This window comes from Gastrolobium bilobum, unplaced genomic scaffold, assembly GCF_033153095.1.
Source record: "Gastrolobium bilobum isolate Gb01-03AN ecotype WA unplaced genomic scaffold, APGP_CSIRO_Gbil_v1 utg6974, whole genome shotgun sequence".
NCBI classification, from domain to species: domain Eukaryota; kingdom Viridiplantae; phylum Streptophyta; class Magnoliopsida; order Fabales; family Fabaceae; genus Gastrolobium; species Gastrolobium bilobum.
The window spans coordinates 274,343-325,745 of record NW_026897472.1 but is presented as its reverse complement, the minus strand read 5'-3'; the positions used below and the strand labels follow the sequence as shown (position 1 = coordinate 325,745).

At 34.2% G+C, this 51,403-nt stretch overlaps 4 protein-coding genes across 11 annotated transcripts; 2 read left to right on the top strand and 2 right to left on the bottom strand.

Annotated features, from left to right (window-relative positions):
* The first annotated feature begins 17,663 nt into the window (after positions 1 to 17,663).
* On the top strand, positions 17,664 to 19,149 carry LOC133307203 (uncharacterized protein At4g28440-like). Its single transcript, XM_061507666.1, has 2 exons — positions 17,664 to 17,975; positions 18,727 to 19,149. Exons 1-2 carry the CDS (start codon positions 17,744 to 17,746, stop codon positions 18,912 to 18,914), a joined length of 420 nt encoding a protein of 139 aa, XP_061363650.1. The 5' UTR covers positions 17,664 to 17,743; the 3' UTR covers positions 18,915 to 19,149.
* A 7,868-nt stretch (positions 19,150 to 27,017) lies between these two features.
* Positions 27,018 to 29,611, bottom strand: LOC133307201 (protein NUCLEAR FUSION DEFECTIVE 6, mitochondrial-like). Of its 7 annotated transcripts, none has more exons than XM_061507661.1 (4): positions 29,390 to 29,611; positions 29,115 to 29,236; positions 28,422 to 28,456; positions 27,018 to 27,263 (listed from the first exon to the last, which is right to left on the bottom strand). In XM_061507661.1, the coding sequence occupies exons 1-3, from the start codon at positions 29,536 to 29,538 to the stop codon at positions 28,437 to 28,439; spliced, it is 291 nt and encodes a 96-aa protein (XP_061363645.1). In that variant the 5' UTR covers positions 29,539 to 29,611; the 3' UTR covers positions 27,018 to 27,263; positions 28,422 to 28,436. The 7 variants fall into 7 exon arrangements, with proteins under 7 accessions (XP_061363645.1, XP_061363647.1, XP_061363649.1 ...); XM_061507665.1 differs by lacking the exons at positions 27,018 to 27,263; positions 28,422 to 28,456 and adding exons at positions 27,425 to 27,846; positions 28,734 to 28,771; XM_061507662.1 differs by lacking the exon at positions 27,018 to 27,263 and adding an exon at positions 27,425 to 27,846.
* Positions 29,612 to 29,770: 159 nt separating this feature from the next.
* Positions 29,771 to 33,325, top strand: LOC133307204 (nuclear cap-binding protein subunit 2). Of its 2 annotated transcripts, none has more exons than XM_061507668.1 (8): positions 29,771 to 29,879; positions 29,978 to 30,201; positions 30,522 to 30,660; positions 30,755 to 30,788; positions 31,267 to 31,377; positions 32,462 to 32,518; positions 32,625 to 32,731; positions 33,001 to 33,325. In XM_061507668.1, the coding sequence occupies exons 1-8, from the start codon at positions 29,862 to 29,864 to the stop codon at positions 33,073 to 33,075; spliced, it is 765 nt and encodes a 254-aa protein (XP_061363652.1). In that variant the 5' UTR covers positions 29,771 to 29,861; the 3' UTR covers positions 33,076 to 33,325. The 2 variants fall into 2 exon arrangements, with proteins under 2 accessions (XP_061363652.1, XP_061363651.1); XM_061507667.1 differs by having other exon boundaries at positions 32,462 to 32,515; positions 33,001 to 33,322.
* A 738-nt stretch (positions 33,326 to 34,063) lies between these two features.
* LOC133307200 (uncharacterized) lies at positions 34,064 to 39,946 on the bottom strand. The gene is made up of 17 exons (XM_061507658.1): positions 39,779 to 39,946; positions 39,594 to 39,683; positions 39,363 to 39,474; positions 38,352 to 38,379; positions 37,727 to 37,825; positions 37,554 to 37,623; positions 37,409 to 37,443; positions 37,236 to 37,310; positions 37,036 to 37,131; positions 36,386 to 36,449; positions 36,075 to 36,128; positions 35,827 to 35,912; positions 35,682 to 35,742; positions 35,530 to 35,594; positions 35,267 to 35,372; positions 34,674 to 34,762; positions 34,064 to 34,543 (listed from the first exon to the last, which is right to left on the bottom strand). Exons 1-17 carry the CDS (start codon positions 39,842 to 39,844, stop codon positions 34,381 to 34,383), a joined length of 1,359 nt encoding a protein of 452 aa, XP_061363642.1. The 5' UTR covers positions 39,845 to 39,946; the 3' UTR covers positions 34,064 to 34,380.
* Positions 39,947 to 51,403: the final 11,457 nt, after the last annotated feature.

The window sequence follows — 51,403 nt, the reverse complement described above, 5'->3', positions numbered from 1 at the left end:
GAAATGGGGTAGGATAACAATTTGTATGCGTGCTAGGAATAGACGTATATATTATTGCAGATGTTTTAATTTATCGCGTTCATTGCTTAATTCTATGAGGAACATTGAAAGGAATTGGGGTTAAAGGATTAACTTTGCAAGGAATTGAGGGTTAGCTACTTAATATTTGTAGATGATAATTTATCTGAGTATTTATTGAAATGAATATTTTAAATCAATCCAGAGTAAAAGGTGGGATCATATGGTGAGTGCATTCTTGCTACAATGCTTTCTTATATTTTATAAAATCAATCTCTGTTTTATTTTTCATAACAAAAATCCAAAAATACGTCTTTATCTTAGTTCTTATTGTTACTCAAATCCACAATATTTTTCACATCTATTTGAATTCTTTCCGTCTTAAAAGGAACAATTATTTGATATTTGATCACAATCCCTGTGGAGACGGTACCTTTTCTTATCATTATATTACTTGTGTGATCGGTACACTTGCCAGGTAGCATCAAGTTTTTGGTGCCGTTGCTGGGGATTGGCGTTTCGTATATCATATAATCTTGATCTTTAAGATTGAATTTTGTGAATATTTTTTTTTTTATTATTATTTTGGTGTTATTTGAAAAGTGCTACTAATCTCTTTCCTGAGTTGTATGCGAGGTAAAACTGAAGAATTTCTGTTTGATTCTGAGATTGCAAAAACTGAAAGAAGAAATAGAAAACTTGCTCGGAAAAAGATTCAGTTCAAAGAAATTGATACTCTGTCTGAAGAGACTCAGGAGACATCAGTTGAATCATCAATCATGGCAGCAAATAATGATGAAGAAAATCCACCCATGGATACTATTCTTACTCCAGCTTTTAATAGGCCTAACTCAAGCATTGTCCAGCCGGTAATTGGTAACAATATTTGGGAGCTTAAGTCTTCCACTATTCAATTGGTGGAGAGAGCCCAGTTTGGAGGAGAGAAGAATGAAGATCCTCACAGATTCATGGACAGACTTCTTATGGTCTGTGACTCAACCAAACACCCTCAGGTATCCAATGATGCAATCCGGTTGCGGTTGTTCCCTTTTGCTGTTAAGGGAAAGGCTCTTAGTTGGTTGGAAAGGCAGCCTGTACGTAGCATTCCTACATGGGATGATTTGTCTCAGAAGTTCTTTGATGAGTTCTTCTCTATGGAGAGATATAATCAGATGGTGAATGATATCACCAATTTCACTCAGTTATAGGTGAAAATATGTGTGGAGTTTGGAACAGATTCAAGGATTTACTAAGGAGGTGTCCTCATTATAACTTGATTGCTGGCAATCAAGTGAGAATCTTCTTCAACGGTTGTAAACCTGACATTCAGATGGTGTTGAATGGGGCCGCAGGTGGTACTATTAAATCCTTGAGAGCAAATGAGACTTTTGAGCTGATTGAGAGAATGGCAGCTAATGAAAATGAAGGGTTATCATCTAAGCCTAAGAGAAGTATTCTTCAGCTGGAAGGCAATGATGTGGTGCTGGCTGAAAATAAGTTATTATCTCAGCAAATGGCAAATTTGACTTCAGGGCTTGATAAGATGCAGCTTTCTGGTGTTCAGGCTCAAGTTGTTGCTGTTGCTGTTGTGTGTTAATATTGCCAGGACAATCATGAGTTTAATGAATGTCCTTCTTTGCTGTCTTCTGATCCTCCTCAACAAATGCAGGTGAATGGCATTTGGTATGATCAAAGACCTCTGCAGCAAAATATTCTAAGAAATCAGAATTTTTCTGCTAGAAGTAGTAATTTTCAAAGAAGGGTTCAGGGAACTGGTCTTGACTTCAAATCTAACAATTATTTGCAGCCTCCACCAATCCAACCCAGGGAACCTTCTGATTTGGAGAAGCTAGTAGGACAAATGGCTCAGCACTCTAATGTTTTCATGGAGGAGACTAGAGCTAATACAAAGAATACAAATGCATCTATCATAAATTTGGAGAATCAAATTAGCCAACTAGCTAAACAAATTGTTGATAGAACTCCAGGTACCTTCCCTAGTAATACAATTACTAATCCAAAGGAAGATTGTATGGCCATCACAACTAGAAGTGGTAAAGTGGTGGTAGCCCTAGAAAAACCAAACATAAATGTGGGAGCTGATGACGAGCTTAATGAGGTTGAGGAGCCGGAAAAAGAAGTTGTAATTCCTTCTAATGTTGTGAAGCCTCTTCAGAAAGGTGAAGAAAAAGAGCAACCGATTGTTGCTGAAAAGAAGAAATTTGAGATGAGTCCTGGATATGTGAGAGCTATGGCACCTTATCCTGAAAGATTCAAGCAAGATGCTCAGAAGCATCAGTATGGAAGGTTTCTTGATATTTTCAAAAAGTTGCATACAAATATCCCTTTTGCTGAAGCCTTGGCTAGCATGTCAAATTATGCCAAGTTCATGAAGGATCTATTGTTTAGGAAACATAAGCTGCAAGAATGACAGACTGTGACACTCATTGAAGAGTGTAGTGCAATAATACAGAAGAAGTTTCCTCCTAAGCGTCATGATCCAGGGAGCTTCAATATTTCAATTGTTATTGGTAATACTAAAGTTGGCAAAGCTTTGTGTGATCTTGGGGCAAGTATAAATTTGATGCCCTTGTCTGTGTGTAAATCTTTGGGGATCTCTAAGCTTAAGCCTACTAAGATTTCCTTGCAACTTGCTGATAGATCTTTGAGGAGGCCTAGTGGTATTATTGAAGATGTCCTTGTGAAAGTGGACAAATTCATATTTCCAGCAGATTTTGTGGTGTTGGACATGGAAGAGGAAACTGAAATGCCTCTTTTATTGGGTAGACCTTTCTTGGCTACTGCTCGGGCTATGATTGATGTTGAACAAGGGAAGCTCGAGTTAAGGATGAATGATGAGACTATCACCATCAATGTCTTTGATTCTATGAGACAAGCTTCTGATAAAGGTGATTGTTTCAGACTTGATGTTTTAGAATAAGTGGTGAAAGAAGAGAAATCTCCTAGTCATGAGCTTGAGAAAAACTTGAGGTGCGTGATATTGTTCCCTTTGAGGAAGAAAAAGGTGTTGTGTTTGAGGTTCTTGAGAAGAAAGATTCTGACAAAGAAGTCGGTGCCCTAAAAGTAGAGTTAAAGGAGCTGCCTGAAACTCTTAAATACATCTTCTTGGGTGATGAGGAGACTTACCATGTTATCATTAATAAGGGGTTGTCTTCTGAGCAGGAAAGGAGGTTGATAGAAGTTCTGAAGGAACACAAGACCGCCATAGCGTGGTCCATTTCTGATTTGAAGGGTATAGATCCTTCTTTTTGTACCCACAAAATTCTCATGGAGGATGATGTCAAACCTGTGAGGCAACCTCAAAGGAGGCTTAATCCTACAATGAAGGAGGTGGTGAGAAAGGAAGTGGTGAAACTTCTTAATGCTGGTATGATTTACCCGATTTCAGATACTGGTTGGGTAAGTCCAGTGAAGACTGTTCCGAAGAAGGGAGGCATCACTGCGGTCCACAACGAAAAAAATGAACAAATTTCGACCAGAATTATTACTGGTTGGAGGATATGTGTGGATTACCGGAGTTTGAATGCCGCAAAAAGAAGGACCTGTGAGAGAGACACCGAGACTCTGTCTCTCAAAGAAAACAATACTTGAAAGAGGTAACCGTCAGGCTCGTGACGTTAAACAAGCGCTCATTGGGAGGCAACCCAATGTAGAGTTTATTTTTTATTTTTTTTATTTTCTAGTTAGTTATTTGTTTCCTTTGAACCTCTTTCTATGTTGACTATATGGATTAAAATGCTGAGTTGTATGCTAAGATGCATTGACATATTATTTTCTGAATTTGATTCCAAGTGTTGCTTTGTTCTGTTTTATTTTTGAGATAAAGTTGGAATCAAATCTGGGAATGGTGGTTTGCTATATACTTCCGGCTTGATTACTTGTGATCTAATTGCCCTATTATCATATTCTGTGCATTGGGAAACTTTCTGGTTTTCAGGGTTCACAAGCTGGAAAGTCTAAGAACAAAAAAAACTGGCGGTACCAAAAGGGCTAAGACTTCTGCTTCTGCATCTTTTGATGATTTCCGGTTTGTTTCTGCGGAGGCCCAGGAAACCACCAGTTCCTCGTCATCCCATGCTGCTGAGGGAGATGACATGGAGGATTGATTATATCTCCTTGTTGCTGGAGATTGTTTTATTTTCAGTATTTTAGTTTATCTTTTTAGAACTTTTGCTGTTTTATTATGACCATAGGTTGATGTTATGGTCAGTTAGACTATCTTTTGGGTTGTATATGTCCTCATACTCTGATATTGTGCTGCTCTTACTATTATCCATCCTATGCTGGTTGATCCATTGTGCAGTTGTGATAAGTCTTGGGTTTAGTTATTGCTGGGGACAACAATTTTCTAAATCTGGGAATGGGGAAGCATTGTCATGCAGGATAGTCGCAGGAGTGGAAATGCACTTTATATCAGGGGAGATATTCTAACCCGTTTTTTATTTTTATTTTTCTTAGTATTTTGATTGTTTTTGCTCATTAAAAAAATTGGATTACATTCTGAAGCAATTCTCAGGTTTAAATGTGCTTACCCAGTTACTTGCTTGATTGAATTTTAGGAAGTATGTTGTATGACATTCTGGCATGACATTGCATAGGTATAATTGGATTACATGATTGCTTGTTTGTCTGAACTGATGTTGTGAAATTCTGATAATGTCTGATGTAAGAACCTGCACCGTTAATTAAGGAAGTTAATTAATTAATATTATGTGAAATCAGGAAATAATTCCATGATTAACCCTAATAATTATTATAAGGCTTAAATAATATTGGTAAGTTATTAATGATGCTGAAAGTCGCTTTTCTGACGAAAGGTGCAAATACCAGTTCTGCTACTCGGTATAAATGTGTACCGATGGAGTATCCCAGAAAATTATAGTAAGTGTGGGAATATTCCTAAAATAATATATAGGACTTGTAAAACAAGTTTCAAGTTAAAATAATGAGAACTGGTGTCAGAACCGATACTGGCTACGGAAAAGCGTGTACCAAAAAGGTGCTGCGAAAAATAAAATAAAAATATGATAAATCTTAGAAAAATAAGTAGGTTCAGAATCCCAAGTTTGAGATTAAAATGCTAAGTGTAGCTATTGTGGTTAATACTGTGTGATTACACTTAAGTGGGCCTATAAATAGGCTTGGCACTAAGCCCTAGGCTGATCCTCAGCATTCTCCAGCCTCTTCTACGTGAGTTCTTGTGTGTGAGTTGCTGCCACCTTCTTCCTTTGGGCCTCTTTGCATGATAAATCCCCAAGTCACCTCTTTTACCCTAGATTCTTCCTTTTAACCTTGCAAACACTTAGAGGTATGTATTTGGAGGGTGAAAGCCAGCCTCTTTCTGTGTGTAGGCTACTATGTTGAGGGGTTTTGTGGGCTGAGTTGGTGTTCCACTTTGATGGAGCCTTGCTCTTGTCATTTTGAGCTCCAAGGAGTGATCTTTGGTGAGAAAGAACTAACCTTGGTCCTAAAAATGGAGTCTTGAACGTATGTAATTGGTAAAAGTTGAACCTTTGATGGATATCTTCGCGAAATGCAGAATCTGCATTCTGTCGTGAAATATCCGGATATGATATTCGGATATTGATATCCGGATATGGGGTCTCTGATATCCGGATATGGGATATCCGGATATGTCCCCGACATATATCCGGATATTCTGGGTTTGCGTGAACAGTAACAGTACTGTTCATACAGAACCGTGTTTGGGGTTTGTGGACCCTAGATTGATTAAGTTGAGCTTCTGTAATAATTAATCTAAGTCAGAATCTAAGCGATTAAGGGCTTGTGGCTTTGTGAAAAGCCTAAAGACATCAAACGTAAAGGAAAGGCGTTGTCTTTATGTCTTATGCTTGTGGAGTATGATTATTGATATGATGCTGGTCCAAAACAGATTGTGATTCTGCTGTGTTTGGGCTTTGAGCTTGGTTGGACTCTTGGCTTGGATTGCTAGCTTGCAAGGTAAGCTTTCGTGTCCTCGGTTTAGCCATTGTGTGGTTCCACCATACCCCATGGGGGGATGGTTTATATGCATGATGTGTTTACATGCTTTGATAATTGAAAATGATGTTGAGCTTTATATGCAATTACTTATAATATGTATGTGTTGTTCCACTTAGACGGTAAGCCTGAGTATGTGGCGTCATACAAGACGGTGACACTATGGGTGGGTGCAAGTGGCGTCTTGCACTAGTGTAAGTAATAGACGTATTCCTGCATTTCTCTGGCCAGTAGATTAGTTATAACACACATGACATGATTATCTGCTGCATTGCACTATTTTGGAACTTATATTGTTTAACTGTTTTTGGAACTTATATTGCACATGTAAGTGAGCTTGGGGTGGAAGATCCTTGAGGACCCCTTGTCTTACTGAGATTTCTGTTTAGAGATCTCACCCCACGTTTGGGGCGCTTATTTCAGGTTCAGGTAACCCAGGGGTTGAGACCTCTAGCGGCAGGAGGCCGGAGCTTAGCTGATATTTCTGCTTACGCTGTTTATGTTTGGATGCTGGATGATATTTGTTGATGTTATGTTATTAGTTTCATGTTATGGATCTTTGAGCTGGGACTCTGTTGATTATGTTGTTATTTGGTGAGCATGGGGATTGTCCATGCCACATTGACTTGACTTTATGTTTTTAGTTCGGAGTTGTATTAATGTATCAGGATATTGTCCGGACTACGTGTTGTAGATCCGTGACTTAGATACTCACTTATTTATCTATTGAGGTATTTCAGTTAGCATTCTTTTGCAATTTACATACAGGCGCTGTTTTTATGAAATGATTAAGTAATCAACTTGGCTAAGTTCAATGACGTCATAATTGAAAAGAAAAAGATATTCCGCATTTTAATTAAGCGTGGCTTAATACAATGACATGTTAACAAATCGGGTATACACGGGGTGTTATATCTGAGGTTAATTTTCATGAGTCTATATTGATACCATAGTTGTGAGGTTTGAGCTTAAACACTGAATTTTCTTGTTGAAAGACCTCACTGTTGTAACACTTTAGAATTTGATTTGTTTCTCTGTAATGCATGCATTAGTTGAGATGATAAAGACATTTTGTTCTTATTAGCCTATGGCCAAAATAGCCTACCTGTATGAAATTTTCCATTGTTAGCCCCTTGAGCCTGAGCTTATTTTGTTGATAAATGACCTGTTGGCCTGATTGATGGCTTAGCTTATATTCATGTGACTTACCCTGATTGAGATTGAATTACTGATGTGTTGAAAATAAACAAAGAAATTGAGGTAAACTCCACAAAAGGTTAAGTGATTAAGGGATGTATATTTATTTGTACCCTTATAAAAAAAAAGAAAAAAAAAAGAAGGGACAAATATGCATAAAAGGTGGCTGAAAGGAATTAATTCCCGAAATTCTGTGGGAATGTTAGTGGAGAAAAACCATTGAGTTGAATATGCTAAATTGAAAGAGTATCAGTTTTTCAATCTCATTGTTGTTTGAGCTACTATCCATATATTCCTACCCTTTTAACCCGGCCAAGATAGAACCTGTGAAGTCCTTTTGATCAACTGGTGCATGTGTTTGATTCTTCATTTTTAAGAATTTTGAGAATATGATCAAGATTATGGTAGTGTTATAGCTGTGTTGGATTGAGTGCTCATGATACCCTAAAACACTGAGAGTTGTGTGAATATTATTTATCTTTGTGAGGGGTAATTGACACAAGCTGTCGAACTCGCGCAAATTAAAAATTAATTCTTTAGGGTTCAGAAAATTTGTAGTAAAGTGGAAACCCTAAGTCGTCTCTCAAGGAAATTGTTTTGGTAAAAATCGCTTAGGATGACAGAAAATTAAAAAGGGGGGTTTTGGATTTTGGTTGAATAATTAAAAAGATAGAATATAAATTTGGAATAAAATTCGTAATTAAAAATAACCAACCTAAGGTTTGGGTTCCATGGACGTCTTTCCTCGGATAAGAGGATATCAGAATCGTGATTGATTTGTCAATCGAATCAGAATCCTTATTTCCAATTGACAACCCTCTCTAAGCGATCGCTTAGCATTTGATCAAAGACGATGCTTCTACTCATACAATCGCAGAGTATGAGCCCGCTTGATTTAAGGTCATAGGGTCAATCAACCTAATCATCAAATCTGATGATTAATCCCTTTCCATAATCGCAATCGCGAACCTCAGATTGAATATCCACGATCGCACGATATCAATCTGAGTTGGGAGGGGAAACAAAACTGATTTGAAATAAACGCAGATCCTCAAGACTAATCCATGGAATCCATTACCCTTCGGTTGATTAAAAGGTTCTTAGCCTCGCATGGCTAAGGTAAACATGATTAAAATAAAAAGAAGAAGAAGAAGAAGAAGAAAAAGATGAAGAACGTAATTGAATAAAAACTCAGAGAGAACTTCTTTGTTGTAAAAACTGACTACCAAGGGTTTCCTAGAGTCCCCTTTAAATAGCCGTCACGCAGGACGGCTAGGGTTTCATCGCTTCAGCCCAAACATAAAATAAAAATCGAATAAAATAAAATGAAACAATAAAACTTGGCTTTGGGCCACTTAAGTAATTGGGTTTTAATTTAAATTACAAGCCCAATAGTCAAACAAAACTTCAGCAAAACGCGTCCAACTTGGCGTCCGAAATCGACCAGCTTCTAGTCCGAATTGGGCTTAGAGATATGCATAAGAATTGTAGCTCTCTGTGTTATCTGAAAAACCCAACAAGAACGGAGTCAATCCGACAACTATGGACCGAGATATGGCCAAAATACAGAAGTAACGTAAAGCTGAAAAATTCTGACGAAGATAAATTAAACCCAATTAAAAACTAAAAACCTAAATTAACTCTAACAATCATTATTTTATTCAAATAAATCCTAAAAATACTAATCAAGAGTAACAAATAAGTGTAACAAAATATGTGTTATCAGTAATCAATGTAGACTTGTATCTTTAAGAAGCTGATGACATTGTTGGAATTTTGTGACATTGGATCAGTCATGCTTAGTATATTGTGTCTGAGAATGTGTATGTATTGTTATGCTGGATTAATTGTTTGTCTTCTGGGTTGAGTCATGTACATTTCTGGGGACAGCAACGTTTAAATCTGGGAATGATTTGATGTGCCTCTGGCATTTGTAGTTTTCCAAGCTAAAAATGATAAGGATTAAGTCATAAAAGAGCAGTTTATATACATATTTGCTTATTATGTTGACTTTTCCATTTCAATGATATTTCTCACCTATTTGTTATGTTTATATAGGGAGAAAGAAGGAGAAAACAAAAATTTAAAAGATTGTTGGCGCGAATCCGCACGGGTGTTGGTTCTGAGCTGCACCAGTTTCCCCTGGCCATTTTCCAGAGAAGTGGCGCAATCCCACGCCATAGTGGCGCGATCCAGCGCCAGTTTTGCTAGGCCAAAATCCAGAGTTTTGGCGCGATCCCGCGCCAGTTTGCGGGAAATAACATCACCGTGCTTTTGAAAGGCAATTTTGGAAGAAGAAAGGAAGGGACTATAAAAAGGATGCTTCATGACAGAATTAGGATTCCAGCAGAGGAGAACCGTCGTGCTTCAGAGAGAGAGTTCTTGCGAGGAAATCTTGTTCATTCTTTCTTCTTCCATCTTCTATTTACAGTTTATGTTGAATTTTAGTATGCGAGCCATGACAATGGTTGGCTAGAACTCTTTATTGTAGTTAGGGTCACAAACCCTATGTGAACCCTTGTTACAACAGATTGGTTTATAATTACTCTTTTATATATTTATATTTATCTTTACTCTGTGCGTAATTTCTATCTTCTTTGTTAGAATTGATCAATCTAATAGTTGATGATAATTTGAGGGTAAAAACCCTAAATAGGAATATTGAGGTTTTTGATCTTGAAAGGGAATAGGATAACAATTTGTATGCGTGCTAGGAATAGACGTATATATTATTGCAGATGTTTTAATTTATCGCGTTCATTGCTTAATTCTATGAGGAACATTGCAAGGAATTGGGGTTTCAATTGGGGTTAAAGGGTTAACTTTGCAAGGAATTGAGGGTTAGCTACTTAATATTTGTAGATGATAATTTATCTGAGTATTTATTTAAATGAATATTTTAAAACAATCCAGAGTAAAAGGTGGGATCATATGGTGAGTGCACTCTAGCTACAATGCTTTCTTATATTTTATAAAATCAATCTCTGTTTTATTTTTCATAACAAAAATCCAAAAATACGTCTTTATCTTAGTTCTTATTGTTACTCAAATCCACAATATTTTTCACATCTATTTGAATTATTTTCGTCTTAAAAGGAACGATTATTTGATATTTGATCACAATCCCTGTGGAGACGATACTTTTTTATCATTATATTACTTGTGCGATCGGTACACTTGCTAAATAGCACCAGTTCTGCCTACACCTGTGGTAGGAGAAAGTTTAAGAAAGATATGTTCTCTTTCTTCAAAAGACAAAGGTTTTCTCCTGTTATCAGCATAATTTTTTTGTCTGCTTTGTGCCTTTTCAAGGTTTTCCTTTATCATCTGAATTTGTCTCGAGGTTTCTTGGCCTAATTTCGGTCCCAATAACTGTTTTTCTCCTTTTTCATACCAACATACTGGAGATATACACTTTCTTCCATATAGTGCTTCGTATGGAGCCATTCCAATACTAGAGTGGTGACTATTATTATAAGCAATTCTATTAATGGCAGATATATATCCCAACTACCTCTTGTTTCAAGGATGCAAGCTCTCAGCATATCCTCTAAAGTTTGAATGGTTCTCTCAGTTTGACCATCAGTTTGAGGATGATATGTTGTACTAAGTCTCAATTAGTTCCAAAGGCTTGCTGTAAATATCTCAAAAATATAGAAGTAAATCTAGGGTCTCTATCTGACATAATACTTAGAGGTACCCCATGAAGTTTGACAATTTCTTTTATATATAGTTGGGCTAATCTCTCAATAGAATATTGAGCCTTAATTGGTAGAAAATGAGCAGATTTGGTTAATCGATCAATGATTACCCAAATTGCATCATACCCCTCTTGGGTTCTTGGTAAGCCCATCACAAAATCAGTAGCTATACTCTCCCACTTCCACTCTAGTATGTCTAGTGATTGAAGTAATCCTGAAGGCTTTTGATGTTCAATTTTTACTTTTTGACAAATTAAACATTTTGAAACATACTCAGCAATATTCTTTTTTCATTCCTGGCCACCAAAATGTCTTTTTCAAATCTTGATACATTTTGGTGGAACCAGGGTGAATTGTGAATTTACTGCTATGTGCCTCATTCAAAATTTCTTTCATCAATTCTTCCTTATTAGGTACAACAATTCTTCTTTGAAATTTCACCAAACCATCTTTCCCCTTGGAAAATCCTTCCTGTTTCACAGATTTTTCTAACCCAGAATCTTCCTGTTGAGCTTTTCTAATTTTATCTATTAACTCATTATCTATTTTTATTTCACTAATACCTAAACTTCGAGGCAAAATAGTCACAGATAATTTCATATCTCTAAATTTTTCCAACAATTCCATTTCTTTGACCATTAAATGTGACATGTGAAGAGATTTTCTGCTTAAAGCATCAGCTACCACATTAGCTTTTCCTGGATGGTATTTAAGTTCGAAATCGTAGTCTTTCAAAAATTCCATCCATCTCTTTTGCCTCATATTCAATTCTTTTGGTCAAATAAATATTTAAGACTCTTATGGTCACTAAAAACCTCAAACTTGACTCCATACAAATAATGTCTCCAAATCTTAAGGGCAAAAACTACTGCAGGCAATTCTAAATCATGAGTTGGATAATTTTCCTCATAAGGTCTCAATTGTCTTGATGCATAAGCTACAACTTTCCTTTCTTGCATTAAGACACATCCTAAACCCTTTCTAGATGCATCACTGTAAACCTCAAATTTTCCTAAAGGATCAGGGATTATTAAAATTTGTGCAGATGTCAACTTAATCTTCAAATCTTGAAAACAATCTTCACATTCTTGTGTCCAAACAAAAGGAACACCTTTTCTAGTTAACCTAGTTAAAGGTAATACTAGTTGTGAAAATCCCTTAATAAATCTTCTATAATATCCTCCCAATCTTAAGAAACTCCTAATCTCAGTGATAGTCTTAGGTCTCTCCCAGTGTATTACAACCTCAATTTTACTAGGATCAACTGTCACTCCTTCTTTTGAAATAACATGCCCTGAGAACTTAACTTCTTCCATCCAGAATTCATATTTTGAAAGTTTGGCATACAATTGCTTATCTTTCAAAATTTGTAATACTATCCTTAAATGCTCTTTATGCTCCTCCTTATTCTTGGAATATATTAAAATATCATCTATAAATGCCATTACAAATTGATCTAGGTAAGATCTAAAAATTCTATTCATATAATCCATGAATACCGCTAGAGCATTTGTTAATCCAAAAGGCATCACTAGATATTCATAATGTCCATACCTAGTCCTAAAGGTTGTCTTTGGAATATCTTCAGTCTCAATTTTGATCTGGTGATATCCTGACCTTAAATCTATTTTAGAAAATATTGTGACTCCTCTCAACTGATCTAAAAGGTCATTATGCGAGGCAAAGGATATTTATTTTTAATGGTGACTTTGTTTAGTTGCCTATAATCCACGCACAACCTCATACTTCCATCTTTTTTCTTGACAAAGAGTACTGGTGCTCCCCAAGGTGACACACTTGGTCTGATGAACTATTTTGATAGAAGTTCCTCTAATTGTTTCTTTAGTTCAACAACCTCTACAGGTGACATCCTATAGGGTGCAATAGAAATTGGCCCTACTCCAGGTATTAGGTCAATGGAAAATTCAATTTCTCTGTTTGGGGGTAAACTTGGAATTTCATCCGAAAAAACCTCTGAGTATTCAGAGACAATAGGGATACTGGTTGCATCAGGTTTAGCCTTTGCTTCTGAAAGATTAAAGAGAACATATCATTGTGCTCCATCTAACAAATTTTTCCTAAATTGAGAAGTTGACAAGAATAAAGATTCATTTGGGAGTTCTGACTCTTTTGTGAAAATTATCCTTTTATTATGACAATCAATGACCACACAGTTTGCAGACAACCAATTCATACCAAGGACTACATCAATGTAAATCATAGGTAAACAAACTAAATCTATTCTAAACTCTTTCCCTTCAACTTGAAGAGGACAATTTTTACAGACTTGAAATGTGATAATTTTCTCTCCAGTAGGAAGAAAAATTTCAAGATAAGAAGATAGAATAGATATTGGTAATTTTAACTTTTGAGTAGGAGATAAGGATATGAAAGAATGAGTAGCCCCAGAATCAAACAGTACAGTTATAAGAGAATCTTGTATTAGACCAGTACCTTGAACCAAATTTGAAGTTTGAGCTGCTTCCTGACCACTAAGAGTGAAAACTCTTCCTCTTGTTGTAGTTTGAGTTGATGAATTCTGACCTTGATTCTGAGGACACTGCCTCAACATATGTCCAAGCTTTCCACATTTAAAGCATACGCCTCTTCATGCTAGGCATTCTCCAGCATGATTTTTTTTTGCACTTTGGACATACCTGAATATGAGAATTCATTTGTCCTATATTCTTCCTTCCTCTGTTGTTAGCAAAGTTATTTCCTGAGTTTTGTGCCTGTGAAAACCTTCCTTTGTTGTTGTCATCATTCTTTCTTCGACTTGAAACTCTGTCTTTCTCTCTTCCCTCCTCAGCTTCCTTCATGCTTGCTTCAATGTCTCTGCACCTGTTTATTAATGATGAGAAATTCCTGATTTGGTGTCCTATTATCATACTTTTTAGTTCAGGTTTTAGTCCAGATTCAAAGTTAGTTGTCATCCATTCTTCATTAGGTTGATTTTGTATATAATTAGAATATCTGGATAATTCCTCAAATTTTGCCCCATATTCTCCAACAGTCATGTTTCCTTGTTTCAGTTGAAGGAATTCTATTTCTTTTCTTTTCTTACACTCTGAGGAAAGTATTTTTCTAAAAAGGCATCTTTAAAGATTGTCTAAGTAATCTCTGTTCCTTGGCTTTGGAAATATCTTTTGGTATTTGTCCACCAATGCTCTGCTTCTCCAATCAACAAGTAGGTGGCAAAGTTTACACGATGAGTATTAGGACAGTCCATTACTAGAAATATTTTCTCAAGTTCTTTCACCCATTCCATGGTTTCCTCAGGGTTATAATCTCCACGAAAAGTGGAAGGTTTATGCTTACGAAATTCAGTGAGTCCTTTATAATCAAAATTAAGTCCTCCCTGAGTATCTGCAGTTCTAGGTCCATTCTCACTCTCAGAATTATGGGTGTGATTTCTGGTTGCACGATCCTCCCTTAACTCTTGAATAATTTGTTGATTAGTAACAGTTTGTGTTGCTCAACAGAATCCGATGGTCCTTCTTGAAACTTGTAGATCGGCTCCTTCTGTTTCGAATGGTGCGGATCTTGGCCGGAAATGTCGCTGGAAAAATTTTCCGACGGCTGCTGACGGTGGCTGACGGCGGTGGAAAGCTGGGATTTTTCCTTCTACAGTGATTGGTAGCCTTACTTTGCTCTTGGGACTTTGTAGGAAGGGAAAATAACCTTAATAATGGTTGGAGGTTGAGTTTTTCGGCGTTGTGCCGCCGCTTTGACGGTGGTTGTGGTGGCTGAGTTTTCTCAGGACCAACCTGCTCTGATACCATGTAAAGAACCAATTCAACCCAAAAGCTTAAGCTGTTGGGTGAGGTTACATTAATGATTTTATATATCTCAACAGTTTGTTCTCTAAGAGCTTCTGCCACTCGGGTAAATGCATCCGTTACTGGGTTAATTTCTGGTTAAGAAGTTGAAGAAGATATTTGCCTTGTATCTGCCATAGATCTACATATATTGTTTTATGATAGTGAGTTGATCAGGCTCATTAAAATAACTCAAAATATACATGATCTATGACAAAATAAAAGCACTATAATAGTTTAGGTCTTTTATTTACCTGACAGCTGCTCTGATACCATAAAATGTAATAACCTCTGATTATTCCAGTATAGAGAATATCACCTCTCTTTTTTTTAACTAATATATTTAATAATGATAATAAATAAATAAGAATATTAAGAAAATAAATAAGAAAGATTAACTGGGAATACTAACATCCTTCATTGTTTATACATGCATGGAAGTCGGTACAAATATTTTACACTCTAAATATTTTACATCAGTTCCACACCTATATTACATTCCTAACTACATCAGGTTACAATATTTATTCTCCATACTTCTCATTCTAGTCTAGCCTATAGGTGTAGGACTCCACACTGCCTGCATGGAATATGGCTGCTCCTCCTTGGTTTTCAACTATTATGTAAAATTCCCAACGATCGTCATAAAAATAAACATTCACAGTCCATCCTTCTCCAGAAAAAAATAAGTTAGGCATGATGATTTTCTGGAAAGGTTAGCATAAAATAAATCAATTTGAGATAATTCTCAGTAATATTGAGGTGTTTAAACTATAACTATTTCTAGCCATAATAATGGAAAATATCAATCTCCCAAGTTTATTTTATAACTGAAATAATAACATAAATAATAAATAATAATAACAAATTGTGTAATATTTAACTGAAGCCAATTTAATTCCCAATTTTGTGGGTCTCCTACTTGTGAAAAGTTATTATATGGCGGAGCTCAGGCCATGATAAGGCGTCCCTTACCCTAACTATCTGATCCTAAACTTTTAAGGATCAGTTCACAGTAGTAACATACAGTTAAAATTTACCCATCCTCTTAATATTTATTTGGTACCAAATAATTTATTGCATCTTACTCCTACGGAAAAATTTAAAATTTGATGAAATCATAATAACATGAGAGGTAGAATAAAATTAAAAGAAAGATTAAGGTAGGACTATAAATGCAAATAATATTAAATAAAAGAAGAAATTAAAAAAATATTTTGACAGAATAACAGCTTTACAAAAAAAATGAAAAGAATATAACTAGAAGGAAGAAAATAGAGAGAAAGTTTTGCTCTTTCAATATTACTTTTCAATTATTCTATCACCGTCTTCTTCCTATTTATTACTCTCTGTCAAAAATTTCTTCAACTTTTCTCTGTTTTTCTAGCATCCCCACCCCTTCCTAATCTTTCTTTACTATCAACATGAAAGTGACAACACTTATCTCTATATATAGTCACGTTTTTGGAAGCTGATTCATTCTTTTTTTTTTATACATCATTTAACTTACCTCACTTGCTTGACATCATCCAAATTCCAGTAACTTGTATTTGTGGCTTGGAAGGGGGTGTTCCACGTGGCCCCCTCCTTGCCATATATATATATATATATATGATAGTATCTATGTATTAATTTAAAATAGATAATACTTATTTAATTCTTAATAAATAGTAACTATAGTATCATTATTATTTATTAATAATGATTTAGGAGGTGTAGTAATATATTTAACTAAAAATAATTTATTGTGATTATTATAAAAAATTTAAATAAATAAATTATACATAATTTAATATTTATTTATTTATTACTAATACTAATTTATTTATTTGTAGCCAACATATTAATATTAATAATAATAATTTATTTATTCATTATTATTACTATTATTATCAATATTATTATTATTATTATTTTTACTTTATAAATTGTTACTTTGATTATTATTATTATTATTTTATTTTATTTTTATTTGGTTATTACAGTGATCATGGAAACTTGAATCTCATTACCTTTTAATATATCAAACTTGAATTCTTGTTTGAATTCCACTATCTTAATTATTAAATTTACGGGTAAACTAAATTTTAAACGAGCTATCCGTATCTTACACGTTGCATTATATATAATCTAATTAGTGTAAATAATATACTTTTGTTTTCTATTTTTAAATTAGACAGTTAATTCATTAAAATAACTTAACTGTAGTTATTTCTATTAATATAAACAACGGATTAATTTTACATGACTCCTGCGTGGTACTAAACTAATAATGATGTTTTGTCACTTAAGACAATAATAACACTAACGGAATTGATCTTTCAAAAATGAATTAATCTTATAATTTAAAAGGATAGTTTAAAATAAAAGTTAATAAAAAAGTAAATGACCAAAATTAAAGGATGAAATACATTTTTTTTCTATACTAGAATTATGTTAAAATTCTCTCAAATTCTCAAAATTCTAACTACGCAGTTAAGATGAAATTAAACAAATAATATAGCAAAAAATTATAATATCATAAAATTAGAGGATTAATTTCTCAATTAATTAATACTCACTTTGATTGATTGAATACAAAATTATGAAACAAAATTTTTAAATGAGACCTAACCAGTCAAAGAAAATATAAATATAATAAAATGAATGCATAAATCATAATATATTACTGAATAATTTACTAATTACATAAGAAAAAGTTACTGTGTTTTCTGATTATATGATGTATTACAAGCGTCATATAAAATATTGTATCCAAAAACTTTCATCATTACTTATTTTGCTTTTCAGTTTGATTGCAACAGTTTATTGGGCCACCAAACACGGGCTTCAAGCAACAAGAATCAGGCCCAATAATTTTATTAAATCCCCAAATCCGAAATCAAACGCAGATAGAAACTAGGGTTAGGGTTTAACTTCGATTTTTGTGATCTATTTCGATTCGATTGATTTTCTAGCATACGAAGTAGAAACCCGAACTCCGAATCCATGGCGACACCGACAACCAAGCGGAAGCCGGTGTTTGTGAAGGTTGACCAGCTGAAACCGGGAACCAGCGGTCACACGCTGACGGTGAAGGTGGTGAGTTCTAAACCGGTGAAGATGGTGAGCAACAGGGGCGGTCGATCGTCGGTGATAGCGGCTCGTCCTTCCCGCATCGCCGAGTGCAACGTCGGCGACGAAACCGGAACCATAGTCTTCACAGCTCGCAACGAACAGGGTACGATGATGTTCTCCATGTTTGTTTTTCGTATTGTATCATCTAACCGTTGTGTTCAGTTGCTTGTTAAGGTCGTTGACTTTGAGATAGTATTACTTTCAGTCCCTGCAATTCCAAACACTTTGGATTTGAAGATTTAAAGTTCCATTAACCCTTTTCTCTCTTCTGCATGTGAATAATCATACCCCTGTTGTAAAGCTTAAGGCTTTTTACTGCATGTGAAAAAACCTATATTACTGCAATGACAGTGTTATAGTTTAATATTTACACTGATAGTATAAATATTTTGGCATTGGAAATGGGTCAAATTAAAATTCATTGTTTTCAATTGGTTTTAGTGTCATTCAGAGATTTAAACTTGGAAACCTGGTTCATTCTCTCTGAGTTGATTGTGCATTATCTAATATCAATGTTATTAATGCATTCAAGTCTATTAACAGGAAGAAAGTTAACTTAATCTTGTTTTATGGCCTTTGCCAATGGTGGAATTAGTTTGTGCCTTAACTGATGCTTTCCGAGGTAAGCTGGACGTAATGTGTGGAGTATGCATTAGCCTCTGTTTGTAGAAACATTATAATTTTTGGAGTCTATGTGGTACTCTTATCGTGCTTTTTCTCCTAAACTAATGTATTCGTTAGCGTATCTTTTCCTTTCTTCGTTAAATGCTTCCATTTCTTGCTTGTTTGGGAAAACGATATCGGTTTCGGTCAATTGTTTTGTAGAGGTGATTAATTCATTTAGTTTTCTACAGTGGACCTCATGAAGCCTGGCTCAACTTTAATTCTGCGTAATGCAAAGATTGACATGTTCAAGGGATCTATGAGGCTAGCAGTTGATAGATGGGGGCGAATTGAGGTCACGGAACCAGCAAATTTTGAAGTTAAAGAGGATAACAATCTCTCATTAGTTGAATATGAATTAGTCAATGTTGAAGAATGATTTAAGCTTCTGGGAGTGAATCTTTTGAGTTACCAGAGGTTCGATTGTTTTTCTTTTTTTTACCATTGAACAATTGACTGCGGTGCAGTTTTCATATGGTACAGCGTACAGTCCTTCTGATTTAGACTTAAGACTGCTATGGTTAATGCAAAGAATTATATATGAGGTCAGTTTAGAATAGTGATAATGCCTGTGCTTAACATGCAAAAGTAATTACTGTTGTATATTTCCTCAATTTGGTAGTGTATATAGTCCTCCTTGTTCAACTCTTAGGGGCTTTTCATGCTAATGTATTTGGAGATTAAAAAAATGGTAGTCCTGGTGCCTGGATGGCAGTAAGAGCCATTGTTTTGGGATTAGGTCAATAGGTTCAAGGCCGTCCACCAACCCTACCAAGGTGTACTGAGGATCTAGTATTGTGCCTGCGCACAAAGTATCTTTGTTAGAACTGAATGGTCTAACTATGAATTGAATACTTATTTGGTTATGTTTAGATCCTAAAATCATTGATTAAAAAAAAAATTCTTACTAGATGGGTTATTTCGACTGTAGAATTGGTGAATCGGTTGTGCCTTGTGCACTTAAATCATAAGTTTTTGAGTATTTATTTTCTTTAAAAAAATGTTAGACAATGTCATTAAAAATAATGTCATGATTTGATTTTTTTTAAAATATAGTTCTTAATACTATAAATTTATAAATGTTATGTTTGATATTGAATTTGAATATGTAATTTATGATTTGATACAACATTAACTACAACTACACCTTTATTCCAAATTAATTGGAGTCGGTGGTAGATGAATTCAAATAAAATATACGAAAAGATTGAGAAAAAGATAAAAAATAAACAATAAACAATAAAAAAATTGAAATAAAAAAAAAATAGTAATATATATATATATATATATATATATATATATATATATATATATATATATATATACACATACATACATACGAGTAATAAAAGAAAGGAAAATGAAGAGGAAAAGAACTAAAAAGAGACTATCTGGGACATAAGAATAACAACGGGTCTAACTTTTCACATGTTTATAGCTCTTTTCCATTTTGTTTTAAGACACACCGTCTGTTAATTTATATCCTACTCCATTAAGTCTTGTTTTATTACCTTTCTCCAAGTAAGTTTCGGTCTATTTCTAACTTTTTTTGTGTTGAGCTCTTGGTAACAAATTTTTGTTCTTACGGGAGCATTCATGAAATAAAATGTATATTACTCTATTATTACGTATGTTAATTATTAAATATGTTATAATAATTAAAAATTATTTAATTACTGCTAGTTTGATCAGAGTTGAACTAATTAAAATATTTTTGCCAGTTCAATGAACAGTTCGAACTTAAAATTTAAGCCCTCTCCAATTCATTTTGTAGTCTGGTTTTAACAACATCGCCGTAAAATGCGTAAGCCAAGACTCGAATCCATAATCCCCAGGCTGACTAACGCAAGCAATAGGTGCATGACACTTTATTTAATCTAATGGCTGATGCAAGAATTCATTTAACTCAAAAGTTTAAATTTTTAGATGAAATTATATTAATGATTTTATATATTTTTAATATGTCTTTTCACATGATAGTTCATTGGGCTTTATTAGAGTGTATAGTAAAGCTTCAGCTTTACTTAGTTATTAGGTGTATCTTTATCTACTGTAGTATCAGTTCCATGTGATTACTTCCACATTGTGTTAAGTTTGTTATTCCAGCTGTCATGGTTGTTAGATCAGTTTGTTATTCCAGCTGTCATGGTTGTTAGATTAGTTAGTGAATTGTGACTCTATATATAGAGCACTCTCATGTACTCTGTAGTTAGTTTTTCACATAATCAACAAATGGCTTTTCTCTTTCCCTATTCTCTCTCTCTCTCGTTACAAATTCTGTTATGGTATCAGACCCTTCTTTCTGAAGGCCTGATCCATTTTTGCTTCCATCAATGTCTTCCGCAATACTTTCTTCACCAGTAAATCAAGATAACAATAGCGAGAATCGAAGCTCACGAAGCACAACAATGGAGAACAAAACTCCATCTCTTTTTCACTATCAAATCACTGTAAAGCTCAACGAAGACAACTATCTATTTTGGAATCAGATAGTTGAACCTATCCTAACGTCACACCAGCTTCACAAATTTCTGGTAAATCCAAAAATTCCTCTCAAATTCTTAACTGATGAAGATCGTGTGAGTGATGCTGTGAATCCAGAGTTTGAACAATGGCTCATGCAAGATCAGATGCTGCTAACGTGGTTGCTCTCCACTATTACTGAATATGTGGTAAATGAGATTCTTGGAGTTAAGCACTCATATGAGGCTTGGGATCAAATACATAAGATGTTCCATGGAAAGATGAAATCTAAGACTCGACAACTTAGATCAGAGCTTCGATTGATCAAGAAAGGTACAAAATCTATTTCTGAGTTCCTCTCACGAATCAAATTAATTTGTAATTCCTTGAAGGCGATTCGAACTCCAGTTTCTGAAGATGATCATATAGACTACATTCTCGAAGGTTTACCTTCAGAATATAACTCGTTTGTTCTCAATTTTCAAAGTCGTGAGAAAGCTTCTTTGCTTGCTGATCTAGCAGTGGATCTTATGGCTTTTGAACAACTTTTGCTAAAACAAAGTGAGAGTTTACTCACTGATCCTGTCTCTGTCAACTTAGCACAGATGCACAAAAGCACTGAACCAGATGAACTGTTCAATTCTGTTTCCTCAAATGATAAACAGAACTTGAATCAGTTACCTCCAGCGTCTGATTCTCATGTTCCTCCTCGCTCCAATGGTTCATATAGAGGACGTGGGAGATATGGAGGACGCTTCAACAGAGGCAGAGGACGTGGTGCTCGTACAAATGTCTACTGTCAACTTTGCTACAAGTTTGGTCATGATATTCACTCTTGTTGGTTTCGATTTGATGAAAGTTTCATTCCAACTTTGGCTCCTCCTGCTGGAAATTCTTCTCCTCACTTCTTTGAAGCTCAACAACAATTCTCCTATCAAAATCAACACCAACAACCACATGCTCATCACTATCAACCTCAACAAAATCAGTTTCCAAGGTCATATCAGTATGTTCGTCCAACAGGAGTATCATCTGCTCCTCAAGCAATGATCACAAGTCATCAACACTCTGGTTTACTTCCTACACCTAGCACTACACCAGCATTGGAATGGTATCCAGATTCAGGAGCTAGTCATCATGTTACAGCCAATCCTATGAATCTGTTACAGAGTCAACAATTGTCTGGTGCTGATCAAGTCTTTATTGGCAATGGTCAAGGTTTGCCCATTAGTTCTGTTGGTTTCTCAAATTTTAAATCACCAACTGATCCTAAAATCGAATTGTCTCTTAAGAATCTTCTTCATGTTCCCTTAATTATGAAGAACCTTATGAGTGTTAGTGCTTTTGCTCGTGACAACAATGTCTTTTTTTAATTTCACCCTACTAAATGCTTTGTCAAATCGCAGGAGTCACATAAAGTCCTATTAGAAGGCACACTTGGTCAGGATGGGCTCTACTGCTTCACAAACATTGTCTTTCCTTCCACCTTACCTCAGTCTTCTCCTCCAATTTCTGGTTGTAATGTTGTTCAAGCCTCAAATACAGTGACTGTTTCCGATTGTAATACTGTAAATTCCAATTCATGTACTCAAGCTTATGTCGTTTCTGATTCTGCCTATTCATTGTGGCATTGTCGTTTAGGACATCCACATGATGTAGCTCTTAAAAGTGTACTCAAAACTTGTAAGATACATTTCAATAATAAATCTGAACTTGATTTTTGTTTAGCATGTTGTAAAGGCAAGGCTCACAGACTTCCCTCATTCCCATCCACCACTGTGTATCACTCCCCTTTTGCATTAATTTACAGTGATCTATGGGGTCCTGCACCTTTTAAGTCTACCTCAGGAAACTCTTATTACATTTCCTTTGTTGATGCTCACACTAGATTCACATGGTTGTATCCCATTAAACAAAAATCTGATGCACTTGCTGTCTTCAAGCAATTTCATAGCATGATTGGCACTCAGTTTCAAACAACCATAAAATCTATTCAAACTGATTGGGGTGAGGAATTTCGATCATTTACCCAATTTTTAAGTCTTCATGGCATTCTTCATAGGATTGCTTGCCCTCACACTCACCATCAAAATGGTGTTGTTGAGAGAAAACATAGGCACATAGTTGAGACTGGACTCACTCTTCTGTCACATGCTTCTATACCAATGAAGTTTTGGGATCTAGCCTTTAATGCAGCTGTCTTCCTCATCAACCGAATGCCAACAACTTCCTTAAATTTTGAGGTCCCTTATACCAAACTATATAAACTCAGTCCTGATTACACTATTCTCAAGGTTTTTGGTTGCTCTTGTTTTCCTTTCCTTCGTCCTTATAACAAACACAAATTAGAATACAGATCTCAAGAGTGTGTCTTTCTTGGATACTCCTCTAGTCACAAAGGTTATTTTTGCCTCAATAAAGATGGCAGAATTTTTATATCCAAGGATTTCATATTCAATGAATTTATGTTTCCTTTTGCAACTTCCTGGACCTCCACTCTGAATCCTCCTTCAATTTCTCCTCCTCAATCTCCTTCTGTTCCTCTTGTTGTTCATCATCAGCAGACTTCTAGTAGTCTTGTTCCTCATCTCCCTTCTGACAACTCCTTGGCTAGCAGTAGTGCCTATCATTCCCCTCTTGTGCAATCTAGTCCTGTCTCTCATGCCACAAATACACCACCAACCAACCTTGTCCAGTTATCTGATACTCAGTCCCTTTCCTCTACATTTCACAGTAGTTCTTCTTCTTCATCTCCTCCTACTTCTGTTTCTGAGTATATGCCTTCTTCTTCTGTGAACCTGTCATCTCCTCATTCAATTCAAACCCGGTCTAAAACCTTGGCTAGATCATTGGCTCTTCTTACTCATGTTGAACCATTTTCTGTTAAACAGGCTATGGCTAGTCCACCTTGGCTTAAGGCTATGCAATGTGAATATGATGCTTTGTTATCTAACCATACTTGGACTCTTGTTGATTGTCCTCCTAATAGGAAGGCTATTGGTTGCAAATGGGTTTTTCGAGTTAAAGAAAATCTGGATGGTTCCATAAATAAATACAAAGCAAGGTTGGTTGCCAAGGGTTTTCAGCAACAAGCTGGTTTTGATTTTAATGAGACATTCAGTTCAGTGGTAAGACCCATTACAGTTCGGATTATGCTCACTTTGGCCTTGACAAATAACTGGATCATTAGGCAATTGGATATCAATAATGCCTTTCTTAATGGTGACTTGAAAGAAGAGGTCTTCATGGTCCAACCTCCTGGATTTGAGCATGCTAACAGAAGCTTGGTTTGTAAGTTGCACAAGGCACTATATGGACTCAAGCAAGCCCCTAGAGCCTGGTTTGACAAGCTCAAGACTGCTTTGCTTCTATTTGGATTTAAATCCAGTTGCTGTGATCCTTCCTTGTTCATTCTCAAGCTTGCTGCTGCTTCTGTTTACATTCTTGTCTATGTTGATGATATCATAATTACTGGTTCAGATTCTCTTCTCATCCAACGCATCATCTCTAATCTCAACTCTCAGTTTGCCTTGAAGGATTTGGGTCCCTTGGATTATTTTCTGGGTGTTGAAGTGAAACGACATGCCTCTGGTGGTTTGAGCTTATGTCAAGCTAAGTACATTCGCGACTTGTTAACTAGAGCAGCTATGCATGAAGCCAAACTCATCTCCTCTCCTATGACAACTAGCTGCAAGCTAACTAAACATGGCACATCCTATTTTCCTGATCCTTTTCATTATCGATCCATTGTTGGTGCTTTGCAATATGCAACCATCACTAGACCTGAAATCAGTTATGCAGTTAACAAGGTGTGCCAATTCATGGCTCAACCTCTTCATGAACATTGGTTGGCAGTTAAACGAATTCTTCGATATCTCAAGGGTTCCATTTCTTTTGGTCTCTTTCTCAGACTAGCAGCTCCTTCCAGCCCTCTCACCATCACTGCCATTTGTGATGCAGATTGGGCAGGGGATCCTGATGACAGAAAATCTACTTCTGGTGCTTGTGTTTACTTTGGTCCTAATCTGGTTTCATGGTGGTCTAAGAAGCAGACCTTGGTTGCTCGATCAAGCACTGATGATGAGTATAGAAGTCTGGCTGCTACATGTTCTGAAATCTTATGGATTCAATCTCTACTTCATGAACTTCGGGTTCCCATTTCCACTCCTCGAATTTATTGTGACAATTTGAGTACAGTTGCTCTCTCTCACAATCCAGTGCTGCATGCTCGCACCAAACACATGGAATTAGACATTTTCTTTGTTCGAGAACGTGTGATTCGCAAGGAGCTTATTGTATCACACATCCCAGCCTCTGATCAACTTGCTGACACTCTTACCAAACCTTTGTCTCCTGATCGATTTGCTGCCTTGCGCACCAAACTCAGAGTTTTGGATCTCCAACACTGCTGAGTTTTGCGGGAGGGTATTAGAGTGTATAGTAAAGCTTCAGCTTTACTTAGTTATTAGGTGTATCTTTATCTACTGTAGTATCAGTTCCATGTGATTACTCCCACATTGTGTTAAGTTTGTTATTCCAGCTGTCATGGTTGTTAGATCAGTTTGTTATTCCAGCTGTCATGGTTGTTAGATTAGTTAGTGAATTATGACTCTATATATAGAGCACTCTCATGTACTGTGTAGTTAGTTTTTCACATAATCAACAAATGGCTTTTCTCTTTCCCTATTCTCTCTCTCTCGTTACAAATTCTGTTAGGCTTGAACGGTAAATGATACATAAGATCTAGTTTACCTGCGTTAAGAAAGTGAACAATAATTAATGATTTTTATTAAGAGAATGGGCTGGTAAGACACTTAATCATAGAGGTTCTGACATCATGTAAAGAATCAATTTAACCCGAAAGACATTTAACCCAAATGCTTAAGTTGTTGGAAGAAGTTATATTAATGATTTTATATTTTTTTTACACGTCCCTTCACATGAGAGTCCAGTGGACTTAAAAGATAGATGATACATCAAGGTCAACTTACCAGTGCTAAGAAATTTCATAATATTTATTTATTTATTAACTAGATGAGGGCGGTGAAAATCAAATTCGTGACCATTTGGTCATGAAAGCTCTGATACCATGTAAAGAATCAATTAATCCAAAAGCTTAAGACATTGAATAAAGCTATATTAATTGTTTTATATATTTTTAACACGTCTCCTCACACGAGGACCCATTGGACTTGAAGAATAGATAATGCATAAGGCTCAATTTATTTGTGCTAAGAAAATCCATAATAATTAATTATTTTTATTAAGAAAATGAGAAAGATAAGGATTAAACTCGTAACCACTTAGTTAAAAAAAATCAATTCAATCAAAAAAAACTTAAGCTATTATGTAAAGCTACGTTAATGGTTTTACCTTTTTTCTAACACAACTGAAATGAGGTTAATGACACTAGTTAGTTGTAACATTCTTGATTTTATTCTACATGGTGCTTTATAAAAGCGCGGTTGTTTCAATAGTGAATCTCACTTTCATAGGTACTCTTATTTAGCTAGTCTAACAATCATACGTCATATTCAAACGAGAAGCAAAACTCTACAAAGGTTATGACCTATATACTATGCTACTCGCCTAAATAGACAAGAAAAAGAAATCATTATTTGTTCATTCCACTGAATCGTGTAGATAAGATCCAAAGCTGAATTCTTTCTTCGTAAGGAAAGAGAGGATTAAGAAAGATATGAGTCTTGAACATTTTTCTGTGACAAGATATTGGAATCCTCTGGCTGATTTCCAAAGCTACTTGTAGTGAAAAAGATAGAATCCAAGCTTGGTTGGAAAGGTAATGACTAGAAGAAGCATGTGACTTTCTTTGGGATGGATTAAATATTAATATGATTAGCTGGAAAAGAAAAATGTACAGGATAGACACTTGAAGTTTGAGGAACCAAAGGGGTTTCAAAAGGATGGGTGACAACTTAATATAACAAATTAATAGATCGCTCGTAAAAATAAATTAAGAAGACAGTCGCACAGATTTTTCACAGTAAATTGAAACGAAATGGATACTGTTCTCATTTTGGAATTTTAGGAAAACATAATTCTCCGAGCCATATAGGAGGTCACAGACCAAAATATGCATAATGGAACCAATACTTGTAAAGACGGGGAATGAAGAGTTCAAATATCCAAAGCTCATATTCTAAGAAGTGAACTACAAAAAACAATCCAACTTTTATACCCACGAAGTAAATTGAGCATAATCTGTACCGCATTCTGTAGTTATGACATCATGACCCCTCTTCTTCTGAAAGTTAAAAAAATAAAGTAAATGAGAAAACGAAAACATCACTGACCGCCTTACGTACAGAAAGATAACAATCGAAAGACAAATAAGTTATCATGTTAATAAAAAGAGCCCTTTTAAGACAAAAATTTTAGTTTAAAAATATCAGAGAAACTATCTGCACAAAGGGGGGAAGCGTAAATTTAGACCAGCTATAAAGGGATGGATGCTTAATACGCACTACTCGATCGGAATAAAAAACTTTCGCTACATACTCCAATTCTGAATTCATTAAACTTCCCTAGCTGATTCAAAATGAAATTTCTAAATAACACGGACAAACAAGATAAAACTTCATCGAACGGCCCAATACAATTTCGGCGTAATTTGCCTTTAGACACTAAAATCCAAGCGTATAAAATAGCAGCCTTTATGCATCTGAAATAGGAAGAACAGAAGTACAGGTGGTCTAAGTTTTTAAAGTTCCTTTCGGCCTTTGGGACTCAATTTGTCCCTCCAATCAAGACACTGTCTCAGGAAGCAGATTGGTACATAAAAGATTGCTTCAATCTTCAGAACACATATCACACATCATCATTGCAATCTGATTAAACAAAAGAGATCAGTATACACCTAAATTATCAATTGACCCTACAATATATGGTGCAAAAAAAAAAAAATACCCGCATCAATTATGATTTTACTGATAGAATTTTACATAACACAGATGTGTATAAAATATAATGTTTCAGATAATTAAACATAGAAGATAAAGGCAATAAACTGAATTCTAGACAAACTCTTACAAGAATGGTTGAGATATTTCTCAATCTTTTTATCCCATAGAGATTCAACATAATTTTATATAAACTCAGAACCCACAAGAAAAGTGTCGTTTTTTTATTCCTGAAAATTGTTCTCAAGATGCATAAACAATGAAAAATGAGATTCATAAATAAGAGACAGATAATTATTTTATAAAACACAAAGTAAACTAAGAAAAATCCAGCTTAATGAGATTTACCACGCCAACTACATAATAGAATCCAAGAGCAGACAAATTTGCTCTAAATCATGCTAAATAATTGGCCATAGATATATAGCAATTCTTCCTAATAAAAATAATTTTTTTTGTTTAAAGCCCAACATCATAAGAGGTCCATGTCATCCCAATCCAACCTTGCTTCTCGATCTTCAAATAGTCTTCTCTTGGCCTACAAACAAAAGGAGTATGTATGGCTTCACTAAAAGATTTAGTTGCACGAGTGGCGAAAGCAGAAGATTCAGGGAATAACTTAATCCATCAATCTTAGGTACATGATTAATAGTTATACTTATATATAGATACGGTCAAGCATCAGGTAGATGAACCACCTTTTTCCTATGAATACGGAGATTTATATCACATATATATTTCGAATGCATCACGTATTAAATCTCACAGGCCTATATTAAGTTTAACCCAAGCATTGAAAAGAAACACTAACTTACCCGAAAGAACACAAGGAATCCTACAGATGTTTAGCTACCTAATTCAAAAGTGAAATCCAATTGTCAGGCAATTAAAATGATCCAGAGTGGGGGTCACATAACATAATACTCTTTCGTAGTCCTAATCTTTTTTCTCAACACAAGCTGTAAGATATATTCTAAATCCCCTTCTCTTCTTACCACTCTCAGTAAAACCAAGTCCCAACCAGCAAACAGGGGAAAACAATATTACTTTTTGAAAAATAAGATTAGGTTTCAATTTATATAACCAAACCAAACTAAAGCTAAAAATGCAGAGAAATCTTTCAAAAATAATGCCACCTAACCCAAACCATTCAAAATGCAAATATACAAATTTAATCTTTTAATAACTAATGATACCTTCAGGAAGCCAACCGTAGCTGCGACGAGAAACGGAGAGCATTGAAGTCATCAACGCAGAAGCAGTTGCCGTATGATACGGCATCATTGATTCCACACAGAAGCTCAATTCAACAGGACACCTTCTCACACAAACAATTCAATCGAAGAAACACTGAATTCAGCATTGACAAACAAACAAACAAACAAAAAAAACCTACAAGTGATTCAAGAAAACAAAATGCTTAAAACGAAGTAGCATTTTCTTTTTATTTCAGAAAAGTTTCGTGATTTACCTGAGCGTGGATTGGGAGAGTGGCTTGTTGGATCCGAGGCGGAACGTAGAACGAGTCGGTTTAGCTTCCGAGCAGAGACGGAACGCGGCGCGGCCAACGGAGGATGATCGGAATATCGACCTCGCGGCGGCGCCGGCGGCGGATGCCATTTCGTTATCGGAAATTTTTAGGGTTTGCGTAGGTTCTACACTCGCCACTGGTTTAGGGTTCTACATCACTAAAACCCTTCGTCAGTTTTCGGCTTATGGGCCAGAAAGTAATATAATGGGCTTTGAAGAATTTGGGCTTTGTCATGTCTTTTTGTTTGGGCCGGACCTAAAACCTCGGGTCGAACCGATCCGCGTGAGTGTTCGTCTTGTTGGGTTTCTTACAGTGCCCTAACAATAACAGAGTCTCTGAAATCGGAGCCAGTTCTTCGTTTTCATGAATTTCTCACTCACAACAGTGTCGAAGCTGAGTTGCAGATTCACACATGGCGTCGTTATTCAAGGTACTCTACACTGAGCATTACGTAATCTAATTCAAGAAGTATGTTTTTTATTTCATTTGCTGATTTTTATTTTTATTTTTATTTTTTTGGTGTTGTAGGATCCATCGAAGCTTTCAGCGTATAGAGATAGAAGATTCCCTGGAACGCAAGAGGATTTTGAGCAGGCGCTTCTGAATTCAACAACTGTTTACATAGGGAACATGTCGTTTTACACAACGGAGGAGCAAGTTTACGAACTGTTTTCCCGAGCTGGAGAAATCAAGAAGATCATCATGGGCTTGGATAAGAACACTAAAACGCCATGCGGCTTTTGTTTCGTTTTGTAAGATGAAATTGCAATTAAATCATTGAAATGTATTCTATAGGATAAAATGCTTTTCTTCGCAAACCTAATTATATTGTTATTATTATCATTATTATTATTATTATTTCTATTTATCAGTATGCATGTATAATCTAGTGGTTGATTTCTAGGAACCGTTTATTGTATCGAGTAGTATAATTGTAGGTACCTGAATTAAATTTTGCATCCAGTTGCTTGAATAGTGATGAGTATGCACTGTTAACTGCAGTGATTCATATTAGTGATTGTGAGAATTATTGAGTATTGAATGGTGATTCTATGTATGTATTTCTTGCTAGATATTACTCACGGGAAGATACTGAGGATGCTTGCAAATACATAAGTGGGACGATACTTGATGATCGCCCTATTCGTGTTGATTTTGATTGGGGATTCCAGGATGGCAGACAATGGGGTCGCGGTCGTAGTGGTGGTCAGGTGAACAAACAACTCTTGTGCCTATGTTTTTACTATGGCTATGGCTATTTTTGTTCTTGGATATAATACTGACTTCTTCTGTTAATTCATTCAGGTGCGTGACGAATATCGCACGGATTATGATCCTGATATCCTTTTAACTGTTTAACATTAATTTTTTTGCGATTTGTGTCCTTGTCCTTGTATGAATTATAGGCTTGATTTTCTACTCTACATAACAATGAAAATAATATTATTGCGGTAGAGTAAGCTGCATAAATGTGGCAATTCTTAAAAGTTAAGAATAATATAACTAATATGGTTCATTAATGATTAATCCGTGCAATATACATATATAATCTAGTTTTGCATCGGCGAGCAATTATAATTTTCTTTAATTATGCTCCCGGGACTATGCTTTTGATTAGGCATATCCCCACATATTCGAAATAAGTAAACTATTACTTCTGCTGCAATTTTAATATATTTTAATTAATATTGAGTTATAAATACTCATACCTTCAGTGATGCACTTGTTTTTATATGCCTTCTTTTATCTTGTTTATTGACTTGATCTGCGACAAGTTATTATACTAGTCTCCTTTTAGTTTCCTTAATTCCACACACGTAGAGGTGGTTATGGGAAGCTGGTTCAGAAAGAGTTAGAAGTACAAAGGCAGCTTGTAGATTATGGTGCTGGGTCTTTGGGCTCTTTTCCGCCAGTTATTCCAACTTCCTGTAAGAGACTCCAAACTGTATTCTGCGCAGATCTTTAACTGCTAGGAGTAACTCTGGCTCAACATTTCCCTTGTTTTGAATTCACTGAAAATTCCATTCATGTATTCTTTTTATTATTATTTTTTGGTTTTCAGATGTCAAATTTATGCGGTGACTTATCCTCCTGCTTGATTTTTAAGATATGATAAGAAATACTGACAGGAAAGGGCATCTAATTATGGACTTAGGTCACTAACTCATTAAGAAGTAACACTGACTGCTTGACACCTATGTTGACATTGCCAGTTGGGCCTAAAATTGTAGCTATCTGTGTAAATATGCAACACTTGAGGTAGCCCCCTACTAGGTGTATTTATTTGATTAGCCTGTCAACTCCTGCATCCTATATATTGTGCAGTCTGAAAAAATGGCACAAAGGGATGCCTTAAATAGCTAATTTCGCCTACATTGTATTTGTCTTCCTAATGATTGAAGTTCACAATTATCTAAGTTAAATTGTTGGTCTGATAAATTTAGTTTTGTAAATAAGTTTTAGTATAATGCAAACGTCAATGTGGATAACTAAGTTGGATCTGGAAATAACTGTCCCTCTTAAGGAAGCAACATATTCCAATGATTTTGAAAGTTTCAGTGCTTATTTATCTTAATATTCTGAATCTTATGGTAGTGGTCTTTTGCATTTTGCTGTTCAAAATGCGATTGAATATTTGTTTTAGTTTATTAGACACTTTATATGCTTTAAATCTTAGAATTGTATTCCAGGCCAGAGTACGTACATGTGTTAGTCTCATAGTGAACTAGTGATACGAACCTTGGGAGAGCCTCATCCCAAAAGCTAGCCCATGAGGTAGGAGAACCCAAAGTCCATATGAATCCCACATTAGTCACCCATATAATCAATGTGGGACTCAAGTCCCATACCTTGCAATTAGGTCGTAACAACCAGCCTCCCATTGTTTTGTTGGTTGCCTTTTTTTGGTTATTTAACTTTTTTTTACATTCTCAAATTCGTGATAATACTTTATCATTTGCCGTGAGTTTGTATTCCTTGCTAATTAAACTGATAGCAATTTTACTCTTCCAGATGGTAGACATGGTGGAAGCCATGGTCATGGTGGTTCCCATCGGCATGGTAGAGGTAGTTTCATCTCTAGACAATGCCTTTTGTCCCGCAATTTTAATTTTTCAGAAACACTTAGAGGAATTTACCATTGATATAAATTTAATTTGTCTATTTGACATGATAGATTACTATAGGAAAAGACACAGAGATGATGACCGCCACACACACGAGTCCTCAAAAAGAACATCAGATCATGAAACTCGAAGAAACTCTGACCATGAATCTAGACCGGTAAACTCTACAAATCTTAATGATGTTTCAGGCTAATTGATCAATTATTTTATAGCAATTCCAATTGCCGTACCTATTGTGCCACATAGGCAATGGGACTTATTTCTTCAATTGAAGGCATGATGCTTGTATTTGTTTTCCTCATACTTATGTCTGCAGTTACCATTATTGCTAGTATCAGTCGGTATGCTAGTTTCAAAAGTATCGTGTTTCCTCGTAGTTTTTGCCATTTGATTTGACTGGATTAATTACTTGATCCGATGTGCCAGGAAAAAAATCCACGGTTTCGTGAGAGCGGGGATTCTGATGATGAGGAGGAAGATGATAGAAAAAGACGGGCTTAAGCAGAATTTCATAATTGATCAAGTTGTTTTTTGCATTGAAAATTCTGTGCTCACATGATTAAAAGTGTAAGATAGTGTTGTATATCATTGCAAATTGCAAATATCTTACTGTTAGGTTAACCTTGTTTGAAATTCTAGGCTGGATCAGCTGCATATGGCTGTGCTATGTTTGAAATTCTGTCTTGTGCTTCTGTTTTTGGCCATGATCAGATTCTAGTTATCTTACTCGCATCTTATGCGCAATGGTTCGGCTTATTGGGTAAAATATGTGGTCTTGAGCCTTTTTGCTTCAATCTGTCAGCATGTACGTGTGCATGAACAATTATTTTCTTGCATAATTTGCAAGCCATCACAACGTTGAAATCATTTTACATGCACACTTATTCAAAGTTCAGATTGTCGAGATAAATTATTGGCTTTAACATAACCACCACCAGCCCCCTATCCCCACCAAAAAGAAAAGAAATTAGGAGGAGGAAAAAAAAATCTGTTAGAAGAAACATCCGAAAATTTCGTGTAAGCCAGACAAGACATACAACCAGAAGTGAAATGTACCTTCCTTTTGTCTTCAACGAGTGCGGCAAAGGTAACCCACGTCGTTCTAATGTAGTCAAATATCTGATTCTCATTAGAGGAGACTTAACATGTAAGAAGGGAAGTTGTTGCTGGCTAAGCGAGACAATGAAAAAGCAATTATTTGTGTGCATGGTAGGAAATAGGAGTGAACACAGCGTTCATGAGTAGACTACATACATGGTAAGTGACACTTCTTCAATGGTTAGTAAGAGCCCCAAACTAAAGAATATGTATCAATTGTGTAACTCCTAAATTTATTGTGGAAGGAGATAGAAATTATTAATTAAAACGATTTCAGGTCACTTTTAATTAATGGTATTCTCAAGAGTTCAGATGTGTTTTATTTTGTGATAGTCACAAAATTGAATTAAAAAATATCAATTTGTTCTGCAAAGGCTTTAAAGGAAAAGGAAAAACAATACTCAATTAAAAAATAAACCAAAATTTCTTACATTGGGACTGAACTGAACCAAGAAGTAACATCACAAAACTATAACCTATTGATTACACGAATCTGGCAGGAGGCCACACTTCACATGCATGCAATTCAGCTAACGAAGCATAGAAGTGTTGCCATGGTACATCCATTTGCCTAAGAAATGAGCAAAAGACGAAGGCAAATCCAGAAGTAAAACGTCCCACCACAGGCATGTTGACATCACTACAAAAACTCTTGCCAGCTCATAAATATTTGTTGGATTTTTTAGCACCTGCCGGTTCATAAAAACCTTACTCAACTTCTTTGATAATTCTTCTTGTCCTTAATGGCTGTGTTTTAATACTCCCTGGGGCACTGTGAGCTTTCCTCTTCTCATCCTTTCTTCTCCTAGCATCCGCCATAACGCGCATCAAAGCAGTAGCTTTGAATATTGGTCTTGGCAAATGCCTATGCCTGTTGAGCAAAACCCAAAAAACAAATAATAAGCACAACATCGCAAGTTTTGTTTTGCTAAACATATAATTTATGACATAAATGTTTTCCACGTGTGGTTCCCAAGAATAATGGCTTCACCAAATCTTACCTTGCAATACGATTAACTTCAGGGAGGTGCTTGTAGCGTTTCTTTACGGCCTCGTGATACTCGTGCTTCTTCCGCTCCCTTGGGAGAATCTATAGCATGATCACAATGAAGTAATCCTCAGGGAATAAAGGGTCTTACTGACTAAAAATAATTAGGATAACCAAAGGCAACAAATTGGAAAATTACCAATTATGACAATTTAACATTCTTAATCCAGTATGATCAACAAATAAAAAAAGACAATTTAAATTAAAAATTGGTTTAAAAAAAGGATGCATCAACAATGGCAATCAATTAAACTTAAATAATAAGTATTTGGATCCTCTCATTTCAGCTTGTCATTTTGATCCTTGAGCAGGAATGTGGTACCTTGAGCAGAAAATGTAGAGCCCTCTTAACTAGATGGTTTCCATCTCTCTACTAAAGTGACAACCATTTACGAGCTAAAATGAGTAGATCCAAATAAAAATGAAAAAATACAGACATAATTGAGATTCATCTGTCAATGAGATAAAATATTGCCCACATTAAGCTGTGGGTGAGGCTTGACTCAAATCTAAGCAATGCAAGAGGAGATGAGGAAGATATCTTACTACTCCAAGTTGCTCTGATGCTTTGGCCTTCCAAAGTCTGAGGTTAGTGTCATCACTTCCTGAAATCACATAACTTCCATCCCCGCTAAACTTGACACAGAATACCCTGCATAACAGAGATAAAGATCAGCATACCATAAAGCATCATAGAAATCTTTCAGTGGACTCTCTGCATTACACATCCGGGATTTAAATTGTTTAAAAAGTCATGCAAGTAATCAAACAACAGAATGCTCAGTGCACGAAATATAAATTGAGTGAACCTTTGCATTCTCTTGGTATGATAAATCTCCTTGCTGTGACCACCATTATACTGAAAAATTCTCACCTAAAAACGAGGTATCATTAATAGATATGATTCTAATTCAGTAATAATTAGAGTTAAAAGATTAAAGCCAAATTCAAGTGAACTAACTGATCTATCATAAGATCCAGTGACAAATTCTCGACCAGTTGGTGAGTAGTCAATATCCATCCTGTAGAATGAAATATGAAAATGTAAGTATAAAAAATTCTAGAATTACCAAAAACAGTAAATATTTAAGGAAAATTCATCTTACACTGCAGAAACATGATCTTTGTGAACGCATTTGGCTTCATCCAACTTCCTAGCATCATAACTATAGCAGTTACCATCTTCATTTGCCTGCATGGCAATGAAATATGTAAATAAGAATACAAATATAAAAATATTGATTCCAAGATACAACTACAAAAAGACATCTCAACAATATCTCACATGTTAGCCATAGCCAAAACCCTAAACAATAATACTTTCAGAACAACTAGTTACATCTGAAAAACTTACAGTTGTGAAGTTTATGGGTTCCATTGGATTCCAACATATAGAATTGGTTTTGGTCTGTCACAATGGAGTAAAAGTCAGTGTCATGAATATATTTGGAATGAGACCAAAAGATAGGGAAAAATATTCTTGACTGAATTGTAGTAATGTAGTTGACAAATGTGCCATTGACATAACAGTGTGTGCAATTAAAAGTAAAGAAAATAGTAGGGACCTCAGCTAATAGTCTGAAAATAAAATTGATAACTAGAAATATCAAAATCAAAATCTGCAGCCATATATTGAAATTTATATTAATGATAAGAAATAATTACCATCATTATCATTTTCCTCACAGGGGAAGTCATACGTAAATCATACAGAATTATGCTCCGGTCACTAAAATAAGAAGACAGGTTAAACAAACAGTTAACTTGCAAATGAGAGAGAAATGTACAACAAGCCAACCAATATTCTTCCTAATTTGCTAAGTGCGCATGATTTAAACATATAAATGAGCACAACTTCAAGAAAACGCATACCAAAAGAAACATAAACTAGTTCCCTTATTATATATTCATTTCAATAAATGAGATGACTTGCATTTCTCTCCAGATTCAGCTGAACAAAAACCAAGAACCACTAGATTGAGAGCAATATCTATCTACCACCCAATAACAAAAAAATAAGTAATAAAGCATTTTCTCACACCCAGGCACCTATTTAAATTACAATTTCAATCTAGTTGATTTGGAAACGAAACATTCAAATGTGGTACTATAATAATCAGGAATATCAACTCAATGAAACACTAAGACTAATCAAAAATGAAAAAAAACCACATGCAATGAGATCAGCAAGCACTAAACAAGCAACAAAGAAAAAGAAAAAAAGAAAAAAAAGATCAGGATATTTAAGGGGAAAACTGAATTTGTATCATTGATATCAACAACGCAGTGTTTGACTTACAAGCAATATAACATACCTTGCTGAGGTTGCCAAGAGATTTGGCTCACCAGGATTAAACCGAACAGAAATTACTGTGTCAGTTCCCCATTCAAAACTGTTTATTGGCTGAGACCTGCAGAAGGGAAGTAACACCAACATGAAATAAACACCCAATTTGAAAAAGCAGTCTAGGATTCTAGTAAAATAAGCAAACTAATCAGAGATTGATATCAAAACCTGTTTTGATTCCATATATCCACTTGAGCACCAGCAGTGGCAAAAAGTTCACCATCCCACTGGTGATCAACAGCCCTGTAAATTAAAGAAAGTAAGCCAATGTTATGTAACATAAAAATATAGTAACATAACAATTTTCAAAATCTTCCTGGATAATTCACTCCAAAACTTACCAAAATGCATTCCTCGAAACATAAACACTTGCTGGCTGAAAAAAAATAAAAATAAAAATAAAAAAAGGTTTATAAAATTGTGAGTTAGAATACCAGCAGAAAAATTAAAAAGAAAAAAAGAAAAATCATTAGCACAATCATCCACCTCGACAGTTTTTGTAGTTGAGCCACCTGACTCCATAAGAGAACTATCAGGAACATTCCAAAGTCTGATACTGAACACAAAAATACCAGTTTACATCAGAAGAATTAGTTATTGAAGGATAAACATGAGAACTTGATATAATAGAACAAAAATTGGAAAATATTGATCCTTACGTGCAATCAGTTCCACATGACACAAGAATGCGTCCATCTGTAGATACTGTCAGGCCTCGCACAGCACCTTGGTGACCAGGAAACTGACAAACTGTCCGTCTTTTAAAAAAAATAGAATGAGCAACAATGCTAGGTACATATAGTACAGTCCAAAAATTGTAATCATGAACAACCTCCCATCCTTGCCAATTGTTTAATTAAATAAGTTGATGCATACCATTCACCTATATTTTTCTTTTCCAAATACACAATTTCCATGGATTATTATTATATAGTAACTAAAAGATACTTTTATGACCACTCTTCAGAAAGCTAATATATCCTTAACCCACAAAATAATAAGAAAATATCAGGTCATATTTGACACAGCAAACTAAGATTCAATCATAACTAAGAAGAGAAAAATATTTGACTTATAATCTATGATAGTCCACAAATGCAAACAAAAAAGGAAAGAAATTAGAGGCTGCTCCAGTAACCCATTGTTCAATAATGCAAACACATGTATGTTTACAAAACATATAAATGTTCTTCATTTCAAAGAGAATATTAAACATCATGTGCTTCTGCTTGATTCCAAGTTCCTGATAGAAAAAGAAAAATTAAAAAAAACAAAATTTATTACCTGGAAGCTAAGTCCCAGAGACGAATATCTGTAAACACAACAAAGAAATGTTAAATTTTTCAATATAAAAGAAATTCAGGTCATCCGGCATAGTATGAAGATAATTGTGTATAAAGGATTGAGCATATTGTGAGGAAAATGAACGATAGAAGTGGTGTACAGGTGAGAAAACAACAAAGAGTGAAAGAAAATAAGAAAAAAGTGAAAAGGAGAAACAGAGAATCTGTATTCAGAACTATATTATTATGAAAATCTATTTAAACTGATCTAGGTCTATTAAATTTACAGTAACTGCACATAACTGAATCTGAATCGGCATTATAACAGAATCTGACTAAGCTAACAAACCGTGCTTAACTGTAATGATTCTTACAGCTATAACAACTAACAGAAACAATAAAAGATACAAAGCACGTGCATCTAAGAGTGAATACTCTAACATTCCCCCATGAAACTTAGGGTGTGGTTTTCAAAGAAAATTGATCAAACACCCGAAGTTTGTCTCTTAATTCACAGAATCAAGGATAATGCCTTGGCGAGGAAATCTGCCCACTGATCCTGAGGGGGAATGTAAAGATTCTTGGCTAGGACGTTTCCCTAACAAAAAAAAAGGTTCAGCTCCATGTGTTTGGTCAGTAAGTGAAGCAATGGATTCTAAGAGAGTGCAACAGTGCTAAGGTTGCCAAATAGATGACAGTTGTGAGTGTAGGAACTTGCAACTCCTTGAGCAAGGACTGATCAGCACTAGTTCAGCAGTGGTGTTTGCCAAACTTCGGTATGGTACCTTTATTCCATTACACTCGCCATTAGATATCCAAACATAGCATAAAGCTCATTATCCAATTCACCCATATTTTGGAAACCCAAAACATGGCAAAACAAATTTCCACCTCTTCTCTTCCAACCCTTCCCATCCCCAAGCCAAGAGCACAATACTATAATTAAGTCGGTACTTCCTACATTTATACATAAAATTTCAAGAGCATGACAAAATAAGGAAAATTGAAATACCCCCATCCATTGAACCGGAGAATATCCCTTTCAACTGACTAGGGTTCTTCGCCATACACGATACAGCATCTATATGCCCATCCATTGCTCCTATAAACGGTCTTGCAAAAATCTAAATTCTCAAAAAAAAAAAAAAAAAAAAAAAATCAGTAACAAATAAAGTACACATCGAATAAAAGCATATTCAGAATTCACCATCGAAAAAAAAACGGGGGAAGAGAAAAATCCGACCTTGTCCAACTTCACAGCATTAAGAGCGCGTACATACTCCACCGCTTTCTCTTGAGGACGAAGGCCAGGGTCGTAATTACGGAATACCCTCTTTTCCAAATTGAAAGTACAACGTTAGAAAATTTTCATTTGAGTTCACAAGAATGAAGAAAGTCAATGATAAAGAGTCGTGTGCATTGAATCACCTGAAGGTCTTGGCTTCGTTCTCGAGTGAACTCATCCACAGAGCGTGATATCACTTTGACCTTCATTGTCAGTAGAAGAAGTGTTTGCAAACACTTTCTGTTTCGAATCTTCAGACTCGAAATTCAGAAGCTGTAAATAGCATAGAGAGCACAAAAACCCTAACGTGATTGATGAAGCCCGAAGGATTTAATAACTTTAGCAATTACTAAATAAATAAATAAATAACTTTAGCAATTATTTAGGGTTAAGTATTAGTAATTTTTATAAGAAAAATGTTTTTCTCAAAGCTTGTCTCATTTTTTTTTTCTTATGTTACACATCCGTTGAAATTTAAATCAATATTTCTTTTTTTTTTCTTCTTCTTTTTTTAGTTGTGAGATCCACCTAATTATGTCTTTATATAAGAAAATACTATCTCATTTAACGTGGGAAAAAATAGCATTTTATGTAAATGTATTGCGTTATTTTTATAACAGATGACAAATATGATTAAAAAACGAAAAATATCATGACAACTTCCATGTCATAATTTCAGCAACATATTATATCAAAGTTTCCACCTACAACGGTAGTAAGTGGCGGTGGCGGCGACGGCGGAAGGTAGTGGTGTCGCTGCTGTGTGCTTATGTTTGGGGTATGGAAGGAAGTGGGTGGACAAGTTAAAAAAATCCAACCTCAAACCCAATATGTAACTTTCGACTCATCCGGCCCAAACCCAACTTGACATGTTACACCTTAAAAATATTATTAGCATCAGTTATGAGCTGATGATTTAATATTTGCAATCCAACCAATGGTGGAATCAAGAAATTTTTGGTGGGGCCAAGTTATACGTTCACTTTAAAAACTAGTAATTGAAAGTAAAAAATTATATAGTTAAAACTTAATATAAAATCATATTATAAATATAAATACTCAGTATAATATAATATATAAATACTCACTAATAAGAATATATATTATCTCATTTAATATAGGGTTTGTTTTTTCTGCAGTTACTGCAGATAACTTATCTGCAGTAAGCACAATACGACGTCGTTTTGAGGTGAAAATCATGGTATTTTTGTAAGTTCAATTTGTTTCAGGGTTATAATAGTCTTTATATTTATAATTTTCTAAGATTTCAATACCAAAATGACGTCGTTTTGGAAATAAATGCAGATAACTTATCTGCATTAACTGCAGAAACATTTTTCCCTTTAATATATTATATTTTGATAAGCCAATTGTAACGTCCTATCTGCGGCCGGTTAATTAGCATTTAAACATAATAAGTGCCGAAGCTAACTGGTTAACATTTTCCTTTTCCTTATATCTTTAATTTTTATCGCTTCTTTGGTCAAAAATAAAGCGTACAACATTTTGTTTGTATTTCGGACCACTGGGAATAATTTTCACCATAATAATTTCAACTTGATTGACAGTTTAATATAATCCAAACATAAATTATATTACCCCATCATCCATGGCATATGCTATCCCATACATAATAGGTCTGAAAATAATGTTCATGAAGCTACTTACATGATTGCATCAACCAATCAAAAGAGATGTAATTAAATAAGTAACTAGACATATGTAGACATAACTAACAAAATATATAAACTATCAACATAGCATAGACATCTCCTATGCTCATCAAAAGAATACAAGGCACGTACATCTCAAAAAATAACATCATGGCATGTACAAAATGAAATGTCAATCAAATTATAACTATCAAGTCAGATAGTATCTCTCCCCCGGTCTCCTATCGCGCGATGTCTCAGCACCTCAGCTACTGTACCTGAAATGGTAATCCTCATAATGCGGGGTTAGATAATATATATAATTACATCAGTAAGCTAGGGATGCAGTGTGCAGATAATAAATCCTATTGGCCAGAAAATATAACAAGTATGCATTACACAAGAAAACACTGTCTTGCAACACATCGTATGAGGAAACACCGTCTTGTGTGGCACACAAACATACATACATATACATACAACATATAACAGTTCATATCCACATACCATATGAAAGAACCACCCTCCCTTGGAGTTTGGTGGAACAAACGGGAGATTAACCTCAAAAACCGAAAGTTTACCTGTGAAGCAACGTCCTCCAATATATTCCTCGTGTCCAAGAGATCACAATCTTAGAGCCTATTTCAAAGATGTGAAGATAATCAGTGTATGAACTAATCTACCACATTCAAATCGATATTCTCTTTTGTCTATTCATTTGATCCGTGTTTTAACTCATTGAACAAGGACCTATATTATTTTCTTAAGGTTTCTCAATCTTAAGTAATGTCCCACTTTTTATTTTCTTTGCTTTCTTGATAACACAACCTCTAAATCACACCAAGTCAACTTATGGTCAAGGCAAGATATGTGTTCATGATTTAATACACACATAATAATTAAGTCCAAGGCTAGACAACTACTCAAACACATTATATCATTCATTATCTCAACATTAATCACTTACCGTCTTTGTAAATTTAGAGAAAAATTAGGTTTCTCAATCCAATGGCACCTTCAATGGATCCTCCTGAACTATTTGGTCTCCTTTCTCAATCCTATACCACAAACATCTAAGAAATAACAAGATAACACATCAACATCTCTTCCGAAATTCCTATTTTCGGATCACTATTCATCAAAAAACCTAGTTTTTGCATTCCTTCATGAAAACAAGAAAAGAGAGGTGATTCCTTAATGGAGGAAAAAGCTTACTTCAATCTCTCATGGTCTCAAGCTTCATCAAAATCCATCTTTTTCCATGAAATCCGAATTAGGGGAAGAATAACTCTTTCTACAGTGAACCTCACTCAAAAATATTGATACCAATGGATTCCTCTCAAATTTTCCTTCAAATTATGCTTTGGTAGCACTCAATTTCATTGACTCTAATTCCAACTTTGCATGTTGATTTATAATATTTGTGTGGTAATATGTATAATTTTACTTTCACTTTTTGAGTAACTTTATTTACCTGCATTTTTACTCCTTAACTGTCATTTTAACTAATTTTCTCTATGTGGCTGTAATCTTTTCATCAAACTACTTCTGTAATTAATTCTTCATCAATTATTATTATTCTATAATAATTTCATAAACTTTGTAATTACCGGTTAGGGTCATTATTCCAATTTTCATCTTAAAGAAAAATATAAAATCATATAAAATAAAATTATCATTCACATAATTTATAATGATTAGACAAATAGTATGCTGAAATATAAGTATAAAAATATTGATTTATATTTTATTTTATTTTTAAAAAAAATCAGTGATGTAGTAAAATATCAAGTACAATAACATAAATTCATAACATAATTTATATAAACCCAAGGTATTATTTTTTTAATCAAACGACGTTGAATGAGTAAATAAACTATGACTTGTTTATTCTTCGTTTTTTCATGGTCTCCTTTCACAATTTGCAATTTCGAACAGAACATCACAGATTCACAGCATAAAAGAAAGAGGAAATCAAGAAGAATATTAATTATATAAGGGTGAATTACGGGTAATGATTTTATAACTAATTATTACAACAATTTTTCTTTCTCTTCTCTTATCCATTAAATAACATACAAGAAGATTCACTCCCCATAAATTAGGAGTATAAGTAGACTAAACAGCTAACGAGGAGCTTACTGCCTTGTCTACATCAGCCCGACTTAATATAGTATATTTAGTAAAAAATAGAAGAAATTTAATTTTTATTTTTTTTTTAGAAAATAGGTCATAAGCTTATTTTTACAAAACTTGGCTAATAAACTTACAAGTTGATCTATATTGTATTATTTATTTTAATTAAAATAAAATAAATTGATTATTTATATAATTTTAATTAATAAAAACACATTATGTATAGGATATGGTGTTTGTCATTTTAAATGACATAAGTTATGTCATTTTATGAGATAGATAGACACAAAAAAATGAAAATCATGGGAGAGAGAAAGTGGGTGATTTTTTTAATTTAAATTTTAAATAAAAATAATAATTTTGTATCTATCTCTCTCTTGAAATGACATAACTTTATGTCATTTAAAATGAAAAATACTTTTCTCTTGTATATATATATATATATATATATATATATATATATATATATATATATATATATGGGATATGATATTGTGACACACAAATAATGTTACGCACAATGTTACGACCACATCTTAACCGTTGATTTCTGTCAATCAACGGTTATCATTTTTCAAATCAAACTCATTAATTAATTATTAATTCGCAATAAATGATAATCGTTGATTGGCGAAAATCAACGGTTAAGATGTGGTCGTAACATTGTGCGTAACATTATTTGTGTATCGCAGTATCCTATCCCTATATATATATATATATATATATATATATATATATATATATATATATATATATATATATATATATGCTAATTTTGATATATAGTTACTCAAGGCTTGATATATATGTTCAAGCAGGTTAATATGGCTAAGTTAGATCTTTTGATTTTTAAATATAAATCAAGTCAAGTTTATAACCTATATTATTTAAAATCAGTCCGGTCATTGACCCGGTCGAGGTATTGGGTCACTGGTTCAATCAGTGAGTCATTTGTTCAACCACATGGCCCGGTAATTATATATAATTCTATAATTTATATTAATAATTATAAACATACTCAAATATCTAAAAAATATTAAAATTTTCAAATATTTTAATATAAAAAATAATAAATCACATATTATTATCAGGAAAGGATCAAACAAAAATATAATGATCGTGATACGAGACTTCAGGTTTAGTAAATGGCATTTCTTACTATAAATCAAATCAAAATTTTATGCATAGTGCATAATTGAGAGAATATTAGTTTTATAAGTACATAACTCATGTAAGTCAATAAATAAAAAAATATTCAAATATGTCCATTGTTATTTTTATTTTTATGAAAAGACAAACTTTGGAATTTTTTTTTTTTTTTGGACCGGCCAGGTCGTACCAGTTGTAATGCATGACTGGTTCGTTGCTTTAACTGAACCGGTTATATGACCAGTTTATCATTTACTGTTTACCGAGTCAACCCAGCCGGATCGAGATTTTATTAACATTGGGCAAATAACTCGACTCATAATATTTTATATAAACCTAATTTATTTAGAACAAAGTCGAGTGCGACGTAATTCATTTACATATGTAACACCGACACAAGAAGAAAAAAAAAAGTTTGATCAGTTGAAATTGCTCATCGATGAGAAATCACTCCGCTTTATTCCTTCTTCTTTTTTTCCTACCTATTTTGCTCATACTAGGCGTGTTCATCAACCGATCCAAACCGATTCAAACCGCGAAAATCGAACCGAAAAACCGAAAACTGAATAAACCGAAAACCGAAAAATCAGAAACCGAAAGAAAACCACAAATTCTAATTGGATTGGATCGGTTTTCGGATGGGTTGATAAAAACCGATCCAATCCAAACCGATCCAATATATTAATTATCCTCTACCTACTTGTCTTTTCTCCAATCATAGCCCAAAAATTTCTAAACTCAAGACCCATTAACTCACCAACTAAACCCAAAAAAAACTTAGTCACGTCTCCTCAACTATGGTATTGTTTACTGATATTTTTGTATTTCAATTTTTTTTTACAAAGCCAATATATACAAAAGATGTCATTTGCACAATAATCATGAAACTAATTTTAGGATATTCAAAAAACCGAAAACCGATCCAATCCAAACCGAAAAAAATTGGATTGGATCGGATCGGATTTGAAAAAAAATCTAAACCGAATGGATGATTACATGATCAAACCGAAGAGATTGGATCAGATGAGTTTTGTTTCCAAAACCGATCCAATCCAGACCGCGAACACCCCTGGCTCTTACCATAACAATTGTAACGGTGAAGCTTTCTTAAATCTGGAATTACCATCCGACAAAATTCATGTTTAGGTCTCAAGATATACAATTTTTGAGAATAATGTTTTACTTATATTTTTTTTTTTTGGAAAGTTCAACAACAACAACAAAAACCTTTGGTATTACTTTGAATCACTTATCTTCATGTACTTTTTTTCTTAATTACTTAACACCCTGTTATTTTTTCATTCACTCTCCTTCTTAACTCTGTACACGTATTCCACTCTTCTCAAAAGAAAAGAAAAAGTGATAAAAAAAATCAAATGTTATGAAAATTTAGAACACTTAATAAAAGATTAAAAGAAAAAAATAGTAAAAAAAAATCAAATGTATGAAAAATAAATAAAAGAGGAAAATAGATTAAGAACAAAAAAAATAGGAAAAATCAAATGATAGTAGTAGTGGCATGAGAGCTAAGTAAGTGGGGGCGAGACTTGAGAGCATATATTCGATCATCTACATTATCATTTTTGAGGAGTGTTTAAAGCTTTAATCATGGACTCGCCCTAAAAGAATTACCTCTCGAGAAAGCTACATATGGTTTATCCAAAAAATAATTAAAAGAAAAAATAAGATCAAATATATTAAAAATCTCGACATAAAAGTCTAAAATTAAAAAAAAATGAAAATAGTCCAAATGAAAAAATATATATATACTGAAAACAAAAAACTAGGAGAAACAATTAAGATAAAAAATAAAATAAAAAGAAATCAAAATTATGGGTTTCCAATATATTTAATTTAATTTACTTTTTTTTTTACTTTTTTTGCCATTGATCTATTTTATTCTTTTTTATTTAAGTATATTTGGTCTTTTTTTTTGTCTATTTTATTCTGATTTTCTTCTCGATTTTTTTTAATCTTGTACCACCTCATCTACAAAAGATTTTTGTAAACAAAAAATTAAAAAAAGAGAGAAAGAATAAAATAGAGATATAGAAAAGACCAATCATATCTAAATAGAAAGAATAAATAGATCAGGGACGAAAAAAAATAAAAAAATAAAAGTAAATATATTGAAAATTCATAACAATGATTTATTTTTCTTCTATTTTTTTTCTTGTTCTATTTTCTTTTTGTATACATTTTTTTATTTAGACACATTTGATTTTTTTTTTTACTTTTTTTGTCTTTTATTAGGTGTTCTAATTTTTCATAACATTTAGTCTTATTTTTCTTTTCTTTTTTATCACTTTATTCTATTCTTCTAAGAATTGTAGAATATGTATACTTAGTTAATTTTTTCACAGTTTAAGTTGGGGTGTAGATTATATATATATATATATATGTGTGTATATATAAGAGTGTAAGTGATTCAAAGGGGGGTTTTTTGAATTTTTTTTTAAAGTTATGTACTTGATTATAGGATGAACTTATTTCTTAGAAGGATAGAGTTTGATTGTAAAAATATTTTATTTTGTAAAAATATATTTGTATTCTATATAAATTTTATTATATTATATTTTTAATAGTTTTATAAATATAATTATATGTATTCTAACAAATTATATATATGGGATATATATTTATTATTACTTTTTATTTTAATTTATTTTATACGTACAAATATTTATAATTTATGTATTATTTTTATTTATATATTTTCAATTTTTCAATGTGAATGTCTTAGGATAAAGTAATTTTGGCCCGTGAATAAGTTGTAATCGATCACTTACTCAGAGGACTTCAATGAGTTAGGGTTAAAAATATCCCATATAAAATGAGTTTTGTGAATTATGGCCAAATATGGATTTTGGGGACTGATTCGTGGAGTTAGGGTCATTTTAACAGTTCTAGGTAACATGTGAATCAAGGATAATTAAGGCATGGTATCATCTTTACATGTATCGGAGATTGAGTTTAATTACACACAAACCTAACCGTGTTCAATCATCCAAATGGTTGGTGTTTGTTGATAAAGACATCAAAAAAACATGTGTGGGTATTGGTGGTCCTCAAGACCTTCCAAGCAAGCGGAAGCTAATTGGTATGTTTAACATTCAGAAATACAAATGGAACTACAAGCTTGTGTTATGCGTGTGTTTGGATATATATTGGAAGGTATCATAATTGGGAAGGCATGAAAATTGAAAGGGGGTCATGGCCTCTCTAACTGCGCCTTTGAACTTAGTGCAGGAAACCTAGTTTGTCATCCCTTTCAAAAGAGTAGCATACACAATGGATATAACATTACAAAATAATTATATAAACATATTTATGTTATATTAATCTCAGACTAGGTCGCGATATTGAGTCATTGAATTGCTGGTTCAACAAGTGAATTACTTGTAGAAGCAATTAAACTAAATTTATAATAAAATATGTAATAAATAAAATAATTCGAGCAATATATATCTACATAAGGCATTGGCTTAATGATAAACTCAACGCATTCTCCTTATCACGTCCCATATTTGAGTATCAATTTGCATTTCCATAAATATTTTACAAAAGCATCCAATAACCAGCTTAACTTCATAAACTGATACCGGTTTACATTGGTTGGACCTGGTCAAACCAGCGTTCTGATTTTCGGTTGAACCAGGCGGAAAGAACCGTAATAAAGGAGTGTTCGAAATAATTTACCACCGTAATTTCATCCTTAAGAAGAAAGTAGTATGATTGCATTGTTAATTTTAACAATATAATTGTCCATAAAGTTATGTTACATATAATGCAATTGGACCATCTTGGATGCATAATTTGTTCGAATAATGAGTCCACTAATTCTATGCATGCATTTTGCCCAAAATGTATCGTACAAGCATTCATCATTATGTTACTAATAATTTCATAAAACATACATAAATCATGTTTTGGCACGATCCTTTTGAGGGTGTTTAAATTTTCTGTCTCATTTTTAGTCATTATTTCTGTTTTCCCAAATTATTTATAAAATTAAGTGAAAATAAAATCAATGGAGAAATACAGGACATAATTTAAAGAGAAAAATATTTCTCCTGCAAGAAAGATAAAATTATTTCCAACAATCGGAAAACAACGTAAGAAAAAAAATACAGAATGAGATTACAAGAAATTTTTTTATCTCTTGTTATAGGAGAAACTTTAACACTTATTATTTTTGCTTGAAAAATTAAAATAAATTCTAAGATGTTGAGAACAAGAATAAGAAGAAATCAAAAGCTGAAGTTTTATGCCGTATAATAGAGGGATATTGATTTCTCATGTTAGAAGAGAAGAAAATCTTCTTTTGCAAACACAAAACCAAAGAGGAGAGAAAAAAAACACAAAATGAAATCCACTTTGATTTTGTGTCTGCAAAAATCTTCTCCTGTACGGTGGGGAAATCAATACCCTATAATATATAGTGAGGCATATGCAAGATCACTGATAAACACAAAATGTAATACAATTTTTGGAAAATACCGAAGGAGACAGAAACTCACTCAGAACAAAAGATAAAACTGCATACTTTCCATCGATTTAATCAGCAAAACATTAAACAGTGCAAGATCAACGATGATACCGAAAAATAAAGTATCACTATTATCTCATAACTTAGCATTTTATTTTCAACGTGAATGAATTGTGTATCTCACACTAAATTGATTAACCACATGAAGGAAAAATAAAAAATAAAAAAAACAATCAAGGCGTGAACTCTTGATTTGCCTCCGGCTTCTCATACTCTTCAACGTTGTCAAACACATTTTGGTACTGATTCTTCTCATAATAACCATCATTTTTAGTGGTTGCTCTCCCTGATTCGAACCCATTGAGGTTGTAATTCTCGTCATCATTATTCACTTGATCATTGTACTTGCCATCCTCAACGAACCTTGTGTCACTCATTCCTTCTCTCTTACCCTCGTAGCCCTTGCCATTATAATTGTTGTTGTAGTAGTTTTCTTGGTCATTGTAGTTGTTGCTTTTGAAGTTGGTCTTGGGATAAGCAGTTTTGTAACTCTCATCATTGAAGTCTTCATTTAGGAGACCATTTTCAAAGGTGGTGGTGGTGGTTGTGTCCTTGATGGGAGGATATTGGGTAAAAGTAGAAGTTGTACCATAAAGGCCATAACCATCATCCTTATCAATAAAATCTGGCTCTGGCTCTGGTGTTGAAAAAGATGGTATTGGTGATTCACATGGTGCTGCTGCTGGTGTTGGTGTTGGTGCTGATGATGGTGTTGTTATTGATGCTGATGCTGATGATGGTGTTGTTATTGATGCTGGTGCTGGTGCTGACCCAAATGGCATTATTGGATCAATTGCTGGTGTGGCTACAGGTACTAAGGTTGGTGCTGTTGGATAAATATATCCTCTGTTTCTTACTCTCATCCCAAGAGGTGCTAGTGATGGTGCTGGTGTTGGTGTTGGATAAATATATCCTCTGCTTCTTACTCTCATCCCAACAGGTGCTAGTGATGGTGCTGGTGTTGGTGTTGGATAAATATATCCTCTGCTTCTTACTCTCATCCCAACAGGTGCTACTGATGGTGCTGGTGTTGGTGTTGTTATTGATGCTGGTGATGGTGCTGACCCAGATGATATTATTGGATCAATTGCTGGTGTGGCTGCAGGTACTGAGGTTGGTGCTAGTGATGGTGCTGGAGATTCACACTTTGGTTTCTGGGGCAAAACTTGAGAACCTTTGACATCATAGGTGTTTCTTGAAAGGGTAAAGAAGTTAAAGGGCTTGCCCACTCTGGCATGAATTTGGGGGGACAGAACAACAACATAGAAGAAAAAGAATGAGAGTTTCATTCCAAAAGAAGCCATTGTGTTGAGAGACAATGACAATGAGAGATGAATACTGTTGAGAGAATGAAATTGTTAGGCTTATTTTATAGAGGGAGCATGCTCATAAATCAAAGGAAGAGTAATTATGGGGGTATTTTGGAAGGAAGAATGTAAAGAGACAGCATATCAGTCTTGGTCAAAAAGTTCCATTTTAATTTTTTTTGTCCATTTTTAACTAATTCGAAATTGATTGGCTGACTTAACGCAATCTTTTGTGTTTTGTTAGGCAACTATAATGAAAATGGAAATTTAAAAAAAGAAAGGGAGAAAAAGGATGTAAATGGTAGCGTGAAACTTGGAAAATGGGAAGTAACATTGCACTCATTGAGTCAACAAAGAAAAAATAAATCTAGTTAGGGGAAAGTATTTCTTATGTGACTCAAGAAGGAAAAACTTGCAGCAACACAGGATACGCGTCCGAATCCTGTTTTTGTTTTTGTTTTTGTTTTTGTTTTTGTTTTTGTTTTTATAACAGTTTTTTTTTTTTTTTATAGAATCCGCACTTGTATCCTAGGATCCGCACGTGTATCCTAGTGTTAAAAATTTGCTGCAATTTTTCTCATCAACAGTCACATGAGAAGCGACGGACCCATCTAGTTACTATTTTGGATCGCAGGAAACATATTTTTGATTTACCTTCCAATTTTTTTAAAATTAAATTTGATTGGTCATTAATTCAATCAAAGCTAATTAATTTCCCTTTTTTTAAAATAATTGATTTTTGATTAGTCATTGTTCCGGGATTGTATCTTGACCTTTATTAAACATAACTAAGGTCCATATCCAAATAAAATGAATCGGCTTGTTTTAAACTCGTATACACAAAATTTGGGATAGGAGCCCGAAATATGGGTCCCATGACGATTTAATCAGACCATATATAAAGATCACAAGCAAGTTAATGAAGCACACACATTATTCATAGAGATCAACCCTTTAATGTGCATACAGAATAGT

What these genes read in the sequence shown, in the direction of transcription:
- LOC133307200 (XM_061507658.1), bottom strand. Translation starts at nt 39,844, where the DNA reads ATGAAGGTCAAAGTGATATCACGCTCTGTGGATGAGTTCACTCGAGAA. An exon ending in GATATATGGAATCAAAACAG is followed by an intron (nt 37,132 to 37,235) that starts GTTTTGATATCA and finishes TCCCTTCTGCAG; the next exon opens with GTCTCAGCCAATAAACAGTT. An exon ending in CTCTTGGCAACCTCAGCAAG is followed by an intron (nt 36,450 to 37,035) that starts GTATGTTATATT and finishes TTCTTATTTTAG; the next exon opens with TGACCGGAGCATAATTCTGT.
- LOC133307203 (XM_061507666.1), top strand. Translation starts at nt 17,744, where the DNA reads ATGGCGACACCGACAACCAAGCGGAAGCCGGTGTTTGTGAAGGTTGAC. An exon ending in CACAGCTCGCAACGAACAGG is followed by an intron (nt 17,976 to 18,726) that starts GTACGATGATGT and finishes AGTTTTCTACAG; the next exon opens with TGGACCTCATGAAGCCTGGC.
- LOC133307201 (XM_061507661.1), bottom strand. Translation starts at nt 29,538, where the DNA reads ATGGCATCCGCCGCCGGCGCCGCCGCGAGGTCGATATTCCGATCATCC. An exon ending in CTCTCCCAATCCACGCTCAG is followed by an intron (nt 29,237 to 29,389) that starts GTAAATCACGAA and finishes TTGTGTGAGAAG; the next exon opens with GTGTCCTGTTGAATTGAGCT. An exon ending in CTACGGTTGGCTTCCTGAAG is followed by an intron (nt 28,457 to 29,114) that starts GTATCATTAGTT and finishes TTTTGTTTGTAG; the next exon opens with GCCAAGAGAAGACTATTTGA.
- LOC133307204 (XM_061507668.1), top strand. An exon ending in GCGGTCGTAGTGGTGGTCAG is followed by an intron (nt 30,661 to 30,754) that starts GTGAACAAACAA and finishes TAATTCATTCAG; the next exon opens with GTGCGTGACGAATATCGCAC. An exon ending in GCCAGTTATTCCAACTTCCT is followed by an intron (nt 31,378 to 32,461) that starts GTAAGAGACTCC and finishes TTACTCTTCCAG; the next exon opens with ATGGTAGACATGGTGGAAGC.